Source organism: Populus nigra, chromosome 8 (assembly GCF_951802175.1).
Source record: "Populus nigra chromosome 8, ddPopNigr1.1, whole genome shotgun sequence".
NCBI lineage: Eukaryota > Viridiplantae > Streptophyta > Magnoliopsida > Malpighiales > Salicaceae > Populus > Populus nigra.
Window position 1 is genome coordinate 15,602,979 of NC_084859.1, and position 71,208 is coordinate 15,674,186.

Below are 71,208 nucleotides of genomic sequence, written 5' to 3' on the forward strand. Positions count from 1 at the left end.
CCCAAATTTTTAAGCTTTTTAGACTGAAAATACTATTAAAACACAATATAACCCTTGAATAACCGCTCATCAGCCCCAAACATTGTAAAATCACTCTCTAAAAATAAAAATCAATTGAACTATAAAAATTCAAACAAATCTCGATATACTTACTTTCACTGGCATGTTTATAGAGAAACAAGGAATTTATTAACATAAAGAATTAAAGATCATTTTTTTTTGGTGAATATGATGAACCAATAACTTTATCTCTTTTTCTTTGTTGGTTTCTAGTAGGTTTCTCTTCCCTCTCTTAAACTCATGACTATGAAATAAACAAAATGATTTTTTCAGATCAAAAGAAAAATTCTAAATAATAAAGGAGCTGAAATGGAGAAAAAAGAAAATTAGATGGACCAAAAAACACTTTTTTCATGAATTCAAGATTTGCCATAAGGTTTCCGTGATAGTTTATTCCTCTCACTTTTATTTTTTTTCTTTCCTATACAATTTCAAACTATATCTCATGAAATTGGGTAATAAAAAGTTTTTTTTATAAAAAAAATAAAGGTAAAGCACAACAATAAATTAATTAAAAGAGCTAAAGAGCAGCTTCACGGCTGCTATAAATAGTGACATCCGTGCTAGTTCAATTAATCGCATAGCAGTAAAAATTTAACATGAATAAAAATGGAACACATCATTAAATAAAGCATTCAAGGCAACATGCTGACTCTTCAAAATTTCTACTCCTCTCCACTTTCAAATCCTGATGGATCTTCGCAAAAATACTGCTAGTCATCAATGCTTGGAGCACGAGACCAATATTCTTTCACCAGCTGCCCAAATAGTGATCCTTCTTCATTCATCAGCTTCCCTGGCTCGTCATAACTTCCCTGTTAATGTAAAACCATTTCATTTGCATACCTTATGTTCGCACTGGTTAAAAAATAAATAAAAAAATTGTTACATTTAATAAGGAAATGCTACTCTTCGAGAAACAATGTCGTCTCTCACCGGTCCCAAGTTCTGGCATGACCTACCCCCAGCCAGTTTTCTGTAATGAGGTTATATATTTCGCGGTACTTGTAACATATCAAGAAGGCGAAAAAGGAAATACCACTCACCATCACTAATGGCAAGCACCTTGGTGCAGTCCATCACGGTACTAGGTATCCTGTGAGCCACGGTTATTACAGTGCAGTCTGCGAATTCTGTACGTATAGTTTTCTGGAGGATGGCATCTGTTGCGTTATCGATTGATGCAGTGGCTTCGTCTAGGACTAATATCTTGCTCCGCTTCAATAATGCACGTCCGAGACAGAATAATTGCCGCTGTCCCATGCTCCAGTTTGATCCATCTTGTGCCACTGCGATAAAAGATGTAAACGTTTAGGTTCTTAGACCAAGAAGTGTTTACCTGTAGACATCCAGATTTGCCTTACCTAAAGCATTTAGGCTCTCTTCTTTCTGCTGAATAGCCTCTCGGAGCTGGCATTTTTCAAGAACCTTTTGCACATCATGAGCACACTTTTTTGTTAGGAAAGCAGTATGGGAAGTTAGACACTATCAAACTTTGGAGTTCGCACAATGGAAATAGTGTTTCTGAATCTCTACCAAATGTTGACACAATTAGTAGAAGCTTTATTACCTCCCATATTTCTATATCAGTATGTTCTGATAGAGGGTCCAGGTTGTATCTGACAGTCCCGCTAAAAAGTGTTGGATCTTGTGGAATGATGCCAAGATGGGATCTAAGATCATGAAGACCAATTATGGAGATGTTAAGGCCATCTATAATGATTTTCCCCTCTGTTGGTTCCACCAATCGAAACAAACTACTGATAAGTGTTGCCTTTCCACTACCAGTCCGACCAACGATCCCGATTTTGTGTCCTCCTTCAATGAAGCAGCTTATTCCTTGGAGAACAAATGGAGCATTGGGTTGATATCTCACCTGTTTGATGTTATTTGATATATTGGAAGGTCAGGACCTGTAAATTTGTGAAATTGTAAAATCTACCTTCAAATTGCGTATCTCCATTTCACCAACACTAGGCCAGTTGTGCAAGGGTCGGTTGGTTTCTATTGCTTCTGGAGCTTCACTTGGAATATGCATGTACTGTTCTAGTCTTTCTACAGAAACATTTGATTCTGCTACGAAGCACTGGTATTGGACAGATCGAGGATGAGAAAGACATTTATTGCAAGACCATATGATAATGCCATTCCAACAAACCCTGCAATCAAATAGTAGACAACCAAAATGTCCCATTAGACAATAACCCATTAGTTTTGTTCAAATACCACCATGTTTTTTAGTATTTAATCGTTGATTCTTATCAGACGATAGGTGAGAAAATTTCATGCTTTGGAGGATTATGATCTATTCTTTTCATATGTAGTTAACTGTTAGCAGAACAGCTAGAAGAGGTTTTATATGCGTTCACGGAAGATTAATAAGAAGGCTAGCTTCTATTATAAGTTGATGTTACTGCGAGGTCATCAGGATCATGAGAAACAGAAAAGGAGGTCCAAATTAACAATCTGAAATTGATATAGATGCAAAAACAATGGGACTGAAAACCTAGATCAGCATTAACCAAAGTGCGAGGCGCTAAGTAATGTTCGTCAGCCTGAAGATAGAAATTATACTTCATCCAGAAGCTGAAAGAGTGATGACATTGAAATAAACGTGCACGAGAACAAAACTAAATCATATGAAATGGTGAGGAAAATTTACCAGATAAATAGTGAAGGTCAAAATTTACCTCCTGCAGAAGCTCCTAGGGGAAGCAAAGTCAGGGCAAGTGCTGAGGCCGAGAGAACAATTATGCATGGTATTTCCAGACGCTGGATTAACCACTCATTTGCTGCAAAGCTATGGAAATATGGACTGGCATTTGCGTCAATAAGGTCCAGATTCTTTGAAAAGAATCTATCTTCCTCACCAAAAGCTCTTTTAGTCATGGCTCCAGCAATGGATTCAGCAAGGTGGTTCACAACCAAAGACTTAGTTGTGCCATTGATTCGCATCAACTCTGTCGCAGTACTGAAGTAATATTTCTTTTTGTAATTTTTTTTTAAAAGAAGGTAATTCTGTCAGGGAGGCCAAAAGTATAATCAGAGAACCATGCAACAAGGTTTAGTGCTAGAGGAAGTAATACCTGTAGGGCGATAGTTAGATAAACTAAGGGGATGATGAGAAACAAGGCTGGCCAGGTAAGAACAGCCAATAGCGCAAGGCTGGAGTACGCATTCAAAGCTGACCCAATAGCTACTATTAATTTGAATGCCACCTCCAGGTCAATGACATTTAAATCAGAAGATACCTATCAATACAAGTAAAATTATATATCTCATAAAGCTTGTAATAGAAAAAGCATTTGAAATCACAAATTCAAAATTCTAACCCTAGTTAAGTATCCTTCCCGGAGGTTTGGAGTCATAGAAGGACATTGGAGCTCGGAAAAGAGACTTCAGCAGTTTAGAAGAAATAGACTCTGAGGCTTCATAGCCTAATTTAACTAGGGAGAGGCACCTAAAGATCAAAAAGAACGCCAAGATACACCCTATCACAGAGTAGAGTGTGAATAATTCAACTTTGCCTACATGAGGATTCTGGATGTCAGCAGCCAAGGAATAGGTTTGTATCAATTGCCCAACTATGAATAAGAAATGGAGCAGAACTGTGAAGAAGCAGTACAAAAATGCCTTCCCGTGATTCAAATACTCCACATAGATCTTGAAACCTGTATCGCCTCTTTCTCTTTCTTCTTGTCTAATCCGTTGATCTCCTGAAGGTGCTGTTGATTTTTCCCTGAGATAAATCTCTTCTTTGGAATCTCTTGTTTTTCTGCTAAGAGCATGCTCCATATTCCTTTCAGAACCAACAGTGTTATTGTGTGCGTTGACAAGCTCTTGGAATTCTTGACAAGTTTCCAGCAGCTCATCAAAAGCAGTAGCTCTCAAGATTTCCCCTGCAGACATCAACTGCCCAAAATGCAGAACTCATATTTATGAACCAATGGCTTAAACTGACAGATTATCAAAACTGATATGTTCAAGTAAAGTTCATTATTAGCTCACCAAAATAGAATTAAATGCTGGAAGGAAGTCGACTTGGTGAGTTGCAAGTAAAACTGTCTTCCCTGACAGACCTTTCATAACATATTCCTGCCAAAAGCCATCAAACCATTTCAATTAGTTTCCACATGGAAAAATTATCATAACTTGAACAGGTAGAGTGGGGAGGAAATCTGTGATCATATTAAATAAGCTGGCTGCTGCATGTGCATCTACAGCACTAAAGGGATCATCCAATAGATAAATATCTGCGTTCTTATACAGTGCACGCGCAGGTTGAACCCGCTGCTTTTGTCCCCCGCTCAGATTAACACCTCTCTCCTATTTCAGTGAGGTCCCCAAATGGAAGCATGTCAAGGTCCTTTAACAAGGAGCAACTATTAAGCACCTCTTCATATCTCACTTGATCCATGACAGACCCAAACAGAATGTTTTCTTGAATGGTCCCAGTCTGAATCCATGCAATCTGGGAAACTTATGCAATTTTTCCATACTTATAAACTTGAAATTTTAAGTAAAAAATCTTTTGTTAGGCATATCCATCATTAATAAAAGTTTGAAACTAACTTCAGAAGCGATGGATTTACTTTCTTTCTGAGAATTTGCAAATTTACGGACTACTAATTGATTGACGGTTAAAATACATCAGAAAGTGCAATTTATGTACTAAATTTTAATCTTGTTGATCTTTAATTATGAATCCTCCTTAATGAATAGATGAAAGTAAGAAGATGAAAATTAATGCAATCAAGATTCCCTGTGAATTGTTCATCAAATCCTCATTAAAATTATATATATATATCTATATAATCTCAAAATGATATTTCAAGACGCTTGAAACCAAAATATACCATTACAATTAAAATAACAAACTCCAACTAGAAAGGAATTTGACAAACTTGAATGAATTAGAAAAGGAGGGGCCAATACAAGAAACTATTACTCACTACGTGCGAGGAGACGAGAGGTCTTGGAATTTAAGATTTATTTAACAAATCATACGATAGAGAAGGATGAAAAAGGTATTTACTTATTTACAGGAGACAAACTATATTAAAGATAGATTGGCCTCCCGCCTTGCATCTTCGTACAAGAAATAAGAAGAAATCCATCATATTTTATATTAGATAACTATTATTTTTTAAAATATTTTAAAATAATATATTTTTATATTTTTTAAAATATATTTTTAAAAGCAACACATCAAAATAATATAAAAATATTATAAAAATAATTTAAAATAATTTTTTTTTAATTTTTAACAAATAACGATTTGGCCACAATACCAAAGATTTATTAGAGAATAATATAAATTATATTTTAAGACCTCATCTATCAGTTTAAGCTATTAGCTTGAGTTGGTTCTTTGACATAGTATCAGAGCCTTAATGACCAAGCGGTCACGAGTTCAAATCCCACAATTTCTATTTATTTGATAAAAATTAAACATAAGATAATGTGGGTATATGCAAGTTTCAAGCCCAAAAAATTTTCATTTGAGGGGGTGTGTTAGAGAATAGGGGTGTTCATTTTCGGTTCGGTTCGGTTTTTATCAAAAAAAGTAACCAAATTGATTTTTTTTAAAAAAACCGAAACCGGTTCAAACCGACCGGTTTCGGTTCGGTTTTTCCGATTTGGCTCGGTTTTTTTCTGGTTTTTCAGTTCGGGTTTGGTTTGGTTCAGTTCTGTTTTTCTGGTTCCAGGCTTAAAAAACCGAAACCGAACCGAACCAGTCGGTTTATTCAAAATTTTAATCGATTTAATTGGTTTTTTTTCACGGTTCGGTCTTTTCAGTTATTTTTTTTCCAGTTTTCTCAGTTTAATCGGTTTTTCAGTTTTTTTGAACACCCCTATTAGAGAATAATATAAATCATATCTTAAGATCTCATCTAACATTTTAAGCTATTGGGTTAAGTTGGTTATCTGACAAGATTCTTGTTCAAACCAATAAAAATTACACAACCCTATTATAATTTATTCTTCTCTCATTATAACCATTTCATGTGTGTCTTTTTAGTAATTTTAATTACTAATAATATCTCTTTTGTTTTTGAAGTTTTTTTTATTTGATTTCATTTCAATTTGTTCTAAGGCTTTTCTTCAATTGAAACTTGCAAACCAATATCAAGCAAATCGTCAATCTTGAAAGTAACCACTGCTTTTTTTTATTACACTTTTCAATCTTTCTTTTTCTTTTTAAATTCCAAATTAATTCAATTTAGTTAATAATAGTAATAGTAATAATCAACAAGCTATGCAAAATGTTGGATCCAGAAAGGCATCTTTCACTCCAATGAAAGGAAAAATAATGCAAGAATTTTTTTTTATGAGAAATTATTTGTTTTTTTATTTAATTTAAAAAGTATATATATATTTTTATAGTGTACATAGTAGTCAAAGCTCATATTCAAACCCACATATCTTGGTGCAAGACCATAAATGAAAAGCCTAAATTCTATGTGAAGTTTTTTGTTACTGAATTCATCACTTATAGAGATAACACAAATAATGACATATGTTAGAGGTTGAATTAAACAAAAAGAAAAAAGCGTGAAGGGTGTTCAACAAATAAAATATATATATTGATTTGTGCCATGTTAATCATTTTGATTACAAGTTTATTATTATTATAAAAGTAGTTTTGTTCAATGATTGTATAGAAACAATATAATAATGAAGCAAATTTAAAATTTACAATTTATTACTATAGAAGTTAATAGAAAAGAAATAATTTGACAATTATTATTTCTTATCTAAATTTGAATGTGAAAAGACAAAAACTAATATCTAAAATTGTTATATACCTAAAATGAAGAAAGAAAAGAGATTGAAGAATCTTGATTAAACATTTATATAAAATCAGCATAACATGAAAAAATCATCATTTGTCACATACGTGACTCTAAGTTGTAGGAAATTATGGTTGGAAAAATGGTCAATGCTAGCTGTAGGTGGCCAAAATATACTTTCGTAGAAAGAATTATGAGGAATAAGAACATAATTGTAATCGTAAAGGATGGGGATTTGAGGAGCAAGTTGGTGAGTGTTGCACATGCATGGTTCTTACATAAAGGAACATTCAAAATTTAAAATTCATATAAAAAACTTAAAACAGTGTTTTATTGGCCACCAATTGGTTAAAGTTAGTCCAATGGCTGTTATAGAGATGAAGATGATGAAGAAAGGAGATAAAGTTGTGACAATAAGACTTATTCAATGGTCTAATAAGTTTAAGGAAGATGCGACATGGGAAGATCTTGAGGAACTTAACAACCAATTTCCTGAATTTTGCACTGGTTCTTGAGGACAAGAATCTTATGTGAAATGGGCATTCTTACGAGCATGATGATTGAGCTACGAAGGATGCTAAAAGCAAAAAGAGCAGCTGCAATGGCAGTTATTGTAGTTAGTAGTATAGGTAGAGCAACATTGAAGCAATTAGAAGAAATTTCACATGGCTAAGTAGTTATTAGTTACCACTTAGGAAGTTGGTTACTATTCTGATAGTAGTTAGTTTGGCGGGAAATTCTTTTATATAAGCAAAGGTTGTAAGAACATGTTAAACAAGTAATAAGAAATTGCAGTTTGCAGTTACAATTCTTCTCAATCTCTTTCTTCTTCTTCTTCTTCTTCTTCTTAAAGTTTCAGCAGTGCTGTGTTAAGGAAACCTTATCAACTAACTAGGAAGCTCTCTTGTCTATTGTTGTGTTCAATATTTTTTTTCTTTTACATTGGAGAGGATGAAGATGGGCTGTGCTTTTTTTTTTCCTAACATGTATTAGTCACTGGGATTATTAAAAATCTGACAGGGTCAAACAGGTTTAATGAGGTCAAAGGTTTGACCGGTTCAATTAACAACCTTACTCAAGCCAGTCTCTGCATCCTAGATTTCTTGGGTTAATCTGCCAGGTTGTGTCAAGTTTAACAACTATGTCTATTGAATTAGCCGATGCTGCAAATATATGAATTATACAGGTTTTTAATAACAAATTGCAACTCTTCTATCACACAAATAAGAATGCTTTTAAAAATCTCACACGCATTAATTACTGTATTAAACCAAAGCCAATTTCTGCCAAGCAAAACACTTCGAATCTTGATGGATTTTCAAGACTTGGCATCTACTAAATACCAATGTGTTGCAGCTTTCCTGCCAATCTTTTTAGTAGGTACCATTGTTCGTCGACCGTGACCAGTATTCCTTCACAAGCTGCCCAAATAATGATCCTTCCTTATTCATTAAGTTCAATGGCGCATCATATTCTGCCAATTTCCCTGTTAATGGTACCAGTATTAGCATAAATAAACAACTGAACTGTTCTTGCTGCATGTAATAAGGAAACACTACTGCTCACCATCTCTTATAGCAAGCACTTTAGTGCAGTCCATCACAGTTGGTATTCTGTGAGCCACGGTTATTACAGTGCAGTCTGAAAATTCTGTTCGTATAGTTTTCTGCAGGATTGCATCTGTTGCATTGTCGATGGATGCAGTAGCTTCGTCAAGAACTAATATCCTGCTGCGTTTCAGCAATGCACGTCCAAGACAGAATAGTTGCCTCTGTCCCACGCTCCAGTTCGATCCATCTTGCGCAACTGCAAACCGTTATGGGCATGTTTAGCTTTCTAAAACCAATAAATTTGCATCTTTTAGACACCCTTTTCTTTCCCTTACCTTTAGCGTTTAGGCCTTCATCTTTCTGCCGAATCGCCTCTTGGAGCTGACATTTCTCAAGAACCTTTTTTACATTCATGGGAACAATTTTTTAGAAGATATAGTGTGACTATGATGTTTTAGACAATGGAATTAGGATTTGGGCACATTTGGAGAAGCATTACCTCCCATATTTGTAGATCGGTATGTTCTGATAAGGGGTCTAGATTGTATCTGACAGACCCTCTAAAGAGTGTTGGATCTTGTGGGATGATGCCAAAATGTGCTCTAAGATCATGAAGACCAATTGTAGAGATGTCAAGGCCATCTATGATGATCTTTCCCTCCGTTGGCTCAACCAGGCGAAACAAAGTGCTGATAAGAGTTGTCTTTCCACTACCAGTACGACCAACGATCCCTATTTTGTGCCCGCCTTCGATGACGCAACTTATTCCCCGAAGAACAAGTGGCGCATTGTGTTGATATCTGACCTGTTTGATGTGAACATATAAGGTCAATCTAAAAAAGTTATAAGCTATGAAGTTGCAAATTTACCTTCAGATAGCGTATCTCCACTTTACCAACAGTGGGCCAGTTGCTTTGCGGTCTGCTACTTTCTATTATCTCAGGAGCTTCACTAGGAAGGTGCATGTATTGCTCTAGCCTTTCTACAGAAATAATTGATTCTGCTCTGAAGCATTGGTATTGAACTGAGATGATGAGAAAGACATTTAATGAAAGACCGTATGATAATGCCATTCCAATAAACCCTGCCATCAGATCGGAAATAACAATTTTCATTAGACAATTAAGCTTTAGATGAATACAATATCCAAATCATTTTTGTCCAATACTTTTTCGCACAAAATGTGGATAGTGAAGTATATAATCTGCAGACGCAATTGAAAGTAAATCTCAGAGTTACCTGAGGAAGAAGCTCCTAGAGGAAACAAAGTCATGGCAAGTGCTGAGGCCGAGAGAACGAGTGCACACGGAATTTCCAGACATTGGATTAACCACTCGTTTGCTGAAAAGCTGTGGAAATAAGGACTTGCATTTGCATCAATGAGATCCAGACTATGTGAAAAGAATCGATCTTCCTCTCCAAAAGCTCTGATAGTCATGGCCCCAGCAATGGATTCAGCAAGGTGGTTCACAACCGAAGACTTGGTTGTGCCACTGATTCGTATCAACTCTTTTGCAGTACTGAAGTAGTATCTCTGTATGTTAAGCAAATAAAAACCACGAAATTCTTTATCAGGAAGGCCAGGTAAGTCTAAGAAATTAAGAACCAAAGACACTTTCATATCAAAAGAGCAGACAGCAAGGTTGGGGATAGTGGAAGCAATACCTGCACAGCTATACATAGATAAACCATAGGTATGATGAGAAAAAGGACTGGCCAGGTAAGAATAGCTAATATCCCAAGACTCGTGTAAGCATTCAAAGTCGAACCAAGTGACACAGCTAATTTAAATGCCACATCAAGGTCAACAGTATTCAAATCAGAAGATACCTGCCAAAGTGAAGACACAAGAAAGTCCCATAAACTATGCTCCGAAAAAGCATTCAAAATCTTAATTTCGAAATTCTTACCCGACTCAGTATCCTTCCCAGAGGAGTGGAGTCATAGAAGGACATTGGTGCTCGGAAAAGAGAGTTGACCAGTGTAGACGAAATTGACTCTGCTGCATCACAACCTAATCTAACAAGACAGAAACTCCTGAAGAGCAAAAGGACTGCCAAGATAAACCCTATGACTGAGTAGATAGTGAACAATTCTACTTTGCTTACATAAGGATTCTGGATGTCAGCAGCCAAGAAATAGTTTTGTATCAGTTGTCCAACTACAAATAAGAAATGCAGACAAACTGTCAAGAAGCAGAACAAAAACCCCTTTCCGTGACTCAAATACTGAATGTAAGGTTTGAGGCCCGTGTCTCCTGTTTCTCTTTCTTCTCTCTTAATAAGTTGATCTCCTGAAGCTTCTGTTTGTTGTTCCCTGATATAAGTCTTTTGAATCTCTTCTTTGGAAACTGCAGTTGTAGTTTTTACAGAAGCATATTCCCTATTCCTTTCAGAATCAACCGTATCATTATGTGCATCGACAAGCTCTCGAAATTCTTGACAAGACGCCATTAACTCATCATATGTACCAGCTTGTAGGATCTCACCTGCAGACATTAACTGGCCAAAGTACACAATTTATTATACGAATCGATGGCTTAAACCCGTAGTTTATATTCAAATAGACAGATTACTGAAAGAAAAAAAAGTACAAGTAGCTAACCAAGATAGAATTAAATGCTGGAAGGAATTCGACTTGGTGAGTCACAAGTAATACTGTCTTCTCCGATAAAGCTTCCATAACATAGTCCTGCCAACAACCCTCGTAAGTTAGTTTCCACGGAGAAATTTATCATAAGTAGAACAGATAGCAGACAGAAAGTAAAGGGATGATCACAATGAACAGGCTGGTTGCAGTATGAGCATCGACAGCGCTAAAGGGATCATCTAAGAGGTAGATATCTGCATTCCGATAAAGCGCACGTGCAAGTTGAACCCGCTGCTTCTGTCCACCACTCAGATTAACACCTCTTTCTCCTATTTCAGTGAGGTCTCCAAATGGAAGCAGGTCAATGTCTTTCAGCAGGGAACACCTCTTAAGCACCTCTTGATATCTGACTTGATCCTTCGTAGATCCAAACAGAATATTTTCCCTTATAGTCCCAGTTTGAATCCATGCAGTCTGTGAAACATAGGCTACTTCTCCTTGAACATGAGCCTTGAAATTGTGGATCAAAATAATTAGAGAGAAACCTCTATGATAGAAGTTTGAAATACAGCACTAAAATCTCGAGAATGTTGGTTTAGATAATTTCGAAATGGCTAATAACTGACTAACAAGTAATTGACAATTGCATGAGAAAATGCATGATGTTCTTATTACTGGATCTCCTAAATGGATATCTAGAGTAAATAAAATGAGAAATACTTGAATCGGAACCTCGTATGATTGTATCACTAATATTAACAGAATACGAACATAGAATTGTATCAAGTGGACTATGCATTAATCTGTGGACTTACTATGCCATTGACTCGTGGAACTTCTCCAAGAACTGCAGCTAAAAGTGTTGATTTTCCTGATCCAAGTTCTCCACAAATAGCTACCTTGTCTCCTGGTTTAACTTCTAGGTTAATGCTTCTTAATGTGGCCTTGGAGGAAGGGTCGGAATCCCATGAAATTTCAGCACACCTGATGACAACAGACAAATTGAGCTCTGGGTCATTGCCTTTTTGCCTTGTATGTTTGTTTTGCAACTCTGGTGCCTCTAGAAACTTTGTAATTCGATCTAATGAAACCTTCGCTTCGATGAACATTGTCGCAACATCAGGAATGAGCCTCACTGGCTCCTGAACAATGCGCAAACTTGCTAAAAATGTGAAGACATTGCTAGCATAAAGTGGAATTCCAAGGATGTAGCATGACCAGAAAGTAACCACTGACACTACAATGGGAGACGACCAAAACAAAATCATTTGACACCCTCTTTGAAATAGAACTATTGAGAGTGATCTTAGTTCCTCCTCCCTTGATGCTTCTATGACTTTCCTGAAATGTGTTTCCCAAGCATACAACTTCAAGACCTTCATATTTGCTAGTGCCTCTGAAATGGCCTTCAGTCTTGTATCTTGCTGTTCCATGAGCTTTGTCTGATACTTATGCTGTAACTTGGCCAATGGGGAACTCGCGAGTACGGTCAATATGATAGCAGCAAAAGCTGCTGCAGTTGCCAGCCCCACAGAATAGTAGACAACAAATAATGCAAGACACAGTTGAAGGCATGTTGTCCATATTTGATGAAACCAATATGGGAACTCGCCTAATTTATAAGCATCTATTGTTACATAGTTCACTATTTCACCAGGAGAATGATTCATCTTAGCATCATTTGAAAGCCGTAGTTGCTTCTGATAAATAGCTGCAGACAGCATAGATCTTACTTGGACCCCAATTAACCTTGTTCGAAAGTTCCATTGCCTTTCCGACAAAGATTCTAAACATTTTGCTAAAAACAATGCTATTGTTAGCGCATAACCTTCATATGCAAAAGCAGCTCTGCGTTCAGCGACCTCAATGAAGGCTTTAAGAAGCAAAGGGCCAGTGGAAACTGTGATTACCTTGATCAATGCAAAAACCCCAGAAATTAAAATTTGTTTCTGGTGGCATGAAAAGATCATTGACCACATTGAAGGTGGATTAGATGATCCTTTTTCATTCAATTTGCTCATCTGCTCCATATACATTAAGTACCAGGTCTGTGCTTGATCTGCCTGCCTTAACTGTGGAATGTCTTCATCTTCAAGAATTTTCGTTTTACCCTTCTTCATTAATGAATTCAGCCACCAAAATGACATTGTGCTAAAAAATCCTGCTTCGGCAAAAGGAGTAACATTGTCATTTGAACTGATTTCACCAGTGTCATTTCCTTCTTCACCTTGTAAAGGTTCATAGAGAATTTTTGAAGTATCAACATGTGGATCATTTTCCATGATATAGCTCTTTCCCTGAAAAACGCAAAACAGCAATAAAATTGCTCAAGGAAAAGATAAAATATCCAAAACCATTTTAACTGATTCAACCTTGTGCACTACAACAGCTTTCCAAAGAGAGGAACAACATATATAGAAGTCTAGAAACTAAAAAGGCCACAATTGAACAGAACTTCATCACTGCAAAGTGCTGGTCGTGGATTGCCATTATAACTGAAAATTTCTGGGTTTTTTTCTTCTTCTTTCTGGCTAGTCGTGGATTGCCAGAGTTGATACCTTAACAAGTTAATGTTCTTATTGCACCTGAATCAGACTGAAAACTTAGCAAGCATAATACACGAGCCAAGTAAAAATTTATTGTATATAGATCATTTGTGGAACGAGGTCAATATATTAAAAAACTACTGTATACATTTAATATTAGATTTGAATCTTTTGACCCACCAAAAAACTCTTTGACCTATTCATGGTCCAAACCTGTTACACTTTTCAAACAGCAACTCATAAGAAACTTTAATTCAATAATTAGGCAATTGCAGCATGAATGAGATATAAGTTAAGTTGGAAGAGGAAAACAAGCATTTGATTGAGTTCAGAAACTAGTTTCTGTGAAACACACATGAGCTTGACAGGATTTCCTAATCATTATATGAGAGTAAAAGTCAAATTTAAAATAAGAAAAAGTGAATGCCACTGTGAAATAACTGTGCTAGCTAGACTCCATGTAACAGAAACTAGCAGTACTGTTGTATCCATTACAAAAGAGAACAAGAAAGAGAGAATGAAAGATAAGAAAAACACAAACGAAAAGCATGCAGAAAAAGCCAACGTATATACATGACTTGCATGTTCTGATCAGAATGTTGAACGAGTATAATATCAAGAAAGCTAGTGCTTGTGTATGCATATGCTTCAAGCAATAGTAACACACTTTCTATGAGTTTCTAGTTGTAATTACCTAAGTAGATCTTGCTTCTTGTTTTCCTTATTTCTTACTAGCTTATAGCTTCCTGCACTTGACTAGCTTATAGCTTCCTGCACTTGAACTTGAAGAGGATCTCCAGTACATGATATATAGAATAAAAGTCACAGTACATCCTTCATCATTCAAGTGGACCAATATGGTGACCAACTTTGGCAAACAAAATTAAATGTCTTTCATCTCAACCAAAAAGCTATCAATAGCTTAAGTTATTAAGGCCATAAGATTAATTTTACATTATTTTTTAATACATATCTTTAAATAAAAGTATTTTAGACTTGAAATTTACATAGATTTATTATTATCTTGTGCTTAATTTTATTAAATAAAAGCCCATCACAATCTTGTGTTTAATTTTATCAAATAAAATTATGATGATGAGATTTAAACTTATAACCACTAGGCCAATAAAATTTTAATACCATATTAAAAAACTAGCCAATAAAATTTTAATATCATATTAAAAAACTATCTTAACCAAAAAGATTAAGCAGTTGGATATGAACTAGTATCCATGTAAGTCGAACTAGTTCTTAATATAATGTCATTTAGTTATCAAGTATATGATGGTTCATCGGATCTAGCAGTTAGATACATTCCATTGTTATATGATAATATCTGAAAAATTATTTCTGATGAATAAGTAATGTTGGGCTTACCCATAAAGAATTTACAAAAACAAGCAAGAAGTGTTGTCAAAGAAATTACTTGAAACTTTTACACAATACTAGAAAATTATTAAACGCAATATTATGTCGGCATTTATACTTGATGGTTGTCGACATCATAATTCCTAATGGATCCATGTTGTCGATTAGCTTATCGTCAGGGATTTTATGTTCGGTAGGAATTTTGTCAACAAATTAAGAAGCCGATGGAAATGCCGATGGAATATCATGCCAAGAAATAAAAATTTATTGATCAATGTTCGTCGAAAAATCTATTGGTAAAAAAATTATTGGTGGACATTTCCATCATGCATCCATTAGTCAAGCTGTGAATATCGCCAGCAGCATCACCAACAGAATTCCCTACATAGTTTTTTGTCACTTATTCCATTAGCAAGTTCAAAAACACCAAAATATTATGTAATTCTTTAACCAAATTAATATGGCTACAACCGATGGAATATCCATTTTTGTCGGCGATTCCATCGGTATTTCTTTACTTGTTTATTTTTATTTTTATTTTTATTTTTATTTGCATGTTTATTTGTTATAACCCTAATTGCATTTTTTTAAAACCTAAAATTACAACAACAATAAACAATAAATTAACAACAAAAATTTATAATACTAATTCAACAGTTAATATCAATATTCCATACAAATATCTTAGTTACACTACAAAAACAAAATGGAGTTGGAGGGGAGGAGAAGGAAGAGGAGGAAAAAATCATGAACTACGAGGTCTAGGATGTCCAAGTGGGAGAGGATAATACATTGCCATATATGCATGTTTGAATCATCCTATTTTGTTTTTCTATATAGGCCTTCAGAACAGACATTCATTCCTCAACTTGTTCTCAAACCATCTCCTGAAAAGCAGTTATGGTCGGTTTAGGTTGGATTGTGATGTATCTATAGTCAAAACACTACAACCCACCTTCATATCTCGAGTCGTAGTCATAGATATATTATAAATCAAATTCATATCAAGTCCATTAGTTGCTCCAACCTCTAACCACAATTGAGGATTATGAGGAGGTAAGGTTGAAGTGTCTTCTCTGTGTTTAGCAACCATACCGACATTATATGTTTCCTACAAAAAAAAATCCAAAATCTATATCTATCCAAAAAAAAAACTAATAAACCTATAATTATCCAAAAACACTTACAACGAACGGTTCAACTCTGATGTCAATAAATTATCGCACCCTTTTCTCTCTATCCTCCTTTCTTATATGTGCTTCCATATGTAACTCCATCAAAATTGGTTTGTGCCCAAACTGTGGAGTCCGTAAAATATTCATTTTTAAAAGAAGTCTCACAAATAAACACTAATTTGAAAAAAAAAATATAAACATAAAATAAGGCCTTACTAGGCACTTTGCGTGGTTCATAAAAGGAAGCGATCCCTCATTATGCATGCTCACAGAACCATAAGTTTCTTTGTTTCTTATTTATGATTCGGATCATAACCATTTCTTGAAATCATTTGACACTATAAATTCTTGAAATTGTTCCCAATTACTCTATGTGATATGGCTCAATCTATAATATTTCCATAATGCAACACCATTAAACTCGGCTCTGCTCTTTGTATATTTATGGACGTCATACCGCCAATCACACAACTTGATTCAGGAAATTATTAAACAAAAATAAGTAACAATTTTTTTTTATTAGAATGTTGTCAAATATATTCTTTTCAATATGCATGATATTTAAATTATAGCAGATGACATTAGTCTTCCAATAAATAAAACCTAAAAAATACTTTGTTTTACCCAATTATAGGTAAAACCAAAATAAAAAAATTTCTGCTTCTTAGAATGAAAACCAAATACAATTCTCTAATAATGTGAAACTACATCATACAATTCTTCACCTAATAGAACTGACGATGCTATTTAACTTTCAACTTTACCTTTCAAGAAGTCTTTTTTGTTGTTTTTATATCGATGATGACTTGGCAAGAATCTTTAGTGGCAATAAAAAAAATACCTTTACCACTATTCATTAAGGTAATAAAGGCCTTATTATTTTCCATACGGTATGGACAAGCTAGTTTTTCATGTATACTCCAACCTAAAACCATTTTATACATAGAAAAATCATTTATAATCTACATCAATGATGTTTTCGTCTAAGAATTTTGTTTTCTTAAAACATCATATGTCAAAGCCTTGACTAACCATAACTAATTCAACTTATCAATCAATGGTTAAAGACAACATCTATATTCTTTTCTTAACTATAAAGACTAATGATGATTATAGATAAAAACATGAATTTCAGCTTCATATACATCTCAAAGAGCAAGTTGTAAACTATTAGTATGATTGACCAACAAAAATAAGGTGTGACAAAGGATTCAAATCGATTAAATCCATTTATACACAAGTCAAGACCTATATTTTATGGTTCCATTGAAAACTGAAGATGTACCATATTACTAAGCTTCACCAACAAAAGAGTGGCACCATAACTCTATTTACTGAATGATGTCATGTTATATGCTTAGCAGTATTTAAAGACATGAATAACATTTGCAGTCTATGAGTGATTGGGAAGTATCTCAGTTTTTTATATGTAACAAGTGTCATTCCTCTACCATTATTGGGTTTATACTAAGTATGCTGACAGGTTTTGTACTCAGTAAAATTTGCATATCCACCGTGTTACAATATGCAAAAGTTTGGACACGTATCAATATTTTGGTATCCTAGGCCATGAGGTTTAATAATCTATTTAGTAGCATATAAGTTCTATTTTAGCATATTCCTTTCAGGTAAGTTGATTTTATCTCATTCAATAAATTATTATAATTGGTCTTACTCAATCCATAATCTAACTTGATAGTAAATATTCATGCAATGATTAAAAATTTATTATGAGTTGTGTATTTATCTCATAATCGTTCATCGCAATCTTTTAAAATTTAAAAAAATCTGGTTGCATCTATATTTAGTTCTTCATCTAAAAGAATGTTACCTATACAAAATGATAATCTTACAAAATATTTTTGTTTTCTTAAAATCACTTTCAATATAATTCATACCAAAAAAAAAACATGTTGGCCCATGGATCCACAATTAATCCAATGGATGGGATTTTTCAGCAAGAATTTTCATGTAAAATTTAGCATTATTGGAGAAAAGTTGAAGGGGGAAATGTCAGGAGTCAATGTTTAGTTGATAGCTCCAGTTATTGGAGTTGGATTGGTCCCATGAGAAGAAGGGTTGCCATTCTGTATGAGTTAATTGTGAGCACAGCAACAAAATACTGGCATAAGCCTGCACAGCTGTCAGAGGCACCAGAGGTGGTTGATGTGGTGGCAATCGTCTGGGATTGAACCCCGCAAGCGCTAGGGATGGAAGGGATTATGGCAGAGCACCGGTGGTGGCAGGGATTATTGTACGAAATATGTGGGCTACCTCCCATTATAGACGACAGGACAGATCATGCAATGAACCGAGCAAATGGTCTGTCTCTTCTACCATGCCCTTTCCTCATCATTTACATGGAAACGGGTGGGAAACCATAACTGTCCATTTGTATCCGACGCCACAGTGAGAGTCGACGTGCACTCCCCGCGGCCATGAGAAGAAAGTGAGATCTTTAATAATGAGACTCGCAAGAGTCACGCGGTCCGCATCGGAGCATCATGAGGATTTTCTTGCTGGAGTAGGGTCATTTTATGATGCATGTACAGTCCTTCGGTTTTTTCACATGGGTCTAGAAGCAATTGCGTGAGTCCTTGTTGAAGGGTCTTTTCTGATATCATTTATGCACCCACCTTGTTATGATTTACAAGGTGTGTTTCACATTGAATTTTATCTTGTTTTTTCATTAAAATTAAATAAAAATTGCTTTAAATTATTATTTTAGTATTTTTAATTTTTTTATGGGTTGATATCAAAAATAAATTTTAAAAAATAAAAAAATATATTATTTTAATATATTTCCAAGCAAAAAAACATTTTGAAAAGCAATTATTATCATACTTCAAAACACTCCCATGCATCAAAAGCTTAACTTGTCTTTTCATGCTAAGGGTGTGTTTGACTATATGATTCAGCCTGTTGTTTCATCAAAATTTAAAAAAAAAATACTTAAAATTATTTTTTAATATTTTGTGATCATTTTGATATGCTGAGATAAAAAAAATATTTTTAAAAAATAAAAAATATACTATTTTAATTTATTTTAAAAAATAATTATTATCACACTATCAAAATAAAATGATTTTCTAGAACAGTGCCAGGCTCCTAATTTTTATTTTGTAGCCAGCCTCCTGATATATTATTTTAATTTATTTTTTGTACATTTTGCTGAAACCCTTGTGATTCGATCCCAATACTTGCATGATTGAGCAAACAAGGAGTGAACTCCTCGCTCGAAAGCCACCTTTTAGAATTTCTAGGGTGGGAGGATTTATTGGGAATTCACGCTCCCCAAGCATTTTGGATTCCAATTACATCCACTGCGCACAAGAAACTCTCAGCCGGGATGTGCTGTGCTCTTTTACGTCAACGAGAGCTAATATGTTATTCGCAACAAATATGGGAATGTGAAAAAGTCATGGAAAAAAAAAAGAAAAAAAGAAGTTGCTAATGAGTGCGTAGTACATAATAGCATCTGATACACGTGCACTTGCAACTTTTTTTATATAATTTTTAAAATTAAAGAAGGTTGGCTTGCTGCCATCCCAATTTAATAATAATAAATAAAACCCTATAAAATAATAAATAAAAAATACCATTTAAATTAATTAAATAAAAATAACACAATTTAATATTTTTTATGTGCTATAAAATTATAAAATGACTATAATGACTCACGTGAATTTAGTGATGACATTTAAACCTTTATAAAAAGATCAAATTATCATCCTAACAAAGCATGTTGTTTTTATTGTTTATAGCCGACATGTGTTATCTACACAAAGAGATGCACTCTAGTTCATATTTTTATTGCCTTTTCAAATTCATTCAATTCTTTTAGTTTTAGTTGTTTATTTTTGTCATTCTTTTGTTAAAGCTTTACTATTTCTCAATTTAATTCCTCAACTCTAATTTGAATATATAATACTTTTTAATTTTATCCTTCTACTTTTAATTTTTAATTTTATTCTTTTTTCCTTTTATCTTATGCTTCCAATTTTATCTTTCAAGTTAATTTTATGATTTTTTTTCAATAAAAATAAAAATTTTAATTTGGTCCTTCTTTTTTTGATTTCTTGGTTTTTTTTCTTAATCTCTTTGTCAAAGTTTTTATTATTTTTAATTTTATCCTTCAAATTAAATTTATGGCTTTTATTTTTTTCAACAACAACAATAATAATAATGATAGTAGTAGTAGTAGTAGTAGTAGTAGTAAATAATAATATTAGTTATTTTATCATTTAAAACAAGTTTATAGTTTTTGTTATTTCAATAATAATAATAATAATAATGTGATGGTAATAATATTAGTGGTAATGATAGTGGTGGTGGTGGTGGTGGAAGCAATAGTAATAATAATAATTGTGGTGATAATAATAGTTTGTTATAATAATGATGATTATAATAATAGTAATAGTAATAGTAATAGTAATGGTGGTGGTGGTAACAATAATAGTAACAACTAACAACAATAATAATAAAGGTAGAGATAACAATAATTATGGTAATGATAATAATAATTGTGATAACGATAATAATAATAATCAAAATGACATTGGAATAATGTGTTTTGGTATATTAGTTATTTTTATTTTCAATTTAACCTTCTAACAAAAAAATTTATCCTTTTTTCTTATAATTTTTTTTGTCTATTGTCCTTTTAAATAAGTTTTATTCTTTTTTGATTTAATCCTTTAATTTTAATTTTTCACGTATTCCTTTTTTTAATTGGGTCTTTATTCCTTGGATTTCTTTTTTTTTTCCCTTAACCCTTTTATAAAAAAATTTATTAGTTTTTAATCTCACCCTTCAATTCAGGTTTATGGTATGTTATTTTTTTAATTTTTTCCTCCTTTTTTTATTTTTGCTTGAGTTATTTCTCTTTTCAATTAAACCCTCCAATCAAAAAAATAATTGCCTTTAAATTTGTTTTTTATTTTGACTTTCACCCTTATTTTTTCGACCATCATTTTTTATTTTAAATCTTTCTGTGTAGTTATTTTTTTTTTGTAATTATGATAATGATACTAATAATACTATTGATAATGATAATAATATTAATAATTATGGTAACAATAATATTTTGTTATGATAATGATAATGATAGTGATAATGATAGTGATAGTAATGTTTGTGATAATAATATTAATAAAAATAATAATAATAGTAAATAAATACAAAATTGAATACAATCTCATCCAGTTATCTCTCATGAGAGGGTCTCCAGTTAACTTGAAATTTGGTAACCAGTCGGCTCATGCAGAGTCCACCTCTCTGAATGAATGCTGCACTTTCACCTCCCAAATCTCTGGCCAAAAGTTCTCATGCTCTAACAACCGAAGCATAATTCACATCTACCTTGATACTTTGGCTGGTAATTAATGAGATTAACAGTTAGCACAGAATCAGACTCTAAAATAATTTGATGTAGCCCAAGATCCCAAGCTAGTTCCAGACCAGTAATAGCTGCCCAGAATTCTGCTCGAACTGAAGAACAAATTCCTGTGTTAATTGCAAAACCCTTGATCCATGATCCCATGCTTTCTCTAATTAATCCTCCTGCTCCTGCACACCCTGGATTCCCCCTGCTGCAGCTATCGACATTTAATTTCACCCATTCAATTGATGGATATCGCCACCCAATCACAAACATCTGTTTATGCTTTGATGGTGCTCCATGCTCCACCTCATCACTTAATTGTTTGTATCATAGCTCCACCGGAACCACTATGGCCACCGAACACCCTCTGATTCCGTCCTTTCCATAGATGCCACGCAACAATTCCAAACACCTAGTCCCAAGACCACCCTTCCTTTGTCACCTCGCGGCTGGAAAGATTGCTAATGAACTGTGCATCAAAGAACACCCTTCGGTTTTGCTGCTGAACGAGTTATTAACATCAATACGAGGCAGCGGCACGACAGCAGTAACATTTTCATCATCAACAAGAGTTATTCAAATCTTTTGGTCAATAATTATGCAGAGTATTGTACTAAAACCGCAATCAAATCGTTCAAAAATATGCGGTCATATATATTAGTCATGTGTTCTTTAAAGAATCCTTGTTTCTTTGTTGCTCTGGTTCAATAATTAGTCAATGCCTCGATTACAAATCAGATAGAGAATCGTATAAACATTATTACGCATTAAGTCGGGAATATGGCTAAAATCTTTTGGTTTACCTGATGGCTGTTTAAAGTCCTCAATGCATCTGTGACAGTTCCAGCTTGCACATCTGCTTTTACTATCAGTGTGATTTCGGTCCTCTCAGAACAGAGTCATCTTCTGATCTTTCATTAGTTTCTGTCCTTTGCTCCATGATCTCCCTAAGCCTATTTTTCTCATATTTCCTTTTCCTCCCTGCACTTAGCATTATAGCACGCTCCTTAGATCCCACAACAGTAACATCATCTCCGGCCACAGGAAGCCCCTTCAGCCCTTCAATCACAACCGGCATCGCTAGTCTTGCCCGCTCAGTCGACTTCCCCAACGCATCCCTAATGCCCATTATTCTGCCCCACCCTGAGCCAACAACCACATGCTGCGGCCCACAAACTAATGTCCCTACCTTCACTACAGCAGTAGCCAAAGGACCCCGTCCCTTGTCAAGTCTCGCCTCTTCTACATAATCTTGGGCATGACCATCAACACGTGCTTTTAAATCCATCATCTTTGCCTGAAGAAGTATAGCCTCCTCCAGCTTATCAAACCCATTTTTTTGTAAATAGCCAAAACTACCATGATATGTCCCACCCATTTCCTCCAGCAACAAGCCTTCTGATCTGCAAGCTGGAGTTTGACTCTCACTAGGTTTGTACTCGATTTATCACATCATAAATTGCAACTACAATTGGTACATTCGCTGATTTTGCATGAGACATGGGCTCAAGTGTTTGAGGTTGTTATCAAAAGTTAGAGTGAATACAAGATAGAATTTAGTGAAAATTCAAATTAGATTTGTTTAGTTTAATTACAAGATGCGAACATGTAAACATGCGATCATCCAAAAATCATAAACATACGATGAAACTAAAATCTTAAAACGAAGCAAGCATACTTGAAAGAAATTATATTGTTAAAATTAAACTAAAATCTTATTTATATTTACTTATCATCATTTAATTTTCCACCGTATAAACTACAAGAAAATCATGTAATTTTTCAATATAAAATAAAAGGTTTTAAGTTTAATTAAAACATGATAATCAAATGTTTATTCATATCTATTTCTTTTTTAAGTCGACTCCACTTCTAATTTGTTCATTAATCATGTCTTAAAAACAAAATTTTAACAAAGGTATCACCCCATCAGCAGCAGCAACAACGAGCACAACTATGTGTAACTGCTGCTGCACCTCTTGGTAGCAATGCGCTAAAATCAGCATTACCACGAGTGTCAAGGAATGTGATTGATGCCCCTAAAGGCATGCTCGCAACAAAAGCACCCAGATGCTGAGTTATGCCTCCAGCTTCCTTTGCCCCTGATGTTCAACGTAGTGCATCCATAAGAGAAGTTTTGCCATGGTCAAAATGACCCATGATTGTTACAAACGCAGGCCGTGGAAGAATTTCTAAACCTTCACTGCCTCCTGATATTGACCCAACTTCCTAAAAAATTGAAACGACAAACAGTCAATGACTGAATCTCGATTTTTCAAAGCAGCCATCTCAAAAATCAATCAAACATGATCAACTCGAAAATGGAGGGGGGGAAGGAAGCAGGGAGCTGAAAGAGCAGATCAAATGCTATTGCCGATATGGTCATCCAAGCTCCGTTGTCAGTTGAATTGAGACTCCCATTTTCTCAGCTTCTTGACATTACGTAATTGACTGTGAAAGACTCCTTACAACTCTTGATGTTAATTAAGCATGAAAAGCTCCATATAATTATGGAGACTTGGGAAGGGAAATGCCATTCCAACCAGCTCCACTACATCGACACAGGGTGGGTCAAATTCTGAGACAACATTTTCACCAACGTTAACAAGAATTTCCTGCGGAGTTGTAACGGGCTCACCAGTACACCTGGCAAGCTCAACAGTGTTCTTGCCTCCAAATATGTCAATCGTTTTATGTTGCAAGGACTTGGTAGTTCTGTTCAGTTTAGGAGGCTCATATGGAGCTTCAACTGGTTGTTGGATCTTCTTTTTGTCCCTTTCAGCCAACTTCCATTTCTTTTGCATCTTCAAACCAACTGATTCACTGTCATTTCTTCTTCTACACTGTCATTTCTTCTTCTACCCCACTGATGATATCAAATTAAAAATAAAAGAAGAAGGAAAAAAGACCAGTTCAGTTAGGCCTCGCATTAGAATGGGCCTCATCCCAGCTATATCGGGACCAGTCCTCCCATGCAAATTCCCAGTAAGCCTAACAACTAGCACACACTGTGAGTTTCAGCCTCCAATTAACATGACACCGCACTCTCCAATATTTGTATGATAAAAAAAAGTTAGAAAAAAATTATAATGATAAAAAAAAAACAGTGTATAATATATATACACGGAGTACTTTTGTATTTGAAAGAGTTCATAAATCATGGTTAACAATCTACTGGGTTTTCTATATAAAACTGCAAAACTTGGTTAATCCAAGATGGTTGCCTCTGTGAGACAAAAATCAACACACGAGGGTAAGGATGATAATGAATTTACTTGCCATAATAAATAAGTTTATTTTATATTATTTTTATCATGCCTTATTAATTCTTCAAATATAAAGAATATGATAATTTTATAAAAAGATAAGGAGAGCTCTTTAGAACCAGCTCCTTCAAGATTAGAAGCCCATTTCCTCCCCAGAGTAGAGTCAAGAACAATATTGATCAAGGCTATTGCTTCTAAGGAACTTGTTAACGTGGAACACCCGACTAATGATTTCATGGATCTCGCCGGATCGAGGGATAAAGATAATTTGAAAGGAAAAGGTGCGCACTACACCTTTAACGGGACTCGACTTTTGATCTCACATCCTAATATAATAATTAGCGACGGTAAAGCACAAGAGTTCAAATTTTTTAGGTCAAAACCTACTTAAAATACCTACTTTTAAGCGTCTTTTGTGATTTTCGCAAAGGCTCCCATTGTTCATGTTTAGGGATTGTTTTTTAGCTTATTTATTTTCTTTATTTCATTATTGATACTGAGTTTTTTTTATTTATTTCTTGTTTGGCCCTCTATCAACTAGCACAAATTAAAATTATTTATCTTGTTTGTAGGCTTTTAGCCATTAGTTATCAATTATTCATAAATTTAAATTTTATGAGTTTTTATGCAAGATCTTTTTGAAAAAATAAATATTTTTTTAGTTTTTTTAATTCTTTTTATTCAATTTAGGAATTTTTATTTGATATTATTAAGTTTTCTTAGTTTTTTATTTGAAGAAAATCATTTTTATTTTATTTTTTCTAGATTTTTTAGTTTTTTTATATATAAAGACTTGAAATAATTTTTTTTTACCGAGAAGAAAAATTTGAATGAATAAGAGTTAAATATCTTGAATGTTACACAAATTTTAATTTAATTATAATGTTCTAAGTTTTTTGTTTTCCTTTTCGAGTAATACAATAGAATGAACGTTGAAAAAATAAAAGATACTCTGATTTTTTTAATTTTTTTTTTTTAAGATTTCACAGTGGCCTCCCTCTGCCACTGTGACCTCTTGCCAATACATCAACTCCTCCACAAACAAAGGAAGGTGTTCAGAAGGCTTTGAGTTATCCTAAATTAAAAGAATAAGGATTGATTTGAAACAATGATTTTTATGAGAAACGATTTAGATAAATATATAAACTATAAGGATCAAAATGATTTTTGCCCTTTAATCCTTGCAATAAACGAAACCGAGGGACAAACAACTCTCAATTTTTAGGAATAGGAATCAGTTACGACGTTACATCCCTCGACTGACACTCCCTCCCTCCCCCTCTCTCTCTCTTAACCCTCCATTAAAGCAGCAACTAATCCAGATCCAGTCACTCAAATCTACTCATCTAATCCATTTTTAACTACATTGAATTGCTAGCAGAAATGCATACTCGAGGTGGATCAAGTAGCCGGGGGCAATCCGGTTTAGGATTCGGGTCACGGGTTTCTTCTCTTTTGCTAGCCATGTTTGCAACCATGGCTACAATTTATGTTGCTGGCCGGTTAGTCAATCCCTTTTAAATTAATAGTTACAGCCCCATTATTTTTTAGTAATTAAGTTTTTGATTAGTGTTTCGTAATTATAGTTTATGGCAGGATGCAGAGACTAGATTACATTTAGTTGAAGAACTTGATGAAAGAATTGGACAGGTTAGTGTAATTTATTTATTTATTTCTTTTGGGTTTAAAATTATTTGATAAATGAATTAATGAACATTTTTTATTATTATTTCAGGGGAAATCTGCTGTTTCTGTTGATGATACATTAAAAATCATAGCTTGCAGGTAATTAGCTAAAAAAATTATTTTTTTTAAATTTTGTACGTTGGGTCAAATTTGAGAAGCTATAGTGTTATTTAATGTAGTTGGAGTTAATTGCTTAATTTATTGCTGTTTAGGGAGCAACAGAAGAGGTTATCAGCTGTTGAGATGGAATTAGCTGCAGCGAGGCAGGCAGGTTTTGTTTCGAACAAATTGGTTGATAAGGGTGATGGGCATTCTAAGAAAAGGATTTTAGTTGTTATTGGAATTATTACAACGTTTGGTCGAAAGAAGAATAGGGATGCTATTAGGAAGGCGTGGATGCCTACTGGTAAAATTGATTGCCCCTATGCAAGTTTGGAAAATTGTTTGTGTAGTTGGTGGTGGTTATTGATACAGGTGTTGGATTTCTTGACATGGCAGTAGAGTGCAATGTAGATCACTGATTGTATATAGATTTATGTGGTAATAAAGGAGGGGTGTCTGGGCATCATAATTCTTGCAACAATAGTTTTACTTGTCTGGGCAGAATTTTGGCAGGGTTTTTCATGTTGAGAGAGTACTAAACATTTCCGTAAGATTGGTCTTTAGTTGTACTATTTATAAGAATGTTAGTATGCTCCCAACATGGAGGAATTTGCTAGTGTAAAACTAACAGTTACTAGAATTGATATATGATTTGGTGGTTATAGCTAATTTAGTGAGTACCGAGAAAGGTCTCTGATAACGGCCTTGGGGATTGTTTGAAGGCTGATTACTTCTATGATAGATAGCTTATGTTGCATCCATCTTTTATACATCTGAGGCCTTTTAAATGTATTACTATATACGTTTGGTTGCTTCTTTGGATGGTAGTTAACCTACAGTTGCAATATGTGCAGGTACAGCCCTAAAAAAAATGGAGGATGAAAAGGGCATTGTTTTGCGATTTGTAATAGGAAGAAGGTTTCTGTTCGATGGTTTATTTTCATTTTAGAGAGACACTAGCTTCTTCTTTTTCTAATTCTGTCTTCAGAAAATCTTGGGGTCATTCTGTTTTTTAAGTCAGCATTACATTTTGCAGTGCAAATCGTGGAGACAGTTTGGACAGGGAGATCGACAATGAAAATAGGCAGACTAATGACTTCATTGTTCTCGTAAGTTTACCTGTTATTCTGTTAATTAGAATTAATTTAAGAACATTTTCTTTTTAAGGTCTTGTTAAATCCTTGCATGCTTGAAAGATTTATACTGAATTCTGCTTTACTAGAAGTTAAGTTTCTTAATCTTTCAACTTTTATAAGATATTTGAATTGTGAAGTATAATAATCACTGCTCTTTGCCTAAGCATTAAATATCCAGGTGTAGACAATCTTAATTTATAATTTTGGCAATGCAGCCTAAATCTTAGTTTACTAAGAAACAAACTAAATTGAATTGTGCTTCTGTCAGGCAACCTGAATTAATGTCGTAGTGGTTGGTGTATGGGGGTAATAAGTTCCATTGGTGTCAGACAGCATGTTTAAATACATGGTAATTTGAAGGAGCAGATTTTAGTTGTATTGTTTACATTCCTTTCTTGCCTCAACAGGATGGTCAAGTGGAGGCCACAGAGGAGCAACCAAAAAAGTCAAAATTATTCTTTATACATGCTGTGGAGACCTGGGATGCTGAATTTTATGCTAAGGTCAATGATGATGTTTATCTTAATATTGGTATGTAGTCTTCAGTAGCATCGTTGTGATAATTAAGCCAACTGTATGTGGCATCATTGTGTGATATACTAGAAAAAGGACCTTATAGGTTATTATTATAAAGGGATTATTTTCAGTAGCATCGTTGTGATTATTAAGCCAACTGCATGTGGCATCATTGTGTGATATACTAGAAAAAGGACCTTATAGGTTATTATTATAAAGGGATTATTTATGTGAATAATTGAACAAACAGTTGTAATGTTGAGAATAGAAAGAAGAAATAAAGAATACAGCTTCAAAATTTTGAGAAAAGTAATACTTGACCTCCTGGGTTATTTTGGAACTTGAATGCTGCAAAACTATGTAATTGCATTCCACATGGAGTACTGCTGTTTATCCTTCACTTTGATGTGCAGATGCCCTGGGAGCAACCCTTTCTACTCACTTGGATAAACCTCGCACTTATATTGGGTGTATGAAATCAGGCGAAGTTTTTTCTGAGCCGTGAGTTTGATCAAAATTCTTTATCCAACAACAACTCCTGTCTTGGTGTAGAAAATAATAATGTTTCATAAGAATGTTATCTGGAACCCTGATATTATATGTATTTTATAGGACCCACAAATGGTATGAACCAGACTGGTGGAAATTCAGCGATGCAAAATCGTAAGTAATAGAGAATTGGTTTTGTCATATTCCTTACAGTGGAAGGATATTTGTGCTCTTTATAGTTTGCATATATGCATGGCAAGTTAAGCGTGCCTTTTGATGGTTTGTTTGGTCTTGATACATAAACACCTATTCTGTCATGGCTTTCATAAATCCCATAATAGCTCTTTAATGTGTGAATAAGTGAACCCATTTTCTGTCACACGGTGCTAAACACATTTGTAGCTTGATTTCCTCTGTTCATCTCTGCTATGTTGTCTGAATAATGACTCACTCCACATAATACTCTTAGTCCATCAAAGTTACTATAATATAACTGGTGCAGATAAAATACACTGCCAATTCTTCAAATCTGTAGTTAAGAAATCTCTTTATGGTGCAGATATTTCCGACACGCATCAGGTGAAATTTATGCCATTTCACGAGCTTTGGCTCAGTTTATTTCAATTAACAGGTAGATTTTTCACTTTCTAGCTAATATGCATGACAAAAGAATGTATTTGACTTCAACAAGTCGACCCACTTATTTTGTTTTTACAGGTCCCTTCTCCGTACATATGCCCATGATGATGTCAGTACTGGGTCATGGTTCATTGGGCTTGATGTACAGCACATTGATGAATCAAAATTTTGCTGCTCCTCATGGGCCACAGGTCTCTTTCTTTCTTGTGTGTGTGCGTGTACAAACAACAACTTTATTAGGAAGAAGTCATGGAAGAACAAGAAAGAGGCCATAATAATATAACTGATTTGCTGGTTCCAACCTATAGTCTTCAAGTAACACCCTGATGGAGCTTTGACAGTGTGATTCAGTCATGATAGAGAAATACTTATATGTATGCACAAATCAGTTATAATATTGCCTGTTGGCAGTGTCCCATGACATCTATAAAAAGCACCGCCACCCAAGACTTGGTTTCTAATATAGTGACCAAGCAAGGTCAGATGTTGAGTTAAAAAATGTTGTCTTGCCATACCTGTCTGACATGATGAACTAGAAATTGGGTGCATGAATGCTAGCCCTTTTCCTTCTTGATAATAGCTGTTTATTCTCAAAGAGAAGATATCATATCTCCAGGGTCAATATTCTAATTCTATTTGATACCTCAGGGTCAATATGTGCAGCTGTGTGATTGGATCTGCCTTGTTAACACTGCACCTGAATCTAATACATAGCAAGGTAGGCCATGTCAACATGTAACAAGAAAGGGTTCTGTTTGCATTTCCCTTTGCGTGAACCCTCTCTCTGGTTTCTGATGACAGACATGCGCGAACATCATGTAATGCATCTGGTGAGAGTTGATCCTGATTGCAACGAAAGTGTGAAATTGTTGATAGAAGATGTATTGTGGTACTCTCGCCTTTAAACAACCAGTCTAGGGTCGTTCAAAACCTTTGGGCGTGAGCCACTTAGCAATTATGAAGATTTTTTACACTGCAGGAGAAGTTTCTCACGGATATGTCTTGTAATTGGTTTCTGAGTTGATTCTTAAACTTCTGTTGTCGAGTTATCCTTAAGCACAATTAAAGAGACTCGGATTCTTTTGGATTTCTTTTCTCAGTGGGAAGCAGATCCTTTTTGTACTTGGGTAACTTAGAACAGTGTACTCTTTGATTGTCATGTTCTTTATAAACTATCACTGACAGTTAGAATGTTCATGGATTGGTTTCTAAAACATTTTATGACTGGCTTTCCTTTTGACTATCCAGTATCACTGCAACATTTTTGGGTTTTCCACATTGGAAATAGAAATTGTTTGGTGAGCCTGGTGACTTTTCAACTCACTCGGAACAGTGTTGAAATTGAAACCGGTTGATGCTAGGATGAGTGTTATATCTAATATTCTCAACACTTTACTCTAAGGTTCGACTTTAAGGATGTGTTTGTGTTTGACATTGTAATTTGAAATTATTTTTGAAAAAAATTGAAATTTTTTTATTTTTTTTATTTCAAATTTTTTAAGGGATTTCCATCACCTCTGAAATTCATATCTGCCCGACATTTGTGTTTTCCTGCTGTTCAATATTCTCAACACTTTACTCTAACGTTCGACTTTAAGAGTTTGTTTGGCATTGTATTTTGAAAAAAAATGAAAAAATTTAATTTTTTTTTGTTTTAAATTAATATTTTTTTAATATTTTCATATTATTTTAATAAAATAAAAAAATATTATTTTAATATATTTTAAATTAAAAAGTATTTTAAAAAGCAACAAATCACATTCTTATAAACACGTTTTAAAAGTGGTCAAACTCTGAACGGCATCCCCATCCAAAGTTAGATTCCCCATTACCTTTCAACTGGTGCACGGGGGATTCTGGGATGGTTCTTCGTGATTCTTATAAACACGTATCACATTTATGCTAGCACTTTTAGACAAGAAAAACGCGGAGACAGCTGGATTTTGTCCGCCCTTGAAATTCACTGCAACCTTGTTTGAGGGTCTAAGCTCCCTTCCGTGGGTCCTTATTTAAGTGTGTAACATGGGACATCTTTTCCAGCATCGTTCTTTCTGCTCATAAGTCAACAAATCATTCTTTCTGCTTTTTCTAACCATCTTCTTATAACTTCTTCCTCTCCATCGCTTTCTCACTCGCTCTTCAGGAAAAGAGCAAAAAAATCGGCGTTCTTAATTTATTGATTTTCATATATTTAAATCGTTTTCGTCCAATCTCTTCTGTGAACTATTTCCTTCTCCTATCATTAGCTTTATGTTTTTAGGTTTTTGTTTATATTAAAGGAAACAAAATTTATGTCAAAAAGGTTCGAGCTTCTTTCTTTCTCTGTTTTTTTGTTCGTATAAACAACATATCCTTTTAACTGCATCGTCTACGTTTGAAAACACTTTTGACTGACGTTAACTGCTCTCTTCCACGAACTCAATATCATGAGATGAATGAAGAAAATAAATGAATCAGATTCCTTCATTTAATTGAAACGCTTTTACCCCTTTATTCAACGAATTTTGTTCATTCATTAGCACCTTTTCGGCAATCTTTTCCCTTCTGACACAGCTCAACACTTTTCCCTATTACAGGATGACCGAGCATTGCAGAAAACGTAGACCGCCAAGCTCGCATTCAAATGCCAGAGCTAATGTATTTCATCATCTTTCAACTTTTCTTTCTATTTTTGCTAACAAATTTAGCCAATAATTTGTGTTGCTTGCTAGATAGATGAACTTCCGTTTTAGCTTTTAATTAGTATCTTGCAATTCCAAATTCAACATATTGTCTTTCAATTTTTGTAGTAGAAAACATGTCCATAGCATTAACACAAAATTAAGTTCAGGCCATCATGCCCACGGCATATTGTTGGCGAGATAGCTAGTTATTAACAAAAAAAACTAAAAGTGTTCAGTGTGATTTACTGTGGATTGCAATAGTTGATATCGAGGTTACCTGGAAATTATCAATTTCCTTTTCGTGCATCTTCCCAGTTGAATTGGCTCATCTCGCAGCGTCCGTCTGCAGCTCTCTCTCGTTTTTTTATCGATTTCTGGTCTTGAGCCTGTGGTCTGAAGGCTTGGATTAGTGTGGCTTGGTGGCCACTTTTGGATTGTCTATTGGCGTGATAATCAACTGCTTTGTGGGGTTTTATGCCCTTATCCTTGATCGGTTAGCAATGATTGTGCATTAAATCCCTTCCCAACTTGCCATGTCCTTTGCACTGTTCTTCACCTAGGAGACTTGGGGTTGCTTTTTAGGGATTTGGTTAACAATTGGAACCTCGCAAGTCGGTTTGTTTAGTTGCTGCTCATCTCTCTTTTGCCTCGTCTATTTCGGTTGGGTTTTTGCCAGACAAGTCTCGTTTTGCTTTCAGTTCTTGATTTTCCTCCGTCGATTTCTATCCTTTTCATGTCAACGGTATCTTATTTCGATTAGCCTTCCCTATCTATGATCAACTTATCTACATGCTCCTCTTCAAGTCTCTTCTCTTCTCCCATTTTGGACTTCTCAATCTGTAATCAGGAAACAAAATCCCGTTATATGAATATTATGAAGAACAGCCACACAACAAGTACCAAGGAAATTATTTCTTTTTATTTTCTTATTCAGATAGTGAAATTCTCTCATCCTAAAAACTCCTAAACTAGCCAAAAAAAATGAAAGAAGAACCGAAACAAACCACAAATAGCATATAATACACAATAATACACACTGCTCTCGAAGATGGAGCCAGAAAAGGGGGTTATTGTAAAGGATAACGTACCAAAATTATGTTCCCACGATACAAAAAAACAAAACAGTCCGACAGTTGCCACTTCAATATTCCCTGCCTGCACCAGACGAGGCCAATTTCTTACCAAATCGAAATTGAAATATTGGTTTTGCAATTGTAAGGCTGTGTTATGTTGCCTGTATTCTTCCTCCAATTGAACGAATCCTGCAAAAAAAAATAATGCATCGGGTACAGGGGCATGGGTCTAGCCAATAAGGAGCCATGGAAAGATCTATTTGCGACTTTTATTTTAACCACTTCCTTTTGTTTTTCCTCTACGGTTCGGAATTTTGGATGCTTCCAATAGGGTTGCCAGATGGGGTTATGAGACACTTGTCATGGCATGAGTGGTTAAGCTTGTTGGGCCTTTACAGGGAACTAAAAGTGCCCAATGTTGTATGGTTTGACCTAACTATACAGGCAACAATGTGGGCCAGTGATTTAATTGCTTTGTGACAACAGCAATTAATTCCGAAGGGAATTACCTGTTGAGGTAAAATAGACTTTTCATAAGGCCACTTGGTTATTATTAGATTCGGATCAGGAGGTTTTTTTGCATTTTAAAAGTATGATGAAAAACCTAAATTATTTTTAAAAACAAGGACTTATTTAACAGGTGTCCGAGATCTTTTTTATTTTCATCTTTTTTTTAATTCCTGTGAAGTTAAACGAGTACAGAGATTGTGGCATGCACTTCTGAACCGGAACGCTGCTGTTGAGAATGAGAGGGACACGAAGTGAAAACTGAAAAACTCATTGGATTTTTTATGCTAAATTAAGTCAACTCTTCCTACAATGGGTCAAGTTGAGTCAAATTCTTCTCATCGAGTAAGATTCTATTATTTTCCATTTGCAATTAGAATGATTAGGTGTTGACAAAAACGGAGAGGAATGTCTTTAGTTTTTCATGTTGCTTTATTTAATTCATAATTTCATAACAGATTAGTTGATTTATTATATTTATTATGCAATGAAAGAATTAGGTATGTTTAAAATAATGTCTAAAAACACGGTAGAAATCACGTTTCTTAAAAATTTTAATCTTTTTATTTAATTTAATTTTTTTATATTTATTTGGCTGAAAGTTGAAGTATATTGTTCTTTTCTTTTAGAAAAAGGTTTTTCTCCTTAGTTGCTGTGATTTAAAAATATATATTTTTTTACAATTATAGTTTATTTTTCTTATCATTTGATTAAATAAAACCAACTTATATAATCAATTACGACTATAACTCGAGTTGTAAATTTTTCTTATTTCTTTAAAGTGTGCTAGTGGCACCTAAACATATTTTTTATGGGAAGAAAAAAAAGGATAATACAGTCCTACGATATAACGCAAGCCCACATATAGTATATAGCTGATCATAAAAATAAAGTTAGTTGTTGTTGCACAAAATGTATTTGACACATTAACAATACTTTAAAAGGATTTACTATTCATGATTTTTTTATTTTTTTTTGCCCTTACAAAAAAAAGGCGGAGGAAATGGGTTCCTTTAATTTTTGAAGTTTAAGAAAAAAAATTAATTTTAATTTGAAGCTTCATTTTCTCATTCTTTTCTTAATTCATGGTTTGAGAGAGGAGAGAGAATATCGTCATATTCTAACGGTAGAGAAAAAATCATAATTGACACTAATTTTAACCACCAGAATAATCGTTCTTGATGTCAATGAGTTCTATTTGGTGATAAGAGTTCTTCTAATGTCACCTTCAAAATTCCTAAAAAAACAAATCTAAACTTGGAAAGATTATTAATTTAAGGTTGATTTTGAGTTTTTGCATGATTTTTTTATGTTATTGATGCGGTTTATCAAGTATATAGGGGGGTTCTAGGTGTTTTGGGTAAGTAAATGGGTTGAAAATCTAATTTTCAGGCAAAAAATACCTAGGATTTGATTTTTCGACAACTCTTGGTCGCCGAAAACTAGGCTAGTAGATAATGGTTATTTGTAGTTTTTTTTAAAAAATTAAAAAGTAGATAACATATCGTTTACCTTTTAAAAAAAATGGACGGACAATGTGTTCTTTACCCATGAAGGTCATGCCTTTTCAAGGGCTAGACACATGAGTAGGGCATACCCTTGACCTGTTTGTATTTTTATTTTTTTATTTAATGGATTTTTAGCCCCTTAAAATAAAATAAAAAAATACATCATTTCATTGTTTGTTTGTTTTTTTAAAGGTATTTTTTTATTTGACTTATAAAAAACCCTTCTTTTGTTATCAATTTTTAAATGAACTAGGACTATTTTTTTTTATTTCAATTCCGTGTTCAACCCCTATTTTTTTTTTAATATGTTGTTTGATGTGAAAGAAGTTACATACACCTGGTTGACGTTTAATGAAATGAGGTGTATGACCCGAATCATTGGTCTAATAGGTTGATCTTGGTTAGCTTAAGATGTTTTTTGTAATTTTTTAAATTAAATATTTTTAATTTTAATTTTTTCCTTGATTTTTTTTTACATTTATTATACATGTTAAAAAAGCATGCATAGTATTGTTTTCTAAAAGAAAATTTATCTAGTCCGTGGTGAAACCCGAGCAAAATGACTAGTTATTTCCTATTCATCATAACATATTTTTAAGTTTTGAAGGTATGATTATAATCCTTAACTTATTAGCTAACCCTAAAACTACACTGTGGACTTGGAACAGACAAATATCCATGCCCAGCATTTTGCCAAGACAGAAGATGAGACGCATACACCAGACCATTATTCCTATATTATCCAATCCAACGGCCCAAACTAACGTCACCCAACTTCCTAGCACCATAATCAACGGCCAAAATCATTCCAACCACATCAATCACAAAATTTCACAGACCCCAAACACTTCAATCCAGAAACAAAACGACATAACATGATGATCAGACATACTTTTCATACAGTTCGGCCAAATTTAATAGTGGCCCCCACCTGTGCGGCCCTCGTTCTTCCACGTCACCACCAGTTTCCCCGTTCACCGTTATTTTTCTCCCCCGCCAGTTACTCAAACGAAACCCCCATACCACCACACCACAGCATATGCAGAAATCATGCACGGTCCCTATACCTTCAGTGTTGTTTTTATTAAACCCTATATGTTAAATCATGCCAAATCAATCCTTTTATTTTCAATCATGTTATTCAGGTTTTTTTTAACTGACCTGATATCTATACGAGTGCCAATTACCATGTGGAATTGGATGGAGGACCTCAAACTGATTTCAATTTGAGATAGAAGAGCATATTTGACTAAAAAGTACTTGATTTGATCAAATATAAGAAGAAAAAGGACTATAATAATTTCTAGAAAAAACAAAAAAACACACATTTCTGCTATCGGTTACTGAAAAAACCCATGAAACATAGCCGTTGTTAATTTATTTCTCTCCCTCTCTCTCTAGCATGAAAAATCTTGACAGATTTTATTTATAGTACTCTTGCAGAACTGAGAGCACTATTGTTTTCAAGCTACTTTAACCTTCAAAGAAATCATAACTTGTATGTTTTCATCTTTCTTTCTTTCACTTTTTTATTTTTTATTTATTTTTATCTAATTCATCTTTGTCATGCAATGTGTCATTTCATTGTAATGCATTTTCTTAGTATGCTACTAATTTATAATTCTGGGTTTTGCTTGAGGTTGGTTTGTTAGTGTTACAGATCTGAAAAATTAAGGTATGAGTCAACTGTTAAGTGTGTGTGTACTATGTCGCAAGAGAGCGAGTAAGATTGTTTGTGCTGGCTTACCTTGTGTTGGGTTTTGTAATGTGTGTGTTTTTTGAGAAATTGAGCAGAAAAGTTAGGGAAGCAAAAAACAAAAAAGAGAAGAGCATGAATCTGGTGAAGAAATTCTTGCTTTAAAAATTGAAATGAGTCCACTTTTTGACCAAAACCCATTATTCAAAGCCTGCAAAAGTTTCGTTCTTTAATGTGTAAAACAACCCAGAGTTCATCTCTACTTTTCTAGACAATTATCTCGGAATTTGCCCTTTTCTTTTTTGCTCTCTCTTTCCCTCGTTTATTCACATTCTGTGTTCAGTTTTTTTTTTTTTTTTAAAAAATTCGTACTTGTTTATTTTATTCATTTATTTTTGTCCTGGCTTGAAACCATATACGCCATTTTGCAGGGAAAGAGAGAGAAAGAAAGTGAAACAAAACCCTCGAAGGAAAAAGCAAGAAACAGCTCGTTTTTTTGCTTCCATGGAAGCGAAGCACATTTTGTGTTTCATTTTATTGGTGGGGTTTGTTTTGTTTCAAGTAAATGCAGACCCAGTTGAGGATAAGCAAGCATTGCTTGATTTTGTTAACTATTTGCCACATTCTCGGTCTTTAAACTGGAAAGAGAGCTCCCCAGTTTGCAATAACTGGAGTGGAGTCATTTGCAGTGGAGATGAGACTCGTGTAATTGCTGTAAGGTTGCCTGGTGTTGGATTTCATGGCCCGATTCCACCAAACACTCTCAGTCGTCTCTCAGCATTGCAGGTTTTGAGCCTTAGATCCAATGGTATCAGTGGGGAGTTCCCTTTTGAATTCTCTAATTTAAAGAATCTGTCTTTTCTTTATCTTCAGTATAATAATTTATCTGGGTCATTGCCATTTGATTTTTCTGTTTGGTCTAATCTTACCATTGTTAATCTGTCCAACAATCGGTTTATTGGGAGTATTCCTTATTCGTTTTCGAATTTGAGTCACCTTGCTGTTTTGAATCTCGCGAACAATTCGTTTTCTGGTGAAGTCCCTGATTTTAATTTACCAAATCTGCAGCAGATAAACATGTCTAATAATAATCTTACTGGTAGTGTACCAAGGTCACTTAGAAGATTCCCTAATTCAGTGTTTTCTGGTAACAACATTCCATTTGAAGCTTTTCCTCCTCATGCTCCGCCGGTTGTTGCTCCATCTGCCACACCCTATCCAAGATCTAGGAATAGTAGGGGACTTGGTGAAAAAGCATTGCTAGGGATTATAGTTGCTGCTTGTGTTTTGGGGCTTGTAGCATTTGTTTACTTGATAGTTGTTTGTTGCTCGAGAAAGAAGGGCGAGGATGAGTTTTCAGGGAAGTTGCAGAAAGGAGGAATGTCACCAGAGAAAGTGGTGTCAAGGAGTCAGGATGCTAATAATAGATTGACTTTCTTTGAGGGGTGTAACTATGCATTTGATTTGGAAGATTTGTTGAGGGCTTCTGCTGAGATACTGGGAAAAGGTACATTTGGTATGGCTTATAAGGCTATTCTGGAGGACGCAACCACAGTGGTTGTGAAGAGGTTGAAGGAAGTGAGTGTTGGGAAGCGAGACTTTGAGCAGCAGATGGAGGTTGTTGGAAGTATTAGGCATGAGAATGTGGTTGAACTGAAGGCGTATTACTATTCCAAAGATGAGAAGCTGATGGTGTATGACTATTACAGTCAGGGGAGCGTTGCCTCCATGCTACATGGTATGTTGCCTTTTTTCAACATTCTTTTTTTTGCTTATATTCTTGGAGTTCAATTATGCTTGCCATTTCTAAAACAGCAAAAATAAAATGCCAGTATTAGTAATTTTCATTTTCAGAAGTAGATGCATTCAAAGACTACTCATTCAGCATACGTGCAGGTTCTGTTTGAGTTCTTGTCATAGCATACATGCATACATGCATACATGTGTGAATTCTGTTTCAACTTAACAGGAGGAAATTCACCGCACCTATCCTCTAGATGATTCTGATAGTGTAATACTCTAATACATATTTGCTTAATGTCTGATACATGCTTGTTGAAAGATCTCCTTAAGGACCACTACTCAAGGGCAAGGCGGCCAACTTTTGTTGCTATCTTTGAATGGGCTTCGGTTTATGCATGATATGCCCTGCTGGCCTTGCTAGGTGTGGTGTACTTTGGAAAAGTAAAGGTGGACTTCTTGTTTCATCATCTATGCGTTGTAACTCTTACTGCCTAAAAGAATGCATGAAAGTAATATTGATGGCGGAGTATATGCTTGTGTCCTATTTAGGAATATTTAGGCAAAGCTGTAAGATTTAACAGAAACTGTGGCCCTTAAGTGCAATCAAGAGGGGAATCCTTTCCTAAATTGTAGTTAAGCTAGTGGTTGAATTGAGAATTACTGAGATTCTTGAAATGGAAAGAGAGTTTCGTAGATGGACTTATTGAGATAATCTTTGGTCTGTTCTTGATTTTTCTTTTCCCCATATGTGATCTCTGCACAGTTTGAGAATCTATTTTTAGCAGGAAATCCATGATATCAGATAGTTGTAATTTAGTGGTGAGATCAATGTGAGACACGACTGAAAACTATGACATCTTTACTACAATTGAATTTTCTAAAACAAATGCTTCCATTATTTTCCAGAAAGGATTGATTTGCTCTATAGTTGAATACTTGTCACATGAAGATTCATCCGAGTGCAGGAGAAGGTTGGTTGGTCATGTAAGCCATAATTGAACTGTAAGGTTTGCTGTCTGAGGAACAGTCAAATCTTGTGATCAAGTATGGCTATTCCTCAACTTTGAGAATTTTCTAGTAAGACATACTGTGTGGTGGATGCTTGTTGATCTCCTCCATACTGTTTTCTTTGCGTGTAAATTGGTTAATGACTTGGAGTTGCATATATCATCTGATGCATTGGGAAACTTTGCAGGAAAAAGAGGAGGTGAGCGAATCCCTCTTGATTGGGACACCAGAATGAGAATTGCTATAGGTGCAGCAAGAGGCATTGCTCTTATCCATGCAGAGAATGGTGGGAAATTTGTCCATGGAAACATCAAATCCTCCAACATCTTTCTTAATTCTCGGTGTTATGGTTGTGTATCTGATCTTGGTTTGGTGACTATAACAAGCTCATTAGCCCCACCTATTGCTCGTGCTGCTGGTTATCGTGCCCCAGAAGTAGCAGACACCCGGAAAGCAGCACAGCCTTCTGATATCTACAGCTTTGGAGTGGTATTACTGGAGCTTCTCACTGGAAAGTCCCCCATTCATACCACGGGAAGTGATGAGATTATCCACTTAGTCAGGTGGGTTCATTCTGTTGTTAGGGAGGAGTGGACAGCTGAAGTGTTTGATGTTGAGCTGATGAGGTATCCAAACATCGAGGAAGAGATGGTGGAGATGTTGCAGATAGCAATGTCCTGCGTGGTGAGAATGCCAGACCAAAGACCTAAAATGACAGAGGTGGTGAAAATGATAGAGAATGTCCGGCAGATTGATACTGAGAATCATCAACCTTCTGAAAGCAGATCTGAAAGTTCTACACCGCCACCTCTGGTGGTTGAAAGAGAATCCTGAATCTCCTTAAGAGCAAGCTGATCCATTCGGTCTACCTTTTTCTTTATTTTTTAAATCTTTTCTTTATTTTTTCCTGTCTGGTTTTTTATCATCTCAGTTTTTCCAAACTGTTCCAGTGAACTGTGTCTGATGAAACTTTTGTCATCTAGAACCTAGTGAGAGAGGTAAATGTTAAAGCAAATCAGTGGACTTTTGATGCCTGAGAAAGTGGTTCTGTGCATCAGCAGCTTATTGATCCATGTAAATGTTAAAGCATTCTCTCTCAACTGATATTCTTGATTGAATGCAAAATCATGCTAGTTGCATATTTTATGAACGAATACTTAAGCAGAGAGAACCCTGACGCCCCACTGTGATTGCTATTGAAAAGCGTGAAGTCGGATTAGCTCGAAGGACAGGCATTCTTTATCAAGGCCCAGTTGGTCTTCCCTGAAGATCAGTTTGCTTTGGTGCTAAACTGATCTTCAGAAAGAGTAACTAGTGATTTTACTTGGTTTCCTGTACTGGCAGAATTAATTAATAATCTTCACGTGTTACCACACAATGTAATGATGTCTGGGCTAGTTTTATGAGATACCATCTACTTTAATTATATGATCTCAAGATTTTATCTCACAAAATATGCAATCTAAAGCTTCACGGGGTCCATATAATTACTTCAAGATCATTTCTGTATGTATCCCTGTAGGAAATCAGCACAGGCTCTATAGTGGCACTAATATAGAATCAATCTAGTACACATCAAATGCAAGATACTGAAAGAATCACGTAGAGGAAGGAAGTGTACCCAAGATTTTAGTAAAGGGATTAAAATGTTAAGAGCCAAAAGCTTGACATACCGACAAGTAATTTACCCCATCTTTACTACAAAAACACTTCATGTCTATGGATTTTAAGGAATCTGTGGGTCCCCCCATAAAGGATAAAAAGGAATCAACCAATCACCACACAGATAATTCACACTAACAATAATAACACCACCTAATTGCTCTCTCTGGTCTTACAAAACTGTTGTGTCCCTTCATCAGATTTCCCACTCTCCCTTTTCATTTTCCCCATCTCAAAGAATCTTCAATCCATAATAACAAGTGTAACAAGGAGGGGGGGGATCTCTCAGGTACTGCACGTTATTTCTTTGATCACACGCAACTGTGCTATAATTCTTCTTCTTATTATTATTATTGTTAGTTTTTATTGATTGATTGAAAGAGCTGGTGAATTTTGCAGGGGGGGTTTGTTAAGTGATGGCATCGAAACGGATCTTGAAAGAACTCAAGGATCTCCAGAAAGATCCTCCTACTTCTTGCAGCGCAGGTTGAAATCGAGATCTAATCGCTTTTTATTTCTGGGTTTTCGTTTTCGTTTTCTTTCGTGTAAGAAAGGAGCTGTCTTTGTTATGGTTTGGTTTTTGGTGTTTTTTTGGACAAAATAAGGTTTTATAAGTTTTGGTTTTTTTTTTTTTTACGTGTATGATGTGTCCTTCTGAAGTTGTTTTGAAAGAAAAAAGGGTATTTCTTTTTTGAGAGTTGTGGTTGCGAGATGAGTATGTTTAAATGGAGTTTTAGCTTGACCGATTCGGTCTATGTTTGTGATGATCAGAGAGGGGAAAACTTGTTTGTGGATGGAAATTTCAACAAGTTGAGGGCTGCATTTGTTATTAATGGAAAGTGGTAAACAATGGTTTGAACATACACGACCTTCTATTCAAAATAAGGGGTTGCTATTGTTGGAAGGAAAAGACTTAGATTAGGGTCTTGTGGATATTCATTGTTTGGAGTGAAGAAGAGTTTGGTTTTAAGGATGTTCTCTATACACGGAGCAATATAAGTCATGAGCTATTGTGTTTTTTTTTCGGTCGAACCTCAATCTGTAGTATTTCTTCTACCATTTCCTTTAAGTTTTTATTGTACTAAATCTTGTTAAATCTAAAAATTAAAGAATTCTTTATCTGAAATCTATGATGGTGTAGCTATAAGGGGGCAAGCAAAATGCTCTGCCCACAAATGTAGTGGTCATTTTCTGTCTTTCTATTCGAAAATTCTGATTGGGAATTCATGGAAATTCTTTTTTCTGTTGCAAGAATTACAGCGCTATCTGCTTTGTTTTCTTCTATTTGTATTTTTACCATGTATTAACTTCCAACTCTGGTGTTTTAGGTTAGTTTCAGAACAGTCCCCCCCCCTCCCCCCCCCCCCCCCTGATTTTTTTCTGCTTTCATTGATATGCATCTTTAGGCCCTGTTGCTGAAGACATGTTCCATTGGCAAGCTACGATTATGGGTCCTGCTGATAGTCCATATGCAGGGGGGGTCTTTCTGGTTGCAATTCATTTTCCTCCAGACTATCCATTTAAACCTCCTAAGGTACATAATTGACTTAACAAGGTCATCATCGCTTAGCAGTTTCATATTTTCCTCCCTGACTTGTCACTTCCTTTGAACTACCATTATGTGATTGGACATTCCGAATAATGGTACTTTCTCATATTTGGTATACTAGCATGAACATTTATAGCCTGAACCATTAACAAACATGGCAGGATTTTGTTTTCATCTTGAGATGCTATGTCTAAGCTGATATGTCTGTTGCTGAAGAGCTGTGCTAGACATCACAGCCAACTTAAAACCAGCGAGAGGTTTCCCATTCTTCTTTGATCTGTCTTTGAAATGGCTTTGTTGGTTATCACCATTTGTTTTAACATTCTGAGAAGTTTCATAGAATGGGCGAATTTTTTATTTTCTTGCAGTTCTATTTTACTTACTGTGTTGCCATTCTTTTGGATATTCTTGCAGGTTGCTTTCAGGACAAAGGTCTTTCACCCAAATATCAACAGCAATGGTAGCATTTGCCTTGATATCTTGAAGGAGCAGTGGAGCCCTGCCCTCACTATATCTAAGGTTGTTATTTAGCAGCAACCTAAATATGCTGTATAAAAATGAATATTTACATTTTTTAATTATTTTCAATTTTAATATTCCCTAGCACTTTTGTGCTTCTTAGATGAAAGACATTACCAATCAAAATAAGGCAAAATACACTATTGAGTTTTGCATGTGCTTTTGGGGTGTGCTAACATGCACATGGAAAATTATTTTACCTGCTTAGGTTTTTGTTTTCATTGTCATGTCTTATATTCTTAGTGGGGCATTGCAGCAACAGAAAATAGTTTATATAGTCATGAAATTGATCACTTGCCACAGTTCGCTGATAGATTCTGATCATTTTGAAGGTCTCATTCATAATGATGTTTTTTGTCTTTAAATGTTATCTAGAGCACAAAGGAGTGGTAGTTATTTGATTTGCATGAGTTTTTGAACACTTTGTAGAAGTTTCAAAATTTTAAATGAATAAGATTGTTGCTGGTTGGTATTCCCTTTTTTACGTTGAAATCAAGCTTCTGAAATGCATTGTAACGCATTAAGTCAAATGCAACAAGGTTTTCCCTAAAGTTTTTGGTCATGAGTTATGTAGATGATGTCATGGTGGCTCTGTTTTTTTTTTTCTTTCATCCTATATTGTTAGATGTTTGCTTGGGACATGAGAGCAGCCAGTTTGTTAAGTTGTTGAAATTATACTCTGATGTGCTCTCGGTTTTGATTTCTGCTAGTTGTGGTTTATCTGCTTGTGTTATGCAAAAGGAGAAAGTTTCTCATTCATCTATTTTCAGGTGTTGCTTTCGATTTGTTCTCTATTGACGGATCCAAATCCCGATGACCCTCTGGTGCCTGAGATTGCCCACATGTACAAGACTGACAGGAGCAAATACGAGACAACTGCAAGGAGCTGGACCCAGAAGTATGCAATGGGTTGATGTGCTGCTATCTGTGTGATAGGGAGATGATCAATTACTGCCCTCCTGATATACATTTGCTGATTTAATTGTTTGTATGAGAAATTGCCTTTAGTACTTTGAAAAACCTGTTTTACGTATCCTAATGTATCAACCTTGTATCCCTATTTTCAAAAACCCCATAGGATGATGAGCTGCATTCCTCCATGTTACATCCACAACTCCCATGAGTGATTGCAGAGTTTTTCTTTCTTCCATTACCGGAAGAGATGTTGATGTCCAGGAACAGGGTTACCTTTGAACTTGAGATGCACCATTGATGATTCTTTGCATGCGAATAGTAGCAGATTCAGTTGTGTTCTCAAAACAGGGTTTTGCAACGCTTAGAATAATTGTTTTTCATATATGTTTTTTTAATATCAAAAGGAACATGCAAAAAAAGAAGAGGAAATGAACAGAGACAATTGAACCAAGAGCAAAAGGCATCAGCAAAATCAATAAAGCAACAGGCTATATGTTTCACGATTTGGGTAGCAGAACCTGCTCTTAAGACAGGCCTTTGTCCGTGGACCTCGGCCTCAACTCCAAAGCTTCAGATCAGGGGAAAACATGTTAATAGGCTCTTCCTACTGATAGAGGCCTCCATGGGGTAGCTTCATATAACGTTGCCTGGACTAGGTCTATAGGAGAGACTCCAACGAGGAAAAAAGACAATATATTTCAAAAGTTTTTCCTGGCTTAGAAGAAAAGAAGGGAGAAGAAAGAAAGATTGAAGAGGGGATGACTAATAAACGACTTCAAAGCACATTTTGATTATTGGGTTACTTTTTTTGTTTCTTCATTTTTCTTTTCTAATTACAAGGAGATGAAGTTGTAAGCCTTCATGAATTCATATTGTATGGTAGCACCATCGTTTGTTGCCCTTACTGTACAATTTACTGAAATAGTGACAGCAACAATGACAATAACAAAATTGAAGAAAGATAGCTTTTTTCTTAAATCTAATTGCACGAACAGAGTCGCAGCCACCCGACAATTTCTTGTTTGAGCGAGCCAAAAACATCAAGAACGTTGAGAAAATGTTCGAAAAGAAGAAGAAGAAGAAGAAAGGAGCACCCTTTCCATGAAAATATGTGTGGAGTGGGCTAGAAACCTAAGAGATATATAGGCCTAGACAGTTAATTAAAAGGAGCCTCCTTCTTGGACATATATCGTTGGAGCTGGCTTCTATTATTGTTGGGGCGCATAAAAGATGTGTTCAGCGAACCCCAGGAAGCCACCAAATTTAATAAATTCAAGATTCCATGGCTTCCATTGTTGAAAACACGGCCAGCTCTGTACAGATAAATTTGTCTTTTTAGCCATTAGCCTTAATGAAGGGTCGGAGACGCATTTATAAGCCAGCCCTTAAGTCATAGTACTTGGCATCCTTGCCATACCAAAAACTATTCATGACTGCCGAACCCATTAATATATAGTGACCATGTTGTCTCATACATTGCACGTTCCTTTTCTTTTCTTTTTTCTTTTTTTTGTTCCATGGAAAAGAAAATTAAAATGATTAATATCAACCCATCATATGCATTAAACAGTACCAGATCTTTTATTGGAATTATTCGTTTAGAGCGAGCATATAACTCCGTTTATAAGCTTTTTAAAATTTAATTTTTCTTATTTAAAATTAATTCTTTTATATTTTTAAATTTTAAAAATATATTATTTTAATATATTTTTAAACAAAACACACTCTAAAAAAAGAAAAACACAATACGAGCATCCACCATCTTACTTCTTCGTTGTTGAAAATAATGGAGCCAAAACCTAAACCAAATATCTCATATATTTGCAAATGTTAACAATACACTAAAACTCTAAAACACAATGAATAAGTACTTTCCATGCTTTCCCTACATGTTTTGATGTGGATAAATTTTTTTTTTTAATCAATGTTTTTTTTAAAAAAATTATCCTTTTTTTTATTGAATTACTCTACTCTCATGGCATGGATTGCGGGTTTGATAGGTTAATTCAATTGACTATGTTTTTTTCTCATTTAACTTTTGTTTTCCAATTTAATTCTTTAATATTGAATTAATAGGAAATTAGACTTCATAATTTGTTTTATTTGTTTTTTACAAGGTTTTTCAAGTCTTATGACTCGAGAATAGTGTTTAACGAATTAACCCGAGTTGACTCAGATTGTTTTTTATGTTTTTTTAATTGAGTTTTTTTTTTAATTTTATCAGTTAATATTAGATCAGTTGAGAATTAAGCTTCATAATCTATTTTGATTTTTTTTATGGAGATATTTTGCTCTTATGATCATGGTCATGAGTTTTTGTATTCTAACCCCAATTAAATTATGTCATTTTTTTTTCTTTTTAAAAGGTTATCTCAGTCTCATGTCCTTCAACATTGAATTTGCTTTATGTTAGGTTGTTCATGTCTTATGAACTGGATTGCGGGTTTGACAGGATAATCTAGTTGACTCATTTTTTTAATTAATTTCTTTTTAATTTCATCATTCAATACTGTGTTTGATTAAGAATTAAACTTCATAATTTATATTAGGTTATTCATGTCTCATGAACCGGATTGCGGGTTTGGCAGGATAATCTAATTAACTCAATTTTTTTTAATTGACTTTTTTTTTCTAGTTTCATCATTTAATATTGTCTTTAATTGAGAATTAGGCTTCATAATTTATTTTGGTTTGATTTTTATAAGGTTATCTCGACCTTATGACTAGAAAATAGTGCTTAACATATTAACCCATATTGACTTGGCTCATTTCTTGTGTCTTTTTTTTATTAAATTTTTTATAAATTTCATCATTCAACATTGAGTCTGGCAGGATCAATTAATGGAGTTGTATAATTTATTTTGATCTACTCTTTAAGGGGTTATCGTAATCTTATAATTAGAGTTATGGATTTAACAAGTTAATTCGGGTTAAATTATATTGTTATTTTTTTTATGATATTATTTCGGTCTCATAATCCAAGTTATAAGTTTGGAGAATTGACTTTGGTTATTTTTTATGTTTTTTTTTAATTTATTTTTTTTTAGTTTTATCATTTAATATTAGATTAATTAAGAATTGAATTTCATAATTTATTTTGATTTTCTTTTTATATAGTTATTTTAATCTTATAATCTCAATCACGAGTTTGAGAAGATAACCCAAATCTTTTACAAAATAAAAAGCAAATGAAGCTTGGTTGTATTTCCATGGGGCACTGTGACCGTGTTTTTTTGTTGTTGTATCTGGAGATATATATTTTTAATAAAACTAAACTAGTTGGTATTTATTAACATTTCAAACATGGGAGACGTGCATATATAGCTTTCAATCTGATTCTTTTCGATCTGAAAATTGCACGTATAAACCCTAATGCATGAAAAGGAAATCAAATTAAGCCCCGGCAAAGGAATCGTGCTCGCGATCGAGTTGGAAAGCCAGCCTAGCTTCCTAAATTCAGGGTCTCCAAACTCCTGCATTAATCAAAATTTTATGTGCTTAGGGTTTGTCTCTGGTGAAGACAAGGGTGGCAAAAACAAGCTGACCCCCACTCAAATAACTCACTAGTGGATGATGTGGCCATTGTTGAGTCGCCTCATGCTTGCAAATTATATGTGGAATTTATTGATTTTAAGTATTAATAAATAAATTCTGGGACTAAAAGATACATCATTCTCTCATCATGAATCCTTCTAATCATTCGACCAGCGAAATATCTATGTTTTCTTGCTGAACATTTGCTAGTGGCGACCTTTAGAGGTTATGTTTGGGTGGGGAGGCATGTTCAATTGACTTCATTAACTCCTCTCACTTTATTGCAGTACTTGATTAAGTCGGGATCATGGAATCTCAACAGCAAATTTTGGTTTAACAAGGAGTCATCTTCTTAAAGATTGCTGGATTATTGATATATAATTACTCGTTTTTTAGTTTATTCTCAATTCTGTACTGTGACCTGATTAGATTAATGTATGTAATTAACTTTTTGTCTTAGGATTAATCTATATATATATGCTCCACCTGTTGGGAATGATAGTCGTTATAATAATAATGTGTATTTGAACAATAATATTATCAATAGATATTGTACCGATAAAAATATTTAGGTATATATTATGGAGTTTATTTTTCTTCAACTTAATACTAATTTTTAAATTTCTTTTATTGATTTACGTTGAATATATACAATCTCTATCGTAAGCTAAAATTAAAAGATAATGATATTTTTAAGAAACTGAAGTAGAAATATTTAGGTTTAGGTCTACATAATATATTTTATTAAACTTAGATATATAAACACACAAGTAATTTACATATCACAATCATAACACCACTTTGAATTGCATCCATTTGGAGAATGTTAGATGAACAATAATAAAAAAAAGTGTTTGTGTCTCTATATATATATAAAAAAAGGAGATGAGATGTTCACTTTTGATGAATTAAAAAAGAATGCTATAGTTTTACTGTATAAAATATAGATTAAAATGAGAATGAAATTATTCCTTGCATCTTGCATTAAAATCAAGATGCAGAGTCATCAATGCGACTACTAATTAATTTGAAGAAATAAATGAGAGCAATGGTATTGTTTGTTGTGAATCTGGCAATGTCCTTGCATTTTAATAGTATAAAAACGGATTAATTGCTCTTTAATATATAGCCAAAGACTTAATTTGTGGTAAGATTGAAGAAAACTGTGTGCCTACCAATTAAGGATATAATTAAACCCAGAAGAAAACTAGGGTTTTTTTTACCTACCCGAACCCCGGACATGAGGGCTTGGCACCCACTTTTCAACTACAATCCAACATTTAGCCTGCCACAGGAGATTCTTTATTCTGCTTCCCTTTTTCCTCTTATGAACTTGACTGGTATCTCTCGGGCAACGAGTACTCTGTCTATACATTACAGCTAAAATATATTTAATTAACACTATCCTTTTCTTTTTACAAAACAAGATATTGGAATTAAAGATATTAATTTCTATTATAATATATACTCGTGAGTTTTAACCTTTAAGATTCTAGGAGGTAAATGATCCTGCTCCCAACGCTCTCAATTGCGTGTTGGATCATAAAAAATCCATGCAAAAAAAGTATTCGAGAGATTTAGGGATTGTTTTGTGAATTAGCCATGGTTTTTGCTGTAATTATCAGCTATGACTGTTATGATTATTAAAAAAAAGTAGTTGATAATGTGCATTGTTTAAATACTTTTATTGTGCAACACCCTCACAAAGTATAAAACTTTCATTTTTTAAGCTCCTCGCCTTTAAAAAAAAAAGTGAACTTATCTATGACCACAAGTCAGGCCGTGGACCTGTGTCAATATGCATCAGTTAATGCCTAGTCTATATTTAAGAAACTGGAAAACTGGGCTCGGTGTTTGTTTTTCACATCATTATTTGGACTTCAAATCCAATAACAGGCCATAATTAAGAAAAAGGTTTATTATCAATATACGTATCTATGTAGGTGGCTTGTCTAAGAGACTGAAAGATTGGTTGGAGGGTGTATTTGTTAAAAAAAGGAACATGGCGAAATAAAACAGGAAACACGATACTCTCCCTGTCCCTCAAGTTTCATAAACGTTATGATTATGTAATAATAATCTTAGCTAGAAACAAAGGGTGTCTAGGTCACAGTGCTTCTTGAGTTGTTTAAGAACTTGTTGGGATGTGCTTAATTACTCTCGATGAAACCAGAAAACATCAGGATTAATGATATGGGATTTTTCTCTATTGCGTGGCTCGAAGATTGCTTTAGCATCTAGGAGACGATGCGCCATTGACTTGAAAGGATCTCTAACTTGTTTTCGAGTCACCGTATAGTAGTTGCAATAAGAAAATGATGAGAGATCATTTCGGAGTTTGAGAAGGGAAAAAAAACAAACATCAAGGTAATTTGTTATAGTAGTAGAAGATAAATTATTAATGAATTAACTGGACTCTCGAGGATTTTGTCGAATCCAATGAACTTGTTTGCTTGTTTGTTTATCAATGCCTTCATACGGGCGCCTGTAAATGGACAAAGTCCAAGAAAGCTACAACTTTGTGCTGTGTTTGCGAACATATCCATTTACCTATTTCCCTTTTCTTTCTCTCTTTTTTTTTTATTTTTTTTTATTTTTGTCGATTCTCTCGACTCCCTTCAATCCGAAAGAACTTGTAGACTTTTGGTTTTTCACTCTATTCAACCCTTCTCGTTTTGCTTAGTGTCTGAGGGTTAAGTGACAGGAGTTCAAAAGGGTTATAACAGTGGTCATAAACCAAGACCTGAAAATTACATACCTTGAACTGTAGATGCAGCTAGCTATTTTACTCTGAAAGCAGAAACATCAATACTGCTGCATTAATAATATATACACAAGCAAGTAAACTCCTTGTTGATTAAAAGTTTTGTCTGTTTCCACAGCTCAAGCCTGTTCTAAAAGTGTTGATACCGTTACAAGACACTAGTTAGCTTTTGTTGATCCTTTCTATTTGAACTGGCACTGCCACCAGTTAGCTTGAGCCGCCATTTTTATATTGCCACATATGAAAACATGGCAACATTCAAGCTGCCATGATCACGACTGGTCTATGTGATGACTACTTGCCATTCATAGATAATTAATTAGCAACTGGCTAGTTCTTGTACAAGCTAATCAAATAATCTTTGAATGTCTACAAAAACGTAGCTCTCCATCAAAGTTATGGAGAGAGTACACGAATATATGTCTAAAGTGCTAACCATTGGTGCATAATCCAAAATGTATTACAAAACAAAACGGCAATCGCTTGATTTGCTTTCTCCTCTTGGTCAAAGGCACTCTCTTTAACAAAAATCGTAGCTGTGACAGCGAGTGCTGACCATCCAATCAATTATTGACATCAAAGAACAGTGTAAGAATATATAATAAGCTTTTGAAAGCTTGGACTGTTGTTTACTTGATTGGAACAGAGAATACCTCACAGCACAGCATATTAAACCATATGAACATGACAAAACTAGGAAAACCTACATTTTGCGATGAGGATATCCTTTGCTCGTCCTGTTTTGTTTCGATAGATCCAAAAATTAATTTTAGACCACTAATTCCAAAATCACACTTTGTGAAAGATTGATTATTATTATTATTATTGCACTCGTGTTTGAGGTTGGTGAACAATCTTCTCAGCTTCGACTACATGGATTGTAAAATCATTAAGGTTCGTTTGGGATTGCTAGTCAGTACGTATAATTAATTCTTGCAAAGCATTTTTTGAGATATGTTAATCTCATGAGCAGGCATGTATAATTAAATTGGATAAAAAGGGTTTTATTGGATGACAAAAAATATTTTCATATTATTTTTACATTAATCAAAATTAAATCTTATCTTTAAATAGTTTTAAGAGGGTAGACCAACCAATATTGTCTCAATAAAAATATAGGGCAAAAACAAAAATCCTCATTATATTAACAAAGATAAAATTATTAAAACAAAAATCTAGTTTGATGTGTTTAAACTAGATACTTTATATATTAAAAGAAAAAATCCACCCCATTTGCTAACAGCAAAAGTATAGAACAACCAATTTCAATATTAAATTGAAGACTCTATTTTTATTTTTAATTTTTTTGCAATAGAAAACAGAAGTTGGAGGTGTTTTTTTTAAAAAAAAAAAAAACAGAGAAAGAAGAAAAAAAGGGGGGTGAAGGAGAAGAAGAGGAATTAGGGAAAGTAAGATGCACAAAACTTGTGCAAGGTAGCAATTAGCACAGGCATGTGTACTCAATAGAGAGCGTATACAAACTGTTTGAATTAAAATAATGAAACTTGATATTAAAAAAAATTAAAAATGGCTGCTCAGAAACAATTGCTATAATAAACAAAGCGGACGAAGCCACTGAGAGGGAAAAAACAACAAACTTGGACGGCTTTTTTGTTTGACACTTCCTTCAATAACATTATTGTTAGTCACATACCAATACGGTCTGGCCCATGAATCGAGGCCCAGTTTCTGGAGTGAGTGAATTACCATGTTGTCCTAGCAACTTTGCCGTAGTTCTTGAGTACGTGGAGAGAGGAGAAAAAATTGCTAGAAAAGAGGTGTCCATCGGACACGTTCTGACCATGAAAAGTTATAGACTCATGCACCTGTAAAGTTTTTTATTATTATTATTTTAGATAGGCTAGTTGACTCATTTTCTCAAGTCCAAGCGTCTAAACTCTTTTTATATTGCACTTTTGTTTTTTATTTTTAATAAAATTCATTATAATTAAGATAATTAAAATGATATTTAAATATTACTAATTTCTTCATAATTTTCAAATAAAATTATAGCTTTTATGGTAATATTAAGAATTACTTTATGAATTATTATATATATGTGAACCAAATATATAAAATTTTAAAAATGTTCATCAATGTTTAATAAAAATAAAATATAATAATTATTTTCATAGTTTTCTCAGTTTAATTATTCTTTTATTTTTTTTAAATTCTATCACATATAAATTATGGAGTCATGATTTTGAATATTTTTTTAAATTTTCTTTTTAGATTATGCTTCTACTTTAAAAGATAATACTTTTTTTTATAAGAAAACATGTTCTTTTTCAAAACAAAAAATAACTACATGAAGAAGAAAAGACAATTTTAGTTGAAGAGATATATTTTTTTTCATTCTTAATTCAAACTATTAAATTTTTTATGAATGTTTATCATAAATTCCTATAGTTTTTATTCAAATAACTTGCAACTAATAAAAAACAAAGTTTTTTTTTAAAAAAAATACATGAATAAGAAACTAAAATTTTGCCTAACAAAATATATTTATTCCCATGATTTAAATTGTTGTCTTTCTTATAAAAATCTACTTAAATTGCAACATAACTAAATCAAAATAGATTTTTAAAACTGCCTCACGATATTGCACGAAAATAATATATTTTTACCTGAGTTTGGTGGATTGGTTTTGATATTAATTATATTAAATTTATTAATATGCTAGCTGATGGTCTTAATTTCTAGAAAACTCAATATTTGAGAGAAAAAACTTCATACATAAAGAAAGATATGCTAAAAAATGATTCATAAAATAAACAATCCATTAGGTAATTAATTATCCATATAAAATTTTCAATAATAACATATGTATTAAATTCACATAGCATCAATATATATCATCAACATTTGATCATGACGGCTCTGAAAACTTTACAAAGATTACGTTTTTTCCAAGGTTATTATGCGTTGGAAAGAGTAGATATGGTTGGGTTGGAAAAAAATACATGCGAACTTGTCAGCAGCTATGAATGGAGAAGCATGCTGCCTGTTTACCACACTGATGACTGGCTGTGAAGACCTAAAAATTGTTGACTTATAAAGGCAAAGGCCGCGGATGTGCTTTAAACTTCAATGACCAGTTCAGATAGTTAATGCTGCAGACTTTAGGGGGGTGGGGGGATAGAGAAACAAGAAAGGCTCTTCTCGTGCTAATTTTCTGGGTTCTTCAAATGAAAATTATCAAAAAAAAATTTAATTTTTCCCCAACGTTAATGTTAATTACTTCTTAATTATTATATCAACAACTATATGTTCAGATTTAGACTCGTTTATGAGCGGAAAATAGAATGTGCTGAAAAATTAAAAACTTAAATGAGCGTTTCAATAATCATGCCCATCTAATGCCATTTTGTTTAAGAAACATAAATTTATAGCATGATTGGTAATGTGATAATAATTATTTTTTAAATATTTTTTGTTTAAAAATATATTACAATAATGTATATTTTTTTTATTTAAAAAAACAATATTTTTAACATTAGAACGTGAAAATTATAACTATATGAAAATTAAATAAAATTAATTTAAAATAAAAGGATTAATTTCTTCCAAAACAATCCACTAACGAGAACATGCATTGAAAGTAGATCTTTACCGTCACATCACTCCACTCGCTTTATTCACCCAGTTAGCTAATGGAACGGAAACATTAAAATCATGGAAATAAAATCATCACGTTTCCATTAAGAAAAATCAAAATGCATAGACCAGTGAATGCAAGGCACTTCTCAAGCCGAATGAATTGAAGCCAGCTAATACGACATTGGTTATAACCAGCAAAACCACCAAACCAGAACCATGGTTAAGGAAACAAAGAACAACGATAACCACACGTTAATGAGAGTTAAACAACTATAGCAAAACAAATTTACAGGCATCTCCCAAGCTCAATGACCTGAAGCCAGCTAACAAAAAAACATTGGACTGCCATGGTCAAGATTAGCAAAAAAACATTAAGAACCCATAAAAATTAAGGAAAAAGAGAGAGAGAGAGAGAGTTTATAAAATTGCCCCAAATTCAAGGTTGCCTGCCACGTTAATCCTAGCTAGCTGTAAAATTTCGAAGGGATAAGAGTAGATGGTAAAAACAAGTAAAAAACCACACTGAATCAATGAGCCAGCAGTGAGTGTAACGGCAGCTAGATCCTCTAATCGCAAAAGACAAAAACATCCCATGAAGGTTTAACACTTTAAGAATAGTAATTAAGGGCCATTAAACGGGGTTATTAAAACATCGCTGTTATTCTTAGTCAAACGAAAGACTGAACTAAGTGTCTGGTCTCACGTGACCGAGAATCCTCAATTCCAAGACTCTTTAGCCGAGTCAGCAGTGAAAAACACAGCCTCCTATTGGTTGAGCACTCTCCCAACCGGGCCGACCTTTCCACGTGTAGGAATCCTGCGTCCCCATTTACGTAGCTCCTCGTTCAAAATATCTTGCCTTCTCATCCGGGTTTCTATCTACACGACCTGTCGTTCAGTCAGCATCTCATTGCTCATTAGACACGCACTCCACCCCTGCGAGGAAAAACAAACCGCACAAATCTTAATTTAGACCCTGAACTTTATAGAGACTGCCAGATAAGTCTTAAGCTCTGAAAGGATGAGCTTCTGACAAGTATTTTGAAATTTTAGTAAATGGTTTTGAATTTTGAAATATGATTTAACAGATAAACTCTTGAATCAGATTTTAAATATTAAGTGCACTACAACCATTTTTAAACACTTATAATCAAATATATAAACCCACAACAGAAATGAATTGTGGTAAGAACAGATTTTTTTTTTATTTCAATTGGAGTCTTAAATATTCAAGAACAGTATCAATTGAATCCCCCTTCTATATACCTTTTAATTTATATTATCCAAATTGTATGCTTACGAATGAAAAATTATTTTCTTTTATAAGTTACTAGGTCTTGTTAAAAATTGTTAAGGACTTTGTAGCAAAGTCATTTGAAAATATCCACAAGCTCAACCGGACATAAAAAGAAATAGACTGAATTGAAATTTAGTCTATAAAGCGAGGACTAACATGAAGCAAGCCCAGACAAAATATTTGGAAATTAAAGATTAAAAAATTAAATGGGGATAGTGGACCGGGTTAATGGGTATTACGGATTAATTGGGATCCTATATAAAAGAGCTGTTTTGGTATCCACCCACAAACTCGACTGTGCTGGCTCTCTTATCTCTCCGTCTCCCTCCCTCCCTCCCTCCCTCTCTCTCTCTCTCTCTCTCTCTCTCTCGTTTCTTGAATCCTCCCATTTCCTTTCTAGTACCAAGAAAAACACTTTGTGTTCCTCTGATTCCCCAACAAAAGCTCCTCTTCACTTCCTTCTCTGAGTGAGTGTGTGCAAAAGCAGTTTGTCTGTACAACAACGGCGGCGGCGGCAGAAGAAAGCAGTACCGCAGGTGATTCTAAACATTTTATTCCTTTATTATTCCCTTTCTTTTTCTCTCCGGTAAAGCTACCAACTTTCTTTCAAAGAGACTTTCACTTTTGCTTCTTTCTATTACTGCCGTAGTTCTTGGTGTCTCCCCTGTCTTTCCCTTCCAGTATCACTCCCTCACTCGCCATATCTTCACATTTCTCTACTCTTATAGCTCTTCCCGGTTTAGTGTCTTTAAACAATCCTCTTGTAACTTTCCTTGAAGTTTCTCTTCCTTCAATAACCACAACAGGGTCTCTTTATATCCATCTCCTACCTATCTTTCTCTTTATTCTCCTCGTGTCCAGTCTCAAAAGGAATCTCTCTATCTTCTTTTGGGTCTTTCTTGTATTCTTACACCCGTCCTTCCCGTATACTCCCGGCTTCATTTTCCGTGCTTTGCCACGCGATAAAAAAGAAACCCATCAAGAAAATGGATCATCCAGTCAAGTTTACTGAGCATAGAAACCAAACCAAACTTACAGCCCCATTTTTGTCAAACCCGGTCCAATACTCAAAACCACCAAAGATTGTACGGATATCAGTAACTGACACATACGCGACTGACTCTTCTAGTGACGAAGAAAACGAGGTTTCAAGAGTCTCTTCTCGTAAACGACATGTGACAAGAGTCAAAAAGTTTGTCAATGAAATTATGATAGAGCCATCAGCACCACCATCAAGAACCGCTGATTGTGTCACAAGCGACACCGCTTTAAGGGCCAGACCGTCGAGGAGTGCTAGGAAGAAGGTTGGCGTTGATGTGTCTCAGGCGAGACGGTTGCCGGCGACGGGGGTGGTGGGGAAGAAGTTTAGAGGGGTGAGGCAAAGGCCTTGGGGGAAATGGGCGGCCGAGATTAGAGATCCTTTGAGACGTGTACGGCTGTGGCTAGGTACTTACGATACTGCTGAAGAAGCTGCTATGGTTTATGACAATGCGGCTATTCAGTTGCGTGGAGCTGACGCGCTCACTAACTTTGTCACTCCTCCGGCGAGATGTTCACCGGCTGCAGCCACCTCCGGGTACATATCCGGTGATGAGTCAAATAGCAACCACAATATTAACAATGACAATGTTAATGTTAGCTCTCCAATTTCAGTTCTCCGGTTTAGTGAAGAAGCCGAGTCTCAAAGTGTCGGTTCAAGCAGAGAAACCCGAAAGACCGGAAATGAAGTCCGGGAAGTGAAGGAGGACTCCTGTGTATCGGAAAATTTTTCCGACTTTTCGGAGCATAATTCCTCTATCGACAGTCTGTTTCCACCAACAACCGACATTTATGAATTCCGGAGTTCAGTGAGGGGTATTTTTGAGGAAACAACAATTTTTGCTGATGGTGGGTTTTTAAAAGATGAAGATTTTAGGGACATGGATTTGGATTTCGGGTTCGGGTTCGGGTTATCTAGCTGGAACGTTCAAGACCATTTTCAAGATATTGGTGATTTGTTCTGGTCGGATTCTCTTATAGCCATTTGAAGATGGCAATAACAATATATGAACGGCATTTCCCGTATCGGCATCGTCAATTTTGTTTCGGCGAGAAGCATATATCGGTCGTGTTTTTTCCCATGTAGCAGCTGTACCAATTTTGTTTGTTTTTTGTTTTTATTCTCTTTTGTTTTATGTAAGAGTTTATTATGTGAAATATGAGTGTTAGTAATATAAAAATTAACTCCGTCACAGTAACGGTGATGGTAGAGTTTGGCTACTTGTGCCTTTTCTGGCGTTTTATTGACCTTTGAGAAGGCACATGTCCAGTGCACGTGACTTGTCACCATTGTCTTTGAAAAGAGAAAGCATGCTATCAGCTAGTGGAAGACAATCTTACCATAATAATGTAAGGTACATTTCGAATAAAGTTATGAAGGCCTCGTGTGATTTTTATTTTTATTTTTATTTTTATTTTTATCACTCGGCTGTGTTAGTTTTTGTTGGCTTGTAGATTTCCTTTCTTGTGTCCACTCAGGACATCAGGATGAATAAATATTTTTGTTAATTTAGTGATTGGGAACACGCATCTGAACCCTATTTTAACAAAAAATTAAATTGATTTTATTAGTATTATTGAATTGTTTTAATATATTAACGTCAAAAATATATTTTTAAAAATAATAATTATTTCGATGATGATGATGTTCCGTTTTCTTTTTCCTTATCTGATTCTATTTTAGTGAAAATGTAATGTTTCTTCTAGAAAACCATAATTGACATCAATAATTGATTTTATTAGAGTTTAAATTAACCACTTCAGCATTCATAATTGAATTTTAGAGTAGACAACAAGGAAAATAATTTTTCATGAACTTATTAATTCAAAAATTGATGATATTTTCAAAAATCAATTGAAACCATAAAAAAAAACTAAATTAATTTGAATACAAGAAATTACTCTAACTACACAGTATGATTTGGGGTTAACAATATCTTAATAATCCAATATAATTTATTCTCATGTTACCGTTCACTATAATCTAATTGAACTTGGACACGTGGGATATGTTCATTTTTTTAAAAGAAGAGTAATTCAAATGGGGATCTTGAAGAAACATAAATAAATGGAAAATAACAACAATAAATACACTCAAATTAGTAATAATAATAAATAAATAAAAAACCAAATCAAAGGAAAGCAGAGAAGCGTGTGTTAGATTTGATATCAAGGGAGTAAAAAACGAAAGGGAAATCTGTTGTATATTTAACGAGATATTTGATATAGGATTTGGCAAGAATTGACGGCATCTAGGATGTGCAAGCAAGCCCGGGATACAGTAATGGTCGTTCCAGAGGTAAGGAATGGCAGCTGCTGCAGCCTACCAGATAGCTAGCGGAGTAGTGATCAGTCAAGCACAGTGAGGCTAGTGGTCGTGTCTCTAGTGACTCAGATTTTTGCCATGGCAGCATTAACAACAAAAAGGGTCAGGTCAGAGTGGAATTTCTGGTTGGTATTACGATACCACATGTTTATTTTTATGATAAAATACGAAATGGATCATAATAGAATAAAAAATCATATATATGAGATAAATATGATTATTTTTCTTAGAATTTTTAAAAAGAAAGCACTTATGAATTGAATAGTTGCTTGGAACAAAAATAAACATAATAGTGAGAAATAAAATAAATATTTAGATAAAAAACTATGTGAATATTGTTGTCTTAGTTTATACAAAAATCTAAATACTTCAAGACATTGTGTTTACTACTTAGCCAAGAAAACCTAATTGTATTTTACTGAGAAAGGTTCAAAACCAAAAATTATTTATCCTGATGTAATAATCTACCAGATCAATATTTCTCAACAAATCTTTGAACCGTTTTCAAACTGGTTAGACAGTTTTCATTTACATGGGGGGTTATTGGAATTTTTTTTAATTAACCTGATTTGAATAAATTATTTATGAATGAGAAATTAATCTAAAAAATACTCTTGATTTTCTTGCTCAAAAAACTCTCGTTTTTTCTAGATTTAATTATTAATTTACGATGGCTAATCAAATCTTGGTAATGATAGGGATTAATTCTTTAATATTTTAGTTTTCAAAATTCACTATAAAAAAATGAGGGGTGGATGAAAAGTTTTAAACTCGAATTTTTTAGATTCTTACACTTTTCCTCATCTTATTTTTAGTGTTTTACTTCTTGCTTTTTTATGTTTTGGTTTTTCTTTCAAATCTAGATCCTAGATTCGTCTTGTTAAGAGATATTTGAATCGCATATTTTTTGATTTAAAGATCTTTATTAGAAGTTCATCTATACTAATGTGGTGTTATTGGAATCTTGTAAGGCATAATACAAATATCGTGGTCGTATAAATAGGGAGTAATAAAGTTTTAAGTATAAAGCATTTATAATTGGCAATAACAAAAATTTCATTACTTTAAAGTGCTTAAACAAATAAATCCTTTTCTTTATTTTAATTTAAACATGTATATTTTTTTATTATTAGTATGCATGCTAAAACTTTAAACTAATATCAATTATAATTTTAAATACATACATAATATGCATGCTAGTATTCTATTATTATTTTTATGCTGAAATCATGCTTGATATTAGTTGTATTTTTACATACTTATAAATTTAAATATATATAAACTCTAAATTTTTATTGGACATCTTTTATCTAGCATCTATTTTTCACTCATAAGTGTTTGTCTATATATATATAAACTTGGATTTAAAAAAAAAATATAAAAAAATTATTGAATATGTAGGAGGACGTCACGTCAGATCCATTGTTGAATAGATTTGGCGACAAATAAATCCGAACTTTGCCGATGCATACAAAAAGAAAACAATCTGAGAGGATCTTCTTACATGTCTGGTTAACGGCTTTGTTTCTTGTACCTCGTTCAGTGCAGCAGGATGGCAACTAGATGCTCTCCTGTGTTTTTTTTTAAGGTTAATATTACATTTCAAAATATATTTTATTTTAAAATATATTAAAATAATTATTTTATTTTATTTTTTAAAATTTATTTTTTATATCTCAAAACAATTTAAAAATATAAAAATAATATATATATATTTTTTAAATAACAGAACAACCATTCAAGATGCCCGGCTAATCCATCACTGCTGTTATAGTACAGTTTTGAATATGGTGGCCCTACTGGCACAGTACCACATTCTGTGCTTATTTGGACCCTCCATTTTGGATAAGAGTAACCCTTCTCTACCTTTTACTAGTCCATCGAAACTGGGCCTCTTAATCTTTCATGTCCCAAAAACTGTTGTTATTTTATTTCACAGGCAAGTAGGTTGATTTTTGAGCCACCTTGCACTATGCCAATATATATATATATATATATATATATATATATATACATATATATATATACATAGGACTAACTAAACACATTTAGTGGTAAAATAGGTGTATATGGAGAATAATAATAATAATTATACCTTAAACAAGGAATGTCATAGTTCTTAAGTTTATAGACATATATATCAAGGGATTTCCATCATGAATATATCAAAGATTAAAGTTAAAAATGATTTTTAAATATAAGAATAACAGAATAAATTAATGCCACGTTTCGTTTAATGTGAATCTAAGAGTTGAAACCAAACCAAACTCTAAAAAGTGAACTAACAAGAATTTGTAAATATTGAAGAGGGAAACACGATCGCATCAAGGATTTGTAAATAAGTTTTCAAAGGGAGCCATTTTATTTTATTAGTAAGTAAAACCAGGAATCCAACACATGAAAACCCAGATGCTACGTGTACTCTCTCATGAATGAACACGCCTTGCTAATTAAATTGCTATAAAAAGGGTCCAAGAATTCCCTTGGATCATGTATCGGCCTGGGTTACACAAGTAGCTCTGCTGTATAACTAATATCGTTCATCACATTCCCTTCAACATCCCCTTTAAAGACGAGGAAACAAAAGGGCAAAACTGCATTCAATTAGCGCCGTGCTCAATCCTCAGGGTGAGGTGGTCACGTGAAATTTTTATGGGTTTTTTTCTGCATAAAAATCCCAGCGTTCACTTTCCTCCAGCAGTCCAGACACCCAGTTGGATATCAGCGTGGCCGTCAAGTTTCTCAAATTGAAATAAAAGAAGCCAAGATGCAATATCGTGGGTGGAAAAGTAGGCAGGTAGGGCAAGAGGTGTCAAATTCAAGTGAAGAGAACAAATTTGTGGGGGGAATGAAAGATTGATATGCAAGTGGTGCAGTGTATGCGCGCAGGTAGATACATAGTAATTTATGGTATCTCATGAACTGTGTTGGATGATATAAATGCATGCACTCTTCTCGAGCACGCACTTCTTGTGCCACTTACCAAGTACCCATGCCTCTGGAATTTCATGAACTCAACAACTATAAATGATGATCATAATTAAGATAATGTTTCCAACAACCTTTCAACAGGAAATAAAATATTGCTATTCTTTTGTTTCAACCAGGAATGACTTCATTCACTTCGACTCTTACAAAAGAATGGCGTCCAGGACGAAAAGGTGCCCGTTTACGGGCAAAAAGTGGAACTTTTTTCAGGCTTCGATCCATTTGGGCATATGCCTGCAAGGGATTTCCCCTCTGGAGGAATGGCTTGGATCAAACAGTTCAAATCATCAGATTATAAAATGAAAACAGAAATATCACTCCAAAATTAGTAAAACTTGGATCAAGTTGAAATTAATACACGGATCTCGCATAACTCACATGTTGAATCCATATAATTATCTTTTTTTTTAATTTTTTTTATTAATATTGGTGTCCGAACCAGCTTATACGTATTTCGACTAATTTTATAGGCCCTGAAGTTAATGACCATGCAAGCCTCGACGGTCTGGCCGTTGATATAATTAAGATATATTTACTTTTAATCATTACTTCACTCCATATAAAATATATTGATGTAATTAAGATTTATAAATACCTAGATTTACAAATTTAAGCTTTGGAAGGTCTTATGTTTTGATAGAGGTTTTTGCAAGAACGTTAATGGAAATTATCTCAGCATCTCACCAACTTGAGTCATTCTATCTTTTCAAAAAAAGTTTATTAAGAGATTTCAGAAAAGATTGATTATTTTTTTACACAACAACCTTTTAAAATTAAAATATTACGTTCCAACCCGCCAATGGTCCCATTATTGCTGGTTCAAGTGGTAGAAATAAGATGAGCTTAAGATAAATGACACGTGCCTTGTGCACATCTAGAAATCAATTCTTCAACAATTTTAAATATAAAGCATTATTTGGACCGTCTGTTTGGATTTGGGCCGTGATTTTTGTCCCCAGCTCACTAATCCAATAGATTTATTAGGGTGTCTCAAAAAAAGAAAAAATAAATAATAAAAAAACAGGTTTCCATGCCAGGTTCCCCAATCCTTCCCATCAATATACGATAATCGTGTTGTTGGGCTAGTGAACTAGTCTCATCCAATGCAATATTTAGTGATGGGCCTATTTTTGGATTCATTTTGTAACAGCAATACTTGGGCTGTTTTCCTTCTCCTAATCAGAGGAACATTTTAAAGATTTAAAGCCCATTTTAAAAGCCCATTATACTATAGGCCATAGGCCCATCAAAAAACACCTCAACTAGGCCTCTGCATTATAAGCCTGTTTTCTGCAACATTCGAGAAACCGGCTGTTTTCTTGAAGCCGCGGGCGGGAGCCTGTCCCGAAGTGGTTTTTTTTTTTCTTAAAAAAAGAAAAAAGTCTTCTCGAGAACAAAGCTACACGTTCAAAGTCCAAAAAGAGGAAAATTAACCTTGACAGGGTTTATCCTTCTTCACCAAAACCCTCAAATTTTTTATAAAGAAAACAAGAAATGGAGGAAGCGCGTGCAAAGCCCGTGTGTGCAGAGGAAGCACTGAATCTGTTAAACTGTGTAGCCCAGTCGCCTTATGATCAAGACAAATGTGTCCGTCTCTTGCAAACTTTGAGAGAGTGTGTTCTCAATAAGGTGTGTTTTAGCTCTTATTTCTGTGATTTTATTTATTGTTATTATTTTATTTTACATATGGGTTTTGGATGTGAAGAATTGTGTCCATCATTGTCAGTATAGTTGTTGGTATTGGGTCAATTGTCAAATTGATTATCCTTTCATAGAAAAGACTCGAGATTTTTGGTGATTTTATTTCGTGGAAAATTGGTATATAAAATTTTGATAGAAATGAGGCAGCTTTGAAGATGTATTCTTCAAAGGTGAAAAAACTTTGTAACTTTGGAGTTGTTTGGAGCTTTATTTTTGTGGGATTTTGAGTTGATGATGTTATTTTGGAACTGAGGATTAAACTATGAGCAGTACACTTGGTTTTGAAGCTTTCTTGCCTTGAATTTGACCTCTTTGATGTCAAAACTATATGCTACTGTGTTGTGCAATTAGCTTTTCTCTATGTCAAGTTTGCTACTGATGATACTTCCCTTTCACTTAGTCTTGCATTATATCTTCTTTCATTCTTCAATTTCTTATATGGATTTGAACCCTTTTTTCACGAGTCGTCGCGTTACTTCAGCTATCCTGTCTGTTAATAGCAGAAGGGTGGAAATGTGGCCTCTGATTGGTCTTGAGAGCATTGGCTTTGCTTTCCTGGTTTAATCTAGTTAATGTTAAGATCTGTGTGATTTCCCCTATTCTCTCTGGGTATGATACTTGGAAATCTTAAAAGGGCAGGGCAGATAAAAAATTCATTGATCTTTAGGTTTTCTCTGGATTTATCACTATAAGGTTGGAGATTTCACTTCGTACAGAAATTCCATGGGAATAACGGTACCGTGATTCGAATTTGCCATGATGATACGTTCCTCTTCTTGATTTGGCATCTGGCGAGGTGCAGAAAAGATGCTATATAGCTTCAAGGCCTAATATATTATTATAGAGGGTTACTAATGAAACTGGGTATTACAGTATAGATACCAAAGTATAACTTAGTGACCATGAATTCTTGCTTCAAGAATATCATGCTCAAATGTTGATGAAGCCTTCAAAAGTACTTGAAAATCAAGCTCTGAGCTGGTTAAAGCTCCTTCATAAAAATGCTCAACTGGGACTTGTAGAAGCAATTTACTCATAAACAATCACATGTCTTTGGCACAACTCTTCCTATTCAGTGACCCTTATTTTATGACTGTTCAAATGGTTTACGGGATTATAAAGATTTCTTGTACATTTATGTGCTAAAGTCTTTCCTTCTTAACTGTTCTTCATGAGTGATACTTTTGTACAGAAAGTGAAGAAGTTCTCGCTAGCTGATCAGGACCAACAGGAAGCAAATTCAGTCTTCAAGAAATCTTAATTGAGATTCTGTGCTGGTGGCCTGGTGGGATTTTTGTCTGAGGTCTATTCAGATATTTAGTGTTGAGATACCTGTTTTCTCTCCTTCCATTGTGAAGGCCTGATGGCTATCTTCTAGTTTTACTGTTACAAAACGTTATAACCTATCAAAAACGGTTACCTTCACTTGATTTGGACTGGGAATCCATTTGGACGTTAGAAAGCCGACCTGTAATTTTCAGGATGCTGCAGATCAATGCAAAACCCTATTTTCTGCATTTTTTTTGCTATTAAGATTGGTGGAGAATGAAGGGCAACAATGGGAATTAATATTTATTTATTTAGGAATTTTGATGCTGGATGGCTGTTCTAGATTTTGTTACTTGGGAATATCAGTATTTATTATTTAGCAGTTAAATTAGAAACTTCTTTGTTCAATTAAAGACTTGTTAGGTTTTTCTATTTCATTTGGATTGAGTCTCTCTTGGTTTGGTCTTTTCAAGATCGAGTGTCTTTCTTCGTTTGTTCCTTCAAAATCTGAGGGTTTTTTCCCCTAACCTTTTGTTCTTCTATCTTATATCAATTCTTATGCGTTGTTGTATTTTTCATCAACACTTGAAAAAAATAAAATTTAACTGTAATGTCAAGAAAAGATATTTTTTAAGTATTTTTTATTTGAAAATATATTAAAATAATAATTATTTTTTAAAAAATTATTTTTGATATTAAAATATTAAAATGATTTTAAAAAATTAAAAAAATTTAAAAACACAGTCGAATAGCAATAGCAATAACAATGGTCCTTGGTATAAATAGATGGCATAAGAATAGACAGCCTAAAAAGTCTCCATCTGCTCTGGTTTAACCCAAAACTAAGAGATGAGAGAGGGCCATCATCAATTTTCTACCTTACTAAGCTACCGTTTACCAGCAACCATTCTCTCCCACAAAAAAGCAACGGCGAGCATGCATGAATGATCATTGTCCTGTCACGCGTACACAGTAGTTGAAGCAGGCTGTAATTTTGTGGTTTTGCTTGATTTTTTTAGACACTGGTGGATATGCATGCCATGTTTACACCTCACATGCGAAATCGCAATGAAGCATTTTCTGGAATAAGAAATGTGAAAAAGCAATAAATTGAATCATCTTTCGGGGTAAATGGAAACAAAGGAAAACAAGAGCTAGGGTGCCTCCGAACAAGAAGATGGCATTAGCAACAACCACAAATCCCAATAACAACAAATTCGTCGTCACAAGTCAGAAACACCCTGTTCATACAAAACAAGACCCTTGATCACAGAAGAAAATAAAAGATATATTCACATCATTCCCAATATCTAACCCGCCCCAACCTCCCCCTATTCTACCTCCTCCAAATTTGAACCAATTCAGAAGCTGTGGGATAAGTCTGCCGCGTGAATGAGGTACGTGAGTGCTAGTGCCACCAACATCAGCACATACGCAATGCCTTGGTCAATTGATGTCCCTGATTAAAAACAAAAGCTCCCATTAATTCTTGGACAAAGCCATAGATCGACTCCATGTTCCTCCATATCATTTTATTTTTTTTAACAATTTTTTTCCTTTTAAGGCAAGATTCAAGAAGAAATGCACTGGCACCTTGATACAGAGTACAGACATTTTAATTTTGTTGTGAGTTTTGTTCGAGAACAAAATATTTTTTAAAAGAACAATTTTTTTCCTATCAACCATGACCATAAATCATTGTTGCTTAACAACTTAAATGCAAGAGCCAAATGCATCAGAATTCAATCTCATTTTCCTTAACACGTACAGATGCTTGCAACCAACAAATAGTACGAATTAATTCCAACAATTTTTTTTTTAAAAAAAACAATTGGTTCCAATAACTTCCTGTACCATTTATTCACCTAAATCACCCAATAAATAAATTCCTACAAGCCCAAAACTGAATCACACTTTCAAGAAAATATCCACAGCACTCCTGTAGTAAAAGAATTTGATAATCCCATTTCCCAAAACCTACAAAATTTTTGCTTTGACAATTCTGAAACTAAATCTCCATTTCATCTCTATCTCAATCTATCAGCTTCCTTTTCCTTTTCTTCTGGACACGGGACCACAACAACTTTTATTAAGAGAATAATTAACATCAAAACTAAATTGCAGCATTATAAGCCAAACATTACCAAGAACTAGATCTATAAACATCGTGTGTGTGTGTAAAGAAAACCGGGTTCTCATGGATCCGAGATTTACCATCTTAAAAGGCTAAAAAATACATATAAACAAGAACGTAGAAAGAGAGTTTTGAATCTTTACCATCACTAGTAGGGGCAGGGGCAGGAGCTTGGGCCTGAGCAATGGGCAAAACGATGGCAAAAACAACAAGAAGAGCAACTACAGCTGCAACAACCCTGGAAACACCAGCCATTTTTCTTTTTCTTTTGATTTCTCTCACTGCAACCTCTCAAAAGTCTGCGGTTATGAAGAGCAGGCGCAGAGAGAGAGAGAGAGAAGTTAGTGCCTTTTTTAGGGCAAGAATAACATGGATGAATGATTTGATGATGTTTCCGTTGCTGATTCGATCCTGACGAGGCTTATATAGTTGGCACGAAACCGGTTGAACCGGTAAGACGGTAAGCAAAGGAGTGTGGGGTCCAGGCGCATGTTTCGGTAGGAGAAAGAGGATAGCCATGTGTAGACTGTATAGACGTTAGTTTCCAGCTACAAATAGATAGCCGCCCAAACGATTTGAACAAGGCTATTTCTTCACAATTAACACAGATGATTTTTTTTTAAAAAAAAACAAAATAGCACGAGCAAAAAAGGATTTTAAAAAAAATAACACTTTTCAACATAAATTTTTTCTTGAAATATCTAAAATCTAGATAATAAACCTATATCATGCTTGTTTCATGAAAATTATTATTTTAAAATTATTTTCCAAACTTTTATATGTTTATTATTATTAGATAAGCTTTGAATGCCAGCAATAACAATCTTGAATAATTTATATATTCTATGGTCAGAAAAATAACATACAAAATGTTCAAAAATTAGCTAAAACTAGCCTAGTAAATGAAATTTAAACCGAACAAAATTTTAAAATTTAATTTTATAAAATCCAAAATTAATTAAAAAATAATCTAAAACAACATATTCTTAATTTAATTTGAGCATAATCATGATCATAGCTGGCTATAACAAGGTAAATTTACTATAGAATCTGACCTGTAAAATGCATTGACAAAATTCCAGCTAATTCCGCAACAATTGAATTGAAAATTATGTATGTCTTGTTAAACACGGTCAATTTTATTTTGAATTTTAATTTATTGATATGATTCAATCGACTTAATAAGTTAAAAAAAAAATCAAATAACTAATAAATCTCTATAATGTTTAGATTTTTTTATTAGAAAAAATATTAATAGCAACTAGATATTTTTTTATGTTAAAAAATAAATTGATAAGATCGAACTGCAGTATATCACTCATAAAAAATCTAGTTTATTACAATGCCCAAGTTTTTCTATTCTTTCCATCGTATCCTTATTCTTTTCATAAGAAAAAACCTTCGGAGAAATACTCAAACAATAAAATAAACTATGCTTTGCTATATTTTGGATATAGTCTGTGCTGTATGCATACAATTAATGTTGATAAATATTATGGCGCTCAACCTATAACTGATAAGATCCTATAATTAAATTACAGTTTGAATTATTAACTGGCATGCCTGGTTAATTTTAAATTAATTTTTCGATTAAGATATTCTTTTTTCACTGCACAAGTTTTGAATCTAAAATAGGACTGATCTAAATAATAAATTAAAACTATCATTCTATACCATGCATGTTGGAATTAATCCAACTTATTGCATATTGCAATACGGAGTTTAAATCAAAACTGGTTCATTTAAAAAAAAAGAATTAGCAATACAAGTAGGAGATAATATTTTTTATTTTTATGTATGTAATAATTGGGAGATTGTTATGATTAATTCAATTAAAAAATAATAATTATAATGATATTTTATTATTAACTCATGCATTCGAGTCAACTTATATATACTTTGATTAATTTTATGAATTTTAAAATTAATAATAATATAAATTTCTAATAACTATCATATTATAAACTATATAACTCTTAATAACTTTTTAATTCTAAGTTATCATCACCACTGTTAACCATTACAATAATTTGCTTCTCTGAAAGAGTGACTACTTCCGTTTGATTTTCTTCATATTTCTACATAGAAAGCTGGACAAAATTAATGATTTATTTATTTATTTATTGACATGATATGATGACACGACACATTAATTAATTAACTTAAAAAATACCGCTAGTTTACAAGATACAGCTTAGCACTAGCAGCATAAAAGTTTTGGCAATGAAATGCCATGATTGATATTAATTAAATATGTGACAAAAATATAGTGGAATGGAAGCGGTTGCAATTTCGGTTAAGACGGTGGCATTTAGAATCCTGTAGTGCTACTTTCCTCCTGTAACGGTGGCACAAGTTAGTTAGGTCATACCTTCGGAATCTTGTACTGGAGCCAGCAAATGCCAACGAAGATTCTGACTTTGGAGCGACTTTGGAAATCACTAATACCTGATCACGACAGCCAATGCCAGCTAGCATTCCTATTTTTAAAAGATTTTCCTTGCCTGCGAAGGGTGACCTTCATCGTATACAGGGTAATAGTTATTTTTTAAAATATTTTTTATTTAAAAATATATTTAAATAATATTTTTTAAATTGTTTTTCTCTTTTGTATTTTCAAAATACTTAAAAATGCCATCCTTGTAGTGTGTGTGTATATAAATATATTTAATCTCTTTACTTATTGTTAACAAAAAATATAATGTAAGGATATATTTAATTAGGAGTAGCTAGCTACTATACATGTGGGAGGGAGGTTTAGAGATTTTGGCCTCTATTTAAAATACCTTAACAAATGAATTAATTGGATAAACACACGCCACTTCTCCATTAAGCTAATAACAAGACTCAAATATTAGATCGCGTACAGGCTTAATCTTTCTTTCTTTCTACCCGAGCCGAACCGTCGGTCGCTCCTTTTACCGTGAAAGGGGAAGTACGATCGGGCCATGGGAAGACCAAAGAGCCGGGGCATATCGCGAAACCAAGCCTATACTTTGGGCCACAACGAAACTTGTACTAGAAGCCCTTAGCACATTCAGGTTCATTTCTGTACCAGAAGCCCCTTATATCATCAAAAAGTAGTTGAATATATATAAGCAAATCAAAACTTTCCAGCTCTGGATCATGAAACCCTAGGAGAAAAGAAACCCTAGGTCACAACATTGCGCGACCAAGATGATAGGTATTTATCTGTTTGGATGGTGTAATATTATGGATATATATATAATAGTGAATCTCTTGTAAAATTGGTTTTCCAGATTGGCTCCTAATTGGTGTGTGAAATATTGCAGTACTGTTCAAGGCTAGCTCATGGCCGCCATGACTCACTCCCTTTACTAGCAAAGATTGATTGGTTGCTTCTGATAAGAGACTAAGTAAGTTTGCATCGATCACCATGTGAACGAACGGACCTCCTATATATAAATCAATGCAACAATAATGCATCGATCCTTGTTCAAGATCAGCAGCACTGGTCCATCTCAACAATTAATAAAACCCAGCGCGGCAGCTAAAGGTACAACACATCCATTGTCAATACTCATAGAGTTCTTAATTATATGAAGTGCTACTAATCATGGCCGTTCGTGCCTAGCAACCTTAATTGATTACTATACATATATATAGATAGATATTGTTTGCCAGGTAATGTTTAACCTTAAGTCTTTTTCAAGAATTTTGAAAGCGGGAATTGAATCAACCAGGGGAGAGATGATAGGCCACAAATATATATTACCTGCAAATCCAGCAAGGAAAGGCGACTTCCAACGTTAAAAAGTTACCCGTCTCTTGAATGCATGATCAGGCTTAATTAGTGAATCACAAAATCAACAATATGGTATTATAATTAATATGAATTCTTAAAAAAAAAATAAACAAATGTGTTTGCTTAACCAATTTTATATAAAAGATCGATTAGGTTGTTGGGCAAAACTTAATAAATAGTTTTCTATTAATCTTTAATATAATTTCTTCAAGTAAAAACACTTTAAGTTTTAAATTTTCATAAACTAATTAACTATTATTTCACATATAAATATTTAATTAATTTGAAGAATAAGATAGCAGGAATTAAACTTGTAACAGTATTAATATTCTAATACTGTATTAAAAAATTAGTTCTACCCAAAAAAACTTAAACTATTAGACAAAACTCAATGAGTGATTTTATATTACTCTGGTTTTAGGATTGATTTCATATTACTCTTTAATATATCATTTTAATTTAAATATTTTTAAACTTGAAACTTGTATCTGATCTATTGATTTTATTTTTATTTTTATTAATTTAATTAGATAAGATGCTTTTTAAAACCTGAAATTCTTAATTTTATTAGTTTAATTGGAGAGAATAAAAGATGGCAAGATTAAAATTTCTTATCACTTGATTATTAAAATTTTAATAACATATAAAA

At 34.0% G+C, this 71,208-nt stretch overlaps 6 protein-coding genes, 1 long non-coding RNA gene and 1 pseudogene across 10 annotated transcripts; 4 read left to right on the forward strand and 4 right to left on the reverse strand.

The window, feature by feature from the left end:
- Window positions 1-773: 773 nt before the first annotated feature.
- Window positions 774-7,397, reverse strand: LOC133701969 (ABC transporter C family member 10-like; annotated as a pseudogene).
- A 627-nt stretch (window positions 7,398-8,024) lies between these two features.
- On the reverse strand, window positions 8,025-13,761 carry LOC133701183 (ABC transporter C family member 10-like). The gene is made up of 11 exons (XM_062125011.1): window positions 11,809-13,761; window positions 11,183-11,503; window positions 11,009-11,095; window positions 10,315-10,905; window positions 10,070-10,234; window positions 9,644-9,938; window positions 9,274-9,488; window positions 8,904-9,209; window positions 8,740-8,803; window positions 8,421-8,660; window positions 8,025-8,340 (listed from the first exon to the last, which is right to left on the reverse strand). Exons 1-11 carry the CDS (start codon window positions 13,273-13,275, stop codon window positions 8,228-8,230), a joined length of 3,864 nt encoding a protein of 1,287 aa, XP_061980995.1. The 5' UTR covers window positions 13,276-13,761; the 3' UTR covers window positions 8,025-8,227.
- A 12,191-nt stretch (window positions 13,762-25,952) lies between these two features.
- On the forward strand, window positions 25,953-30,515 carry LOC133702269 (hydroxyproline O-galactosyltransferase HPGT1-like). Of its 2 annotated transcripts, none has more exons than XM_062126580.1 (13): window positions 25,953-26,233; window positions 26,318-26,381; window positions 26,467-26,516; window positions 26,630-26,823; window positions 27,374-27,437; window positions 27,556-27,628; window positions 28,063-28,186; window positions 28,585-28,672; window positions 28,784-28,834; window positions 29,220-29,291; window positions 29,378-29,490; window positions 29,948-30,017; window positions 30,101-30,515. In XM_062126580.1, exons 1-12 carry the CDS (start codon window positions 26,115-26,117, stop codon window positions 29,968-29,970), a joined length of 1,035 nt encoding a protein of 344 aa, XP_061982564.1. In that variant the 5' UTR covers window positions 25,953-26,114; the 3' UTR covers window positions 29,971-30,017; window positions 30,101-30,515. The 2 variants fall into 2 exon arrangements, with proteins under 2 accessions (XP_061982564.1, XP_061982565.1); XM_062126581.1 differs by having other exon boundaries at window positions 26,630-26,688.
- Window positions 30,516-31,361: 846 nt separating this feature from the next.
- LOC133701660 (probable inactive receptor kinase At4g23740) lies at window positions 31,362-40,647 on the forward strand. Of its 3 annotated transcripts, XM_062125668.1 has the most exons (4): window positions 31,362-31,601; window positions 31,876-31,936; window positions 37,178-38,484; window positions 39,685-40,647. In XM_062125668.1, the coding sequence occupies exons 2-4, from the start codon at window positions 31,923-31,925 to the stop codon at window positions 40,329-40,331; spliced, it is 1,968 nt and encodes a 655-aa protein (XP_061981652.1). In that variant the 5' UTR covers window positions 31,362-31,601; window positions 31,876-31,922; the 3' UTR covers window positions 40,332-40,647. The 3 variants fall into 3 exon arrangements, with proteins under 3 accessions (XP_061981652.1, XP_061981653.1, XP_061981654.1); XM_062125669.1 differs by lacking the exons at window positions 31,362-31,601; window positions 31,876-31,936 and adding an exon at window positions 36,381-36,548; XM_062125670.1 differs by lacking the exons at window positions 31,362-31,601; window positions 31,876-31,936 and adding an exon at window positions 36,590-36,725.
- Window positions 32,026-33,251, reverse strand: LOC133701662 (uncharacterized). Its single transcript, XR_009843603.1, has 2 exons — window positions 33,051-33,251; window positions 32,026-32,799 (listed from the first exon to the last, which is right to left on the reverse strand). It is a non-coding gene; the product is annotated as an uncharacterized LOC133701662 (long non-coding RNA).
- Window positions 40,648-41,278: 631 nt separating the features above from the next.
- On the forward strand, window positions 41,279-44,327 carry LOC133701661 (ubiquitin-conjugating enzyme E2-17 kDa-like). The gene is made up of 5 exons (XM_062125671.1): window positions 41,279-41,448; window positions 41,559-41,645; window positions 42,566-42,693; window positions 43,123-43,227; window positions 43,998-44,327. The coding sequence occupies exons 2-5, from the start codon at window positions 41,576-41,578 to the stop codon at window positions 44,139-44,141; spliced, it is 447 nt and encodes a 148-aa protein (XP_061981655.1). The 5' UTR covers window positions 41,279-41,448; window positions 41,559-41,575; the 3' UTR covers window positions 44,142-44,327.
- Window positions 44,328-55,650: 11,323 nt separating this feature from the next.
- Window positions 55,651-57,778, forward strand: LOC133700933 (ethylene-responsive transcription factor CRF1-like). The gene has a single exon (XM_062124665.1). The coding sequence runs from the start codon at window positions 56,324-56,326 to the stop codon at window positions 57,362-57,364; it is 1,041 nt and encodes a 346-aa protein (XP_061980649.1). The 5' UTR covers window positions 55,651-56,323; the 3' UTR covers window positions 57,365-57,778.
- Window positions 57,779-65,819: 8,041 nt separating this feature from the next.
- LOC133700971 (arabinogalactan protein 41-like) lies at window positions 65,820-67,204 on the reverse strand. The gene is made up of 2 exons (XM_062124714.1): window positions 66,937-67,204; window positions 65,820-66,118 (listed from the first exon to the last, which is right to left on the reverse strand). Exons 1-2 carry the CDS (start codon window positions 67,046-67,048, stop codon window positions 66,021-66,023), a joined length of 210 nt encoding a protein of 69 aa, XP_061980698.1. The 5' UTR covers window positions 67,049-67,204; the 3' UTR covers window positions 65,820-66,020.
- Between the last annotated feature and the right edge of the window lie 4,004 nt (window positions 67,205-71,208).

Excerpts from the sequence above, each read along its gene's own strand:
- LOC133701183 (XM_062125011.1), bottom strand. The coding sequence starts at position 13,275 with ATGGAAAATGATCCACATGTTGATACTTCAAAAATTCTCTATGAACCT. Across the intron at positions 8,804-8,903 it reads CCGATCTACAAATATGGGAG|GTTCTTGAGAAATGTCAGCT; the intron begins GTAATGCTTCTC and ends AATGTAAAAAAG. Across the intron at positions 8,661-8,739 it reads TGAAGGCCTAAACGCTAAAG|TTGCGCAAGATGGATCGAAC; the intron begins GTAAGGGAAAGA and ends AACGGTTTGCAG.
- LOC133702269 (XM_062126580.1), top strand. The coding sequence starts at position 26,115 with ATGCATACTCGAGGTGGATCAAGTAGCCGGGGGCAATCCGGTTTAGGA. Across the intron at positions 28,835-29,219 it reads AAATTCAGCGATGCAAAATC|ATATTTCCGACACGCATCAG; the intron begins GTAAGTAATAGA and ends TTTATGGTGCAG. Across the intron at positions 29,292-29,377 it reads CAGTTTATTTCAATTAACAG|GTCCCTTCTCCGTACATATG; the intron begins GTAGATTTTTCA and ends TTGTTTTTACAG.
- LOC133701660 (XM_062125668.1), top strand. Across the intron at positions 38,485-39,684 it reads CGTTGCCTCCATGCTACATG|GAAAAAGAGGAGGTGAGCGA; the intron begins GTATGTTGCCTT and ends GAAACTTTGCAG.
- LOC133701661 (XM_062125671.1), top strand. The coding sequence starts at position 41,576 with ATGGCATCGAAACGGATCTTGAAAGAACTCAAGGATCTCCAGAAAGAT. Across the intron at positions 41,646-42,565 it reads TCCTACTTCTTGCAGCGCAG|GCCCTGTTGCTGAAGACATG; the intron begins GTTGAAATCGAG and ends ATGCATCTTTAG. Across the intron at positions 43,228-43,997 it reads CTGCCCTCACTATATCTAAG|GTGTTGCTTTCGATTTGTTC; the intron begins GTTGTTATTTAG and ends ATCTATTTTCAG.
- LOC133700933 (XM_062124665.1), top strand. The coding sequence starts at position 56,324 with ATGGATCATCCAGTCAAGTTTACTGAGCATAGAAACCAAACCAAACTT.
- LOC133700971 (XM_062124714.1), bottom strand. The coding sequence starts at position 67,048 with ATGGCTGGTGTTTCCAGGGTTGTTGCAGCTGTAGTTGCTCTTCTTGTT. Across the intron at positions 66,119-66,936 it reads CCCTGCCCCTACTAGTGATG|GGACATCAATTGACCAAGGC; the intron begins GTAAAGATTCAA and ends GTTTTTAATCAG.